This window comes from Scardinius erythrophthalmus (genome assembly GCF_964197995.2).
Source record: "Scardinius erythrophthalmus genome assembly, chromosome: 14".
NCBI lineage: Eukaryota > Metazoa > Chordata > Actinopteri > Cypriniformes > Leuciscidae > Scardinius > Scardinius erythrophthalmus.
The window spans coordinates 15,118,358-15,171,401 of NC_138234.1; the positions used below are offsets into that span (position 1 = coordinate 15,118,358).

The window sequence follows — 53,044 nt, forward strand, 5'->3', positions numbered from 1 at the left end:
TTGGTGATTTAATCATAGCTCGAATGAATAAAGCAGCTGGAATCTTCTCTACATCTGAGGGTGATAATGTGGGATTCAATGGCAGACTGAAGCTGGATCATCAGACTGGATCTCTGACCTTCACAAACACCAGAACCAACCATACTGGACTCAATAAACTAAAGATCAAGAGCAGAACTGAGACATCCGAAATATTCAGTGTTACTGTCCGCGGTGAGTAACTCAAGTCTTACAATCTGATAACTGGATTAAAATCTAGATACATTTTCTGAGAACAGTTTAGATGATGTGGAATAATATTCTTCAAAACCTGTTGTTGTTTTTGTAAATTAAAAAAGCAGCAATGAGTGTAAGTTAAGAGAATAATGTATGAAATATATGTAAAGGAAATATTATCTATTGACAGAACTATAACACTGATGCTTCAGAGAGTAACTGTTCAGAACCACCCGTTTTAATGTTGCGTGAATAAGTGCAAACGGTATAAATAAAACATAAAGCATATAGCCTAACATTAAATAAAACATTTGCAATGGGTTTGTAAAATGTGTTTTTTTTTGCATGTTTGGCCTGAGTGTTTGTTGCATTTCCACTGTTTTGATCAGTAGGGGTCACCAGCCTGTAGCGTTTTGAACGATTCAAAACAGTTAATCATTTTGTGAAGCAATTGGTTTAATTTATTCAAAGATTTGAGTTTCTCCCATCACCAGTGACAATAAAACCATAAGGCAGGAAATGGCATTACAGATAAAAAAGCTGTAGACAATTATAAATGTCAAGGTTATTTTTTATTAAAGCTCCAATATGTAATATTTTTTCACCACAAGAGGGCACAGTTTCCAACAATAACAAAGGCGAAGCTTGATGACGCTATGAAGGAGGTGACGATGGGAGATGTCGTTTTTAATGCGTTTTCACCATCTAGCGATGTATCTAAATGGAATTAATGAATCATGATCACGGATGAGGTAATTTATTCGTTTTTGTATTCCCTGTATGTCTGATTGTATTATTTCATGTCATCATAATTAATGAACTGCAAGGAACGTGAAATGTTATGCTACATTATTATAGACATGTGGTGTAATTCATATCTATTAAAATCATCTTTACTGTAACTATTACGTTACTTGTACAATAAAAAAAATTTTATTTGCTTACCTGTCTATCAATACACTCGCGAGAGCAGAGTCTCTGTCAAGTCCAAGATTGTCGCGCAGCTCTCTCCATCTCGAAAACGCCTGGCCGATATTTATCCAGGTTTTATTCCTCCGTTTGTCACACAGTCTGCGTGTATCCGAATATGGACGCTTTCGTTTTATTGGCACTTCAATACTCGCCAAAGAGTAATCGTGATCCATAACAGCTATAACCATACCGACTATGGCTATAATAACCAGAGAATGTCTAATATGGCGAGAAGTTTCACTCTCAGTAAACTTCCGGCTTCTGAACTGGTTGCAGTTCCTCTCTGATTCCATATGAGGGCGCTCACAGGACGAGTGCAGAATGAATGGAGGTCTATGGCGCTATACCAATAAAAATCCACTTTTCTCAGGATATAATTTTTTGTCTAGTAATTTGAATGTTGTATTCGAAAGGAGATGCTAATAAATGACTCATTGCTGGGTGTTAGATTTTTTTGAGTCACTTATTTGCTTTAAAAAGTCTTTTAAAGTGTCAATGACATCATACACATGTACGACCAGAGATACTGCTTAACGACAATCCTTCACTCACTCTGGTGCGTTCGCGCTCTGCACTTTCTTTTCTCTCGAGGCATCGACAACACAGCTGACACAGGTAAACACACGTGCTAGAAGAGTTTTTGTTTTGTTTGTTTCTAGTCCCGCTGCGGATGACACGATGCCATCAAGCGGTATCTCTGGTCGTAATCAGTCCTTCACTGACCAATCAGCGTTCATTAGCAGAATGCTAGCGTGTTATGGGCAACAACAACTGAACCTGTAAGAAATCAAAAGGACATAAGTACTCGTTCATTCAACTTTCGACCTAAAACCCATGTTGAACTTGCAAAATCTACAATCAGATTTGAGATGGTAACACTTTAAAATAATGGTTCATTAGTTAACATTAGTTAACTACCTTAGTTAACATGAACTAAGAATTAACAATACTTATTCAGCATTTATTAATCTTAGTTAATATTAATTTCAACATTTACTAATACGTTATTAAAATCAAAGGTTGTATGTGTTAGCATTAGTTAATGCACTGTGAAATAACATGAACAAACAATGAACAGCTGTATTTCTATTAACTAACATTAACAAAGATTAATAAATACTGCTACAAATGTATTGCTCATTGTTAGTTCATGTTAGTTAATATGTTATCTAATGTTAACTAATGTACCATTATTTTAAAGTGTTACCTTTGAGATTCCTCAACGGCAATCGGGTGAAAGAGACAAATTTAGCCGTCTAGCCCCATTGACTACCATTCATTTTGCACGATCGCCCCCAGTGGAACTCTGGTGGTACTACAACCAAAATTCGGTACAATAGAGCTTAATAGGGAGTGGGCAGGCTCTCCGTAGACGGGCTCTGCTATAACACTATAACCACCACTTCCGCATTTGACCATGTGATATTCCGGTGTGGTGGAATATCACATGGTCCACACCGGGAAAAAAAGGATAGAGCGGACATTGCGTCACTGAGAGTCAACATTTCCTTTCCGGGACGGACAGTTATTTAAAATCGGAATTTCTCTGAAATAAAAAATCTTTGGAGACTTTTGAGATAATAATTGTAAGTACACAACTGGAGGAAATATATCACACTGTGCAAGTTATTTTCGGAAATTTTATTACAAAATTATTACATATTGGAGCTTTAAAACAATATACAAACCTTTATCTGGTCAAACAAGTGAAAGTGACATGACATGTAGCCAAGTATGTATCCCATACTCTGAATGGCCCTCATTTATCATTCTTGCGTAGAAACGGACGTATATGTTGGCGTAAGATTATGCTTACACTCCTCTCACCGCCTGATTTATGAAGCTGTGCGTACCTTTGAAATCCAAGTGTACGCAATACCGGCCTTTGATAAATGCCGCGGCTGAAAACGACTGTCATTAGAATAACACGTCCCTATATATTCAAGTCTCTGTTTCCCCCACGCCCTCATTTTACGCCATGGACACACGGAAGACGGCAAAGAAGAGAAACTTGGATGAGCAAATGACCTATCACAATGCATTAGTTTACAGCACGTGTTTTGAAACAATTAGCATTTATTTTCGTATCACGTCACATGTATTGGGGTGTACAATAGTGATGATGAGTGGTGATGTGGAGTAAAAAATGTTGCACAAAAATAAACACTGAAGTTTATAATTACTATGTTGTTGTTTTTTTTACAGTGGGTCATAATATATCATAACTTTTAGTTTGTCAGTGCGTTAATGTTAAAATGTTAATCACATTTTCTTTATTTTCTTTAGAAATGAAGATTATGTCAGTGATGGAAGAAGATTCTGTCACTCTGTCACTCACACAAACACAGAGAGATGATCAGATACTGTGGATGTATGGAGCTGAAAGCACCCGTATAGCTGAAATCAACAGAGCGGTCAGTGAGTTCTCATCACATGAAGATGTTCTTGATGAGAGATTCAGTGACAGACTGCAGCTGGATGATCAGACTGGATCTCTGAACATCACAAATATCACAAACGCTGACTCTGACGTCTATAAACTACAGAACAGCCGCCGCAGAGGCACCAAAGGTTTAATTAATGTTGGTGTCAGTGGTGAGTAGAGTTTGTTTGTTTTATTTTTTGCCATGCTATACAATGTGATTGCATTAAATCAGTCATTAATATTTGCTAACAATTCTCAAGTCTGTGCAGAAAAAAGTGATTCAGCGTAAAGGATATTAACATTATTTTACAGGAAAATCGTTAGACTCTTTGTTTATTTAAAAGAATATCTACAGATTTCATCTTAAAGATAAAGCTGCTTAACTAAATGGAAACATTAGCATTCTAACCATGTTTGTGGTGACACTTGTGAGCTTAAACTTCAGGTACTTACTTTTTTCTAATAATCATCATATGAATTAATACGAAATCACCACCTCATAAAATACATTTCCCCATGAGATCAGGTTGAGCATATTCTGCTTCCCCCTTAACAACGTCAACGCCTCTGCTTTAATGGTGTTATTAAAAGGATAATCAACCTAGAGTAATCATACTATCCAAGATGTACACACTACTGGTCAAAAGTTGGGAATAATTTAGATTGTATTTTATGTTTATGAAACAAGTCTGTTATGCTCACGAAGACAACTGTTTTCTATTTGAATACATTTTAAAATGTAATGAATTCCTGTGTTCATCCCTGTGATGGCGAAGCTGAATTTTCAGCATCATTACTTCAGTCTTCACATTATTTATGTTCCATTATTTCGGGGCTGCAGTCCAAAACATTGACTCTAATCACTTCAAGAATGACCACACTGCTCATGTGATCTTATTGCTAGCACACATGGGAGTTATTGTAGACACATAATCAACATTTTATCTCTTTGGAAAGGCATATCGGCATCATTTTTCATACCAGGCCAATGATTTCAGTTCAAGCCTTTTTTGGCTGATTCCGATGTGGTTCCAGTAATTTTGTGTATCCCTACGATGCAGATTAATTGCTTGTCTTGTCTTGTGTGGACTTTTGTTATTTCCTGTCCTGTGCCATGTTTTGTAGTCCATTGTAGTTTTTCTTGTTTATTAGTCAGGTGTTTCTGATTAACCACGCCCCCTTGTTATCTTGTTTAGCTTGTTTGCCTGTGTATTTAAACCTCTGTTCTTCAGTTGTTTTTTGTCGGTCATTGTAGCTGTTTCCATGTTCCTGTCCTGAGTGCTGTGTTCCATTGTTTGCCCTGGATTTCCGTTTTGTTTAATTAAATTAGTGCTTGCGTATGGATTCTCCTACCTCATCGTTACAGAATGACCGACCAAAAATGAATCCAGCTGCATTAAAGGGGAACCTCCAGCCAAGTAATCTCCGGCTACACCTGATTATGGTTCCCAGGATGTCCGTCATCATGTCGCCTGAGTGTCTCCAGCCAAGAAGGCGGCCACGCCTGATTCTGGTTCCCAGGATGGCTGCCGCCATGTCGCCTAAGAGATCGTCTGTTGCAGAGATGGCCGCCTCCACGCTTCATGAGTCTCTTTCTGTTCCTGAGACCGCGTCTGTTCCTGAGTCTGAGCCTGTTCCTGAACCTGAGCTTCACGTCATGCCTGCCGAGCCAGAGACTGTTCACGTCACGTCTGCCGAGCCAGAGACTGTTCACGTCACGTCTGCAGAGCCAGACACTGTTCACGTCACGTCTGCAGAGCCAGACACTGTTCACGTCACGTCCGCCGAGCCTCCGGACAAGAGGCCGCCGCCGAGCCAGTGGCTCCGGACAAGATGGCCGCCGCCACGCCTGAACCTGAGCCCTCAGCAGAGATGGCTGCCGACCCACCTGAACCTGAGTCCTCAGCAGAGATGGCAGCTGCCACGCTGTCTGTTCCTGTTCCTGAGCCGGTGTCTTTTCCTGTGCCTTGGCCGCCTGAAGGGTCGTGCCTGCTCCGCCCTGGTCTCCCGTCTTGCCGCGGTCTCCAGGTCCTCTTCCGCTCTACCACCCTCCTGGACTCTTTTCCTGAGGAGCGTCTGGAATCCGCTCCTTAAGTGGGGGGCTATGTCATGATTCCTGTCTTGTGTTCCTCTTGTCTTGTGTGGACTTTTGTTATTTCCTGTCCTGTGCCATGTTTTGTAGTCCTTTGTAGTTTTTCTTATTTATTAGTCAGTCTCCCCGGGTGTTTCTGATTAACCACGCCCCCTTGTTTAGCTTGTTTAGCTTGTTTGCCTGTGTATTTAAACCTCTGTGCTTCAGTTGTTTTTTGTCGGTCATTGTAGCTGTTTCCATGTTCCTGTCCTGAGTGCTGTGTTCCATTGTTTGCCCTGGATTTTCTGTTTGTTTGTTTGTTTGTTTGTTTGTTTGTTTGTTTAATTAAATTAGTGCTTGCGTATGGATTCTCTCTCTGCCTTGTTCCTACCTCATCGTTACAATTGCATGTTTATGGGCCTGATAACCAAAATGTAGAACTGATATTTACTTACAAAGAGATTCATCATAAGAAGGCAATAAATAGGGAATAAAAAATAATGAGAGCATGGAGGAAGGAAAAGTGAAAGCACTACTGTCATTAAAGTATGTTAATAATTATATATATATATATATATATATATATATATATATATATATATATATATAATACAGAAACACAAGTTATTTTAAAAATAAAGATTCTGAAAGCTTTGAATGAGATCCCATAATAAATGAATATAGATTACACCCTCAAATAGGGCGCTATTTGAGGGGACAGCATTTGTAGTGGTGTCCAAAGCCATAGTGGACATTATTGTGTGCACTCATTCAATCCCACAATGCACCGCAATAACTAATTTATGTACTACCGATGTACTGTACGATCAATGGGTGTCTGAATTCACTCACTTGTTTTCATTCACCTCTTCAATTGAACAGTATTAGTGGACTAACGTTGGGAATAGTAAATGAGGGTTTAGGGGGTGATTTCGGATTCAGCCTAGGCCACAGAGAGCAGAACAGATTAGAACTTTGACAGTAGTCGAGGAGCCAAAGTCTCAAAAGCTCAGTAAAATGGGTTGAACCTGACATGTCTGCCATACTTTTTATTTGTGTTGTTTCTGTTTACTTTGACCCTAAGAACCAATAATTGGAGGGTCTGCTCTGCCGGAAACATTGCAGAAAAAAATTGTGGCCATTTTAGTGTATGTACCCTTCGTTTTTTGATAGAAAATTTTGGGTAAATGCATTCCAGATGCACAGAACATATGTGGTAACAACATCCAATGACAAAATAACTCTAAAAACACATGTTTACCTGATTTTTGGCTTAATTTGATGAAAAAATAAGGTGTTTTCTCACTTTTTTCAATATTTTCATCTTTACTTCATTGGCAATCAACTATTCAATTATTCCCCCAAGTTATGACATCAGTCAATATGCCATTCTTTTAACCAAACAGTATTCTCATTCCACAGAAAAAAAATATACAAATCTAACTAAAATCATTGGTTCTGTGATGATTTAACTACTAGTTGATCAATAGGCTCAGAACTTCAATAGAATTTTAGACTACTCTCAAAATCTTGAAAAACATGCTGGATATTTAGCGTCATGGCGCACACACACACATGATCTTAGTATTTTGAATGAGTTTGGAACAACCAACCAACGGTTACCAATGGACTTCGAAGCTGCTTATCATTGTCTGTGGTAAGTGACAGTGACTTTTGTGAATACCGAATACACTGAATACCCAGTGTTTTGGGAAAAGAATGGTAATATGGATATTGTAATGGTAATTAACTGGACCATACCAGTTTTCAAACAAGTATATTTCTGATGATTCCTCATCCCCAACATATCCCTGTAGCAGCAGCATTCATTCTCTACTAGTTTACTTAGCTAGCTTTAGCCATTTTAGCTCATTTCGGGGGTTTCTTTAAACGCCATAACTCCTCACAGGAATGGGGTAGAGACTTTTTTTTATGCTCTGAGAGGTATGTGTCCTATATGTCCATTTTGCTTCAACCGGAAGTTGAAAACTTATGAAAATTTCAACTGGACTTGCTAGGTAAAGAAATAGATATGAGAATAAATGCTACTATGGGATCCGATTGGAGCAAGGAATCATTGGAAATACACTTGTATGAAGGCTGGTGTGGTCCTTTAAGTGTTTTTCATGTCAGACGAATAGTAGGCTAGTAAGAATAACTAAAGGCTGCAATAAATGTTAGCTGCCGTTAGCAATTAGCCAATTGTCCAGTTGTTACGTTCAGGTTTAGTATAGCTAGTTAGCTTGTGGCATGAATGGCCACACAAAAACGATATGTAGCTATATTGGATATCAGACTGTACACAATACTGAACAATACAAATGGTCTGTGGGATAACAATACCTAAGTGGAAAAGATGTTACCATACCTTGTAACTGCTGCCCACTACAAGTAGGTATCCTGCCTGCCCCACTACCTAGAAGCTATGAGAAGCTTGCCTACACTGGCTCCAAACATCTATAGGGAATTCAAGGATGGGAAGTTCGCTGTATGTCAAACAGAAGGAGGGTTAAATGGTGTCTGGACAGACATGGCACTTGAAATGTTATATAGTGCTTATGTTTAAAGTGTTTGTAATAGATCAGACACATTCACACTAATGTCTGTTTTTATCATTACAGTATCAGATCTACACTCAGGTTATATAATGCTGATGTTTATAGTGTGTGTTATAGATCAGACACATTCACACTAATGTCTGTCTTTATCATTACAGCATCAGATCTTCACTCAGGTTATATAGTGCTGATGTTTATAGTGTGTGTTATAGTTCAGACACATTCACACTAATGTCTGTCTTTATCATTACAGTATCAGATCTACACTCAGGTTATATAGTGCTGATGTTTATAGTGTGTGTTATAGATCAGACACATTCACACTAATATCTGTCTTTATCATTACAGTATCAGATCTACACTCAGGTTATATAGTGCTGATGTTTATAGTGTGTGTTATAGATCAGACACATTCACACTAATGTCTGTCTTTATCATTACAGTATCAGATCTACACTCAGGTTATATAGTGTTGATGTTTATAGTGTGTGTGTTATAGTTCAGACACATTCACACTAATGTCTGTCTTTATCATTACAGTATCAGATCTACACTCAGGTTATATAGTGCTGATGTTTATAGTGTGTGTTATAGTTCAGACACATTCACACTAATATCTGTCTTTATCATTACAGATTCAGGTCTGTCTCCAGGTGCTATAGCAGGGATTGTTGCTGGTGTTCTGCTGGTGTTTGTAGTTGCTGGTGTGATTTGCCATTGCTGCAAAAGTCCTACGGGTAAGTATCACCACCGGTTCACATAATTTGGAAATAAACCTGAGTAAAGTCTGAATACTGTTAAACAATAACAGATGAAGGGCAGACACTGATCTACTGTGATCTGCATCTGTGTGTCTGTGAAAAACTCAAACTGAACATAGTAACTGCAGATACGATAGTGTTTGATCTCAGCAACATTTGCACTATTTGCTGTGTCTGTGTATGATGTGCCCTCATTAATCTATTATGAAGATATTACATATTTTAAATGTATATTAAACACATTACAAAGAAGCTGTTTAACTAGACTGTAGAGGCATCATATCCTGGACAGATCAGGTCACGTATTTCTTACAACTAAACATAAAATAAGCTTATAATAACAATTAATAATAAAATAATAATATTACTGTATAATTAATTAAAAGCAACATGGTACTTCTTTAAGTTCATAATGCGAACACAAATCTGCACACTGAACAATTTAAGAACGGTACAAGGCAAATGTTCAAAATTAGATAATGAAGATGTTTGGTCTAATAAGATTATTTAGCAACTTCAGCACAAACTAAAATTACTGGCAGAACACTTTCTCCATCCAGTATGATCTGATCTGATTGGCTGGCTTAAAGTTATAGTTTTCACAACAAATCTGAGATGTGTGAATCTGAATATATAGTAGCAACTATAGAGAAGAAGAACTGTGATCGGCTGCTTTAGATGTCGGTCAGATTGATCTTCATATTATTGTATGCCAGTGAAAATTAAAGTTTTATAAAAGATTAAAATATGTGTTTGTTTCCTGCAAGGGAATCAAAATACTGCTCAGGATGGACAAACACTGTAAGATGTGTGATGTGGATTCATTCTTGTTCAATCAGACATTATTACAACATTGACACCATTAATAGGAATATAAAGATAAGGATGACCTTGATCTCTTTTTAATTTAACTTTACAATTTTATCAGATTTTCTTGGCTTCACTACAGAGAATTCTTACAAATACTTTTCTCTGTGTGACACACTGACCTTCATTTAGATATTAACCTTGTAATAATATATATTCAATATATATTCTGTATATAACATGCTGTATATTCTATAATAACTTGCAATTTAAAAGAAAGATTTGTTTAGTTTTCACAGATTTAATTATTGTATTTAAATATTATGTATAATATATCAATTCTATATTATGTATAATATATTAATTTTCCCTTTTGAGTAGATTCTTCACTATTTGAAACACAATAAACTCGGAGTGACACTTTCAAATAAAATGAAGGAATCTATTATTATTGGATGTACTCATTAAATGTACATAAAAAAAAATATATATATATATATATATATATATATATATATATATATATATATATATATATATATATATATATATATATATATTAATCAATGCATTGATCATTTTTCAATGGTCTGTTAAGCAAGTAAATTTAACAATGAATGAAAAGCTTCACTGTTTAAACAAACGGTTGAATTAATACAGCAGGAGCCCTGACTCTGTTGATAACACTCAGCTTTAAACATTTTTGTAAATATATGGCTTCATTTAATAAACACTGTTAATACAGTAAATTGAAATGCAATGCTGCGTCAGTGCTATAGGCAGACGTAAGACTGTTTCTTTCTCTTTTTATCTTCTGTGATTCTTTCATTGTTTTCTCACAGATGATGCGGAAAAGAACGAAACAAGTGATCCTTAGAAAGATGAGACTGCCAACAGTGATGATTTACTGTAACAATAGACACATTAACAGTGTTTGAAGTCAACCATGTGTGCTTTTGAGATGTGAAATGAATACATGAAGAGTTTAGTTAAATTTGGCATAAACAGAACCATTTTTTGTTCATTCTGAAGTTAATGTAAAACTGTCTTCGACACTTATGCTGATCATATTGTTCTTGTATTAAAAGTCAGTTTGACTGCTTTATGGTGATTTAGTTTGTTACACTTTGTAAGAAGGCTTGATTATTGTAAAATTTTTTACAGATTATATCAGAAATACTCAAACTGAACTTGATGTGTGTGTATATATGCTTTTTTCTTGATGGCTTATTTTTTATTTGATGTTCTTGCACTGTTACATTTGTTTTTTTTTTTTTATTCAATGTATTCTTAAATACTTTAAATGATTGCCTTCTTATAAACCTTGTAAAAATATAGACACCGTGCTATTTGTTTTTTGTTTTTCTAAAGTAAATCTGTCTCTGTCTCCTAATAAGATGGGAATGTGAAATCTTAAATGTAAAGTGACTGATTTCATGAGGACTGAAGTGATAAAAGCTCAGATATTCTGTGTTCACACTAAAGTTACAAATCTTACTGTCTGAACAGTTTTTTCAGGCCTCATTGTGAATGAGTATTATGAAAATTAATGCTTGTTTTTCTATAAATGTGTTGCATGTTTGTGTTCAAAATACTATAATAATGGATTTTAAAAATTCAGTATATTCAGTATGAGAAACATACTGGTTTATAGTGTTATGGAATATGCAATTATTTATTATAATTATGCCTTTTGGTATATGAAGTATTTATGTGTCGTAAACCACAATTGTAACTGTATTAAGAAAGTGGTTTTATAAAGAAAGACACCAGAAGTTGTTGTTAAACTATTTATTAAGAAAGTGTTATATAATGTAAGACACTTGTAATAATCATTGTAACCATATATTGGGAAAATGGTTTATGAAGAAAAACATACCACACTGAATGTTGTAAGCATTTATTAAGCATATGGCAGATTAGAGAGAAATTGAAACTGTATTAGAAAGAGCTTTGCTAAAGAAAGAAGAAAAATGCAAGCATTACCGTCTATGTGTTGCGGACGAGATACAGAAGATACAGCGATGAAGAAAAGGTCCAGAAGAAGGAGGACGAAGAGGGAAAGGCTTTAATGACCAAGTCCTAGGGGGTTTCCAGGAGGAGATTTCTGAAGATGTCAAAAAGTTGATGGACTTTAAAAAGAGCTGGAATGACATGTCCAGTCAGACGCTGATTCACCAAGGACGACCTCTCCGGTGTTAGATGCCTTGCCATTGTGCCTCATGAAGTTAAAAACTTGTAAATTATTTGGTTTGGATTTACTTTTATTTTTTTATATATTAGTACCTTTTATGTAAACTAGTTAATCTGTATTTAATAAAAATATATATATAATTGAAATTAAGAACTGGCCTGCCATAAGTCTCTGTTTTACAAAAGATTGAGCTGAACTAACCACGGAGAAGTCTTCTGTGATCTAAAAATTGTAAGTATGGAAATTCAAATGCTTATTATTTAGGACAGCTTTGACTTACTTTACCTAACCTGAGAATAATTAAAATAAGGTAAAAGGTGTTTAGTTTCAGTAGTCATGTCAAAGCAATAACTAAATCAGCATACTATCATCTGAAAAATATTGCAAGAATTAGATGCTTTGTTTCCAGACAAGACTTAGAGAAACTTGTTCATGCTTTCATCACCAGCAGGGTGGATTATTGTAATGGACTCCTCACTGGCCTTCCCAAAAACACCATAAGACAGTTGCAGCTCATACAGAACGCTGCCGCCAGTATTCTGAGCAGAACCAGAAAATATGAACATATCACACCAGCCCCCCAGTTATTTTAAGTCAGTTATTTATATCTTTTGCTGTAGTGTGTCAGTAGGAAATATCAGTTTACATTTCCAAACATTCTTTTTGCCATTAATTGTAATAATCCAGTGAGATTTGTGTATGCACAAGGAGTCTGACAACAGCTGGTATGATCTGAATCACAAATTGAATGTATTTATGATTTAACTTATATTAACTAATTCAAATCAATATATGGTATAACGACCCTTTGCGTTTAAAACGGCTTTTGTCGAGGTACACTTGTGCATAGTTTTTCTTCAGTTTCTTCAAGCATCTTGGAGTTCCCGCAGTTCTAAGCCACAACTTCCTAGAGGAATGTTTAAATCATTTCCAGTAGAAACAACTTCATCATCATAATTATTTGATGTCATTTTATAATGACAGTACAGCTATTGAATCATAGCATGATGTATTGATATATTGTATACTAATGCATTTACATGGCAATACCAGTGCAGTATTTTCTGCAATAGCCTATTGAATGTTAGGCATTCTCTTTTTTTCTTTTCTCACTTCTCTCTTTTTTTTCTTTTTTTTTTTTCTTTTAATGTTATCATAGTCGTGCCCCTATAGCTCTCCCATTCAAAAGGCAATTTGACCAAAAACGAAAATACGGTCAAACTTAAAAGTGACGTTTCCATTCTAATTATGCTTTTAAACGGAAGTTTGAGAGAGTTAAGCTTTAATGAGCGCTGAGCACCCGGTGATCGCCTGGATCTCACAACTCCGAAAACGTTAGAACAAATGATCAAATAGGTGCTATTTTTATAAATAAACCACAGATTAAAGTTTTAAACAACTACATTCTCGCCTGAAAATCTCAGAAAAAAAATCCTTCGTTATTGATGCTTGCTGGTTAGTGTGAGATGCATTCTGGGATACCTGGCTGTCTCAAGGGGGTAATCAAGGGGTGCTTCTCAATTCTTATTTGTGTATCCTCGTTTCCTCTCCTCGCTTCCTTTACTCGCGTCTCAGCTCCACCCCCTGTAGGATGCGAGGGAAGGCTGCAAGGAAAAGATGCGAGGACGGAGGGATCGAATGAAAGCTTTTTTTATACATTGGAATCCTTGATCACTCGAGCGTCACTTCATCGCGTCATCAGCAGCGCTCAGAGGATCTGCCCTTATGTTGTTGAAATTTGTTTATTTAAGAAATGCATAATAAATAATAATAAAGAAAGATACCCTGTTGAAATATGTGAGATGTGTGGTTTATATAAACTGCAAAAGTAAAGTATAAATCAAAATTATTGTGACCGATGTGAAGGGGGAGGAAAATTTATACGTGCGTCACGTTTTAGTCGATAAAACTCTTCCGTATAGGATACACCTGTGTATCCTCGCTCATGACTCCTCTGGAAGCCTCCTGACTCCTCGATCCTCGACTCCTCGCGGTGCAATTAGAGAATTTAGATGTCCTTCAAGATGGCTGTGCTCGATCGGTTTCCGGGTCATAGGATGGAGGACGGAGGAGAGAGGAGACGAGGAGGGATATTGAGAAGCACCCAAGCTCTCGAATTCCGTACCACCCCCGAGGGCCGCCATTGGCTATAAGCCATCACCTGCTGTTAGTATTCCATTGACTCCCACTCATTTTGGCATCACTTTGTTCAAGTTTCATCAATATCAAGATATTTACAGATAGATTAATTAAACCTGTCCCTCATATCTTTTAAGTCTTTGTGCTTGTAAAAACGTCAACGAGGCAGATGTCCGGATCGCATTCATACTTAACGTGATCAGGCTATAAAATACCTATACTCTTTCAGCGCTTGTTAAGTACTTACTGAAATTTAGTACATATCAGTGAGTATGCGTTTTCGGACGCAACCATAGATTTGTTCTATTCTATATTGTTTAATTTTTAAACTTTTCTTAATTCAAAAAAAGTATATTTAAAACTTCCACACAGCTTTATTTACCCACTAGCTATATTAAAATACATGTCTAAATATATGTAAATGTGTAAATACCACTTCAGATGGCGCTTCTGTACTACAGTGCAAAGATGGATTTTTTTTATGCCTATTTCATTTGATTGGTAACAGTCTGAATTTGTATACATTAACATTTAAAAACAAATCTTCTATTTTAATTTAAGAAATTGACGAAATATGATGCATACATTTAATAAGATTAGAAAAAATAGCACTTATAATGATAGAAATCCCCCTGGAAATGAATTTAAAGGGACAAATGTCGCTCTGTAATTATAAAGTTAATGTATGTTATTGATCAGAAAGTAAAAAAAAAAAAAAAAAAAGACTGTTCTCCTAAATTTCTTTTATTAACTCCTAAAAAAAAAGTTAGCGTAGGGCACTTAGGGCATGGGAATTTTATCATCATGAAATTATAGGCTGGGACATGATTTTGTCATCTTGACATGATATGTTGTCAATGATTTTCATTATTAACGGTATTTAAAAACATTTTTTATATCATTGGAGGTTTCAGTTCACTGAATTAGTACACTGACTTAAGTTAGGAAATATTAAATTTACGTTAGGTCATGTTCAATGTGTTTACCATTAAACATTAATTTCAGAGTAAGCTATTGGCTATAGGACTATTCATGAATTAAAATGTAAAAAAAATGCTGTTCTCTTACGAGAGGTTCTCTCGTATTGCGTAAGTAGCTTACGCATCGGGAAAGTCTTCTTTCTTCGAGATCTGAAGCCAAAAAATTATCCTTAATTTTGTATTCATTGTCAACGCAGTGCAGCAGCCGACAGACCTAGGCAGGCTGTATAAGCGTGCTCATTGGCTGCTCGGCTGCAACTGCTTAAGCCTATCGGTGAGCGCTCTGAACGCGGCAACCAATGAGGGCGCTTCGCGCCCTCCACACCCTTCTAACCGTCAGAATGGGTGTGGCCAGCGTGTATATATTCAGCGCTCACAGGCTAAAATTCTGATTTTCTTGTCTTCAGCGACGCTCTTCGCATCGCTGGATCTTGAGAGCCGCCGCCCTTGAAACCAGCGACCAGCAAGCTTAGGACAGCGCCTGAGGAAGCCGGCCGTCTTCGCCGCCTTCAGCCATCCGTGCCTGCTACGCTATCCGGCGACATATCCTTTACATTATTACTGTTTCTGTGTGTACTCTAAAAGAGCACGAGGCGTTTTTGTAAAAACGCCTCGTTTTTGCGGCTCGTGCCGCGCCCCGCTCAGCAACGGAGACCGCCACCTCTCTGCGCTCTCCGCCTGGGCCGCGGGCACGCCGCCACCGCACTCTCCGAGTGCGAAGAGCTTTCAATGTCGACCCTGCGGGCTCGACTTGAAGCTTTCGACCAAGCTGTCGCTCCGCCTGTCCCTGCCGGGCCGCGCAATAAGAAGCGCCGCTCGCAGCGACCACCGGAGACTGTTGTGACTGAGGAGCTCGCCGGAACCTCTCCCTCGAGCTCTCTCTCGCCCTCTCCCTCCCGGCCGCTCAACCGCCGGCTCTCGCCCGCGCCGCCGCCGCGTCAGGAGATGAGGCGAATGTGATAGATACCCGTACTCTCCCTCTGTTCGAGCCGTGCAACTTCGCCGCTCACAAGGGATGGCAGAAGCGGACGGTCTCGGAGCGAGTTTCCTCTCCCTCTGTTCGAGCCGCGCAAACTGAGCCGCTCACGAGGGATGGCAGGAGCGGACGGTCTCGGAGCGAGTTTCCTCTCCCTCTGTTCGAGCCGCGCAAACTGCGCCGCTCACAAGGGATGGCAGGAGCGGACGGTCTTGGAGCTCTCTTTACGTTACAAGAAAGCTACTCCGTCCTCGCGCGTCACTCACCGGTGAAAGGGGAACAGAGTGTTTTCGTCCCGCCGTGGCCTGGACTATAACCTCCATTTCTCACACATTTCTCAGTCCCCTCTTAAGTCAGGCGACTGGAATTGTTACCATTGCAGTATACGAGCCTGTTATAAATACACGCTCGCCTGCAAGCAAACGCCGTCACAAGACATGATGACGCTAACCGAGTACTAATGTATTCTCCCCTGTGGCTCAGTGGCGGAATCCTAGACTGTCAAGCTAGAGACCGGGGTTCGATCCCCGCTCTCGCGGCAGTTAAAGTTTATGCTGTTCGCTTCTCCGAGCTCGCGGCCAGTTTTTCTTACATACAGAAAACAAGCCCGCTCTCTCCCTCGTTGGGCCGCGCAGATTGCGCCGTTCAAGGGATGACAAAGCGGACGGTCACGAGCAGCGTTCAGCGTGCGCGCCGGCGAAAAGAGAAGAGAGTGTGTTAGTCTCGCTACGGCTGGACAACCGCCAATCCTCACACATTTCTCAGTCCCCTCTTAAGTTCAGGCGACTGGAAATATTACTATTGCAGTAAACGAGCCTGTTTTAAACACACGCACGCCTGCAAACAAACGCCGACGCGACACATGAGGTCGCGCTAACTGAAAGCTTATGTGTTTTCCCCTGTGGCTCAGTGGCAGAATCATACGCTTTCATGCGAGAGATCCGCGTTCGATCCCAGCTCTCGGGGAAGTTAAAAATTTATGCTGCTTGCTTCTCCGAGCTCGCGGCCTGTCTTTCTTACTTACAGAAAGCGAACCCGCCTCTCGCACCACACCTTCTCAGGGTGCTCGAGTATTTTTGAGCGTCTAAACACGAGAGAAGAAAAGACGGTTAAATCCCGCAGCCCTGCGGCTGGACCACCGTCGAAGCTTAACGCTCTGTCAGTCCCCGTTGCCACGGCTACTGCAGCTGTTTACCCCGCAGTCAACGAGCCGGTATCTACCCGCTCGCCTGCGCGCATCCGCCGCTCTCACGGCAACCCAGAAAAATTTCAAAAGAGCATATATGTCTGGTTGCACGGCTGACGCCGTATGTGTTTCTAGTACAGTGAATGTGCCCACGTTCTGTGCTCACCCCTGTACACAAGCACTATACATCCCGTGTCTCTCACAGAGCCCACTCTCATGAAGCAGGCAAAAGCCGCTTTAGTGTTAAAAGTAGGTCACGTGTCCACTTCTCCGTGCCCACACCTACTCACTGCCCGCTCTGTCACACGGCCTCGCACGACCGGTCATGTTTTAAATGTAAGTCCTGTGCCCGCCCTCGAGCGCTCACACATACTAACTACATTTTGGCCCCGACGCCGACATCGCGCGTCGCGCCTCACCCTATATGTTCCCCGTCCAAAGCCACCGGGACACTGTGTGTAAAACGGCCAGCTATCGCTACGTGCGATCCGCCGTATCTAACCACCAAGAGCGCGCGCGCCGCGCCCGCCCCTGAATGTATGTCCTGTGCCCGCCCTCGAGCGCTCACACATACTAACGAACATTTTCGCCCCCGACGCCGCCATCGCGCGTCGCGCCTCACACTTTATGTTCCCCGTCTAAAGCCACCGGGACACTGTGTGTAAAACGGTCAGCTATCGCTGCGTGCGATCCGCCGTATCTAAGCACCAAGAGCGCGCGCGCCGCGCCCGCCCCTCCGTTTCGAGCTCTCGAGCCCGCGATGCGCGGCGATCGGAGCCCGGAGGCCATTCTGCACCTGGCTGCACACGCAAAAGCGTGGGAAACTATTCCAGGCGCATCAGAACGGGTGCTAAGCACAGTAAAACAGGGCTATACTCTGCAGTTCGCTCGCCGCCCTCCGCGCTTTCAAGCGCGTATCGAGACCAGAGTGAATGGGGAAGTAGCACATCTACTTCGAGCAGAAATAGCTACACTTCTGTGCAAAAGGGCTATAGAACCGGTTTCCCCTTCCATGAGCGAGTCGGGCTTTTACAGCCGTTATTTCCTCGTTCCCAAGAAGGACGGAGCTCTCAGACCAATTTTGGATCTGAGACGTTTGAACAAGGCTCTTATGAGAAGACCGTTCAAAATGCTCACAACCAGACAAATTCTCGCGCAAATTCGCCCGAGGGACTGGTTTATATCTCTCGATCTAAAAGACGCGTGCTTTTCAGATCCTGATAATACCCCGTCACAGGCCATTCTTGAGATTCGCCTTCGACGGTCAGGTATATCAGTACACGGCCCGCCTGTCGACACAGCGCGCGCGCTGCATTCGATGCCTGGCCGCGTCCCTCCGGCCGGGCAGCACCGTACCTCTCAAAATATTTCAGAGGTTACTAGGTTGTATGGCCTCAGCCGCAGCAGTGCTTCGGCTGGGTCTTTTACGAATGCGCCTGCTACAACGCTGGCTGAATGCCCGAGTGCCTCACAGAGCATGGGCTTCCGGCGGTATCCGCATCAGAGTGACTCAGAGCTGCGTTTCAGCTCTGAAGCCCTGGTTAGCGGCCGACTGGTACCAGCGGGGAGTGACAATGGGAGCTATTTCACACCGCAAAGTTATCTCGACGGACGCTTCCACCTCAGGCTGGGGCGCTCTGTTCGAGGGCAAACCGGCTTTTGGCCTGTGGTCAGACCGGGAAAAATGCCTCCACATAAACTGTTTGGAGATGATAGCGGTCGAGAACGCGCTCAGGCGCTTCCTCCCATTCATACAGGATCACCATGTGCTAGTCCGCTCGGACGACATGTCCGTGGTATCCTATGTGAACCGACAGGGCGGTGCCAGATCCAGGAACCTGTGCAGGCTGACAGAACGCCTCCTCGTGTGGGCTTACCGCTCGCTGCGCTCGCTGAGAGCCGCGCACGTGCCGGGCCACCTGAATGTCGGTCCAGACAGACTGTCCAGGGACAACATTCCCCCGGGAGAATGGTCTCTGCACCCCCAGACAGTCCAGTTTCTCTGGCGCCTATTCGGCAGAGCGGAAATCGACCTCTTCGCGTCGAAAGACAATGCTCAATGCCCGAAGTTTTATTCGAAGAGCGAGGACGCGCTGTCCCAGACATGGCCCAGCCTCCCGCTGTATGCTTTTCCTCCGATCTCCCTGTTGCCACAGGTCATTTCGAGGATCAGAGAAACGCACCACTCAGTGCTGCTTATAGCCCCGCGATGGGAAAACCAAACTTGGTACCCAGAGCTAGTGAGGCTGTCGCACTCACCCCCATGGCCGATCCCGGTGAGAAAGGATCTCCTCTCCCAAGCCGCTGGATCGATCTGGCATCCCCATCCAGAGCGCTGGTCGCTGCATGCATGGGTGATCAACGGATACCCGTTGACCTGTCAGAAGGGGTCGTGAACACGATCACGCAGTCTAGAGCCCCCTCCACGAGACGGCTCTACGCGTCTAAATGGTCGGTGTTTTCTAAATGGTGCGCTACTCAAAACCTGGATCCGCGCGCATGCGGGGTCCCGCGGGTGCTCTCCTTCCTGCAAGAGCTGTTGGAAAAGGGCAGATCCCCTTCCACGCTCAAAGTATATGTGGCCGCTATTACAGCGTTCGCTGAGACGACGCTCGGCCGGGCAATGGGAAGGAATGAGCTCATTATCCGCTTCCTCAGAGGAGCTAGACGGATGAACCCCCCGCGGCCCCCCTCGGTTCCCTCGTGGGATCTGTCCTTGGTCCTGGCGGCCCTAAAGGCTTTTCCCTTTGAACCACTTGAATCCGCGGATCTAAAGTATCTGTCGCTTAAAACCGTTTTTCTGATAGCTCTGTCTTCAGTCAAACGAGTGGGTGATTTGCACGCGCTATCTGTTAGCCCTGCATGTCTCGAGTTCGGGCCGAATGACTCGAAAGTCATTCTCAGACCGAGGCACGGTTACATCCCCAAAGCGATTGGAACCCCGTTTAGGGCACAAGTTATTCCCCTCTCGGCTCTGCCAGCATCCGATAGTGGGGACAGTGATAACCTCCTATGCCCTGTCCGGGCGCTGAGAGTTTACATCACGCGCTCCGCCGCTTTCAGGCGTTCAGAGCAGCTCTTTGTTTCCTTCGGCGGACGCACCAAAGGTCTTGCCACCTCGAAGCAGAGCTTGTCCAGGTGGATAGTGGACGCGATAGCAGCAGCTTATGCCTCCAAACACCTGCAGTGCCCTCTGGGCATCAGAGCCCATTCCACTAGAGGCATGGCCTCGTCGTGGGCCTGGTCCAGCGGAATTTCTATCCACGACATTTGTATGGCGGCGGGCTGGGCCTCCCCGTCTACATTCGTGAGGTTTTATAACCCGGAAGTTCCTGCCCTACAGGCAAAAATATTGTCGGTATAAGTGACATGTATGCTCTGCCCAGCTCCCGTGTGCAGACTACGTTCATATGCTGGCGCTATTCTGGTAACTACTCAGGGTGAAGTGTTTGACTCAGACCGGCTGTTCCGTTCTGTTTCCTATTTCCCGTTATGCGCTGTTATCGGTGCTGGCCCGCGCTGCTGGCCGCCCGCATTTATTTCTGCCGCACGGGAATTTTTCTCTTCATGTGAGACCGACTATGTCGTTTTCTCCTACCCTTATGAGTGCTTATGTACTGTATGGGCTCGCTCCGCCGGCCCTACTGTTTGTACTGCTATGTTTATAGACCGGCCGCGCCGCTCTATTTCATATGCTGCATGAAGTGCATGTACTACGCTAGCCCGTCTCTCCGACCGGCCACATTTCCCAGCAGAGTGTTTTCCCCGGTTCCCCTGGGATTCATGGGCTGGATGCTCGGCGCACACGGCGTTGACAAAGGGTTCCCGATGCGTAAGCTACTTACGCAATACGAGAGAACCTCTCGTAAGAGAACGTACTCGGTTACTAACGTAACCTCGGTTCTCTCTAGAAGAGGGAACGAGTATTGCGTAACCTGCCGTGTCGCGCCACGAGCTTTTGCGCTTCAGACTGCGAAAACCAGAATTTTAGCCTGTGAGCGCTGAATATATACACGCTGGCCACACCCATTCTGACGGTTAGAAGGGTGTGGAGGGCGCGAAGCGCCCTCATTGGTTGCCGCGTTCAGAGCGCTCACCGATAGGCTTAAGCAGTTGCAGCCGAGCAGCCAATGAGCACGCTTATACAGCCTGCCTAGGTCTGTCGGCTGCTGCACTGCGTTGACAATGAATACAAAATTAAGGATAATTTTTTGGCTTCAGATCTCGAAGAAAGAAGACTTTCCCGATGCGTAAGCTACTTACGCAATACTCGTTCCCTCTTCTAGAGAGAACCGAGGTTACGTTAGTAACCGAGTACGTTCTCTTTCATCATTGGATGAAGATCTACCTATGGGAAGAGCATCCAAACCTGACCATTGCAGAAGCATCAAATTGCACCAAGTCTGGCATGACAGACAGAAGCACTGAAGCGCCTTTAAGGCTCCTTACCAGAGTGCATAAAGCACCTGCAGAGTTGTACGCTCATGTGACACCCTTCTGAGCGATCATGCTGCTGAAATGAGTAACAAATGAGATGCTTAAAGGGATAGTTCACCCAAAAATGAAAAACAGTCCATGATTTACTCACCCTCAAGTCATCCTCAGTGTATATGACATTCTTCTTTCAGATGAATACAATTAGAGTTATATTAAAGGCAATGTATTATGCCCCTTTTCACAAGATGTAATATATATAGTGTCCCCAGAATGTGTCAGTGAAATGTCAGCTCAAAATATCCTATATTACAATAAAAAAAATGTTTTGTCCCTTTAAATGAAAATGAGCTGCTGCTCCCTGCCCCCATTCAGAAGACAGCTGATCCTTTACTCAAGCTTCAGATACTTTAGCAATTACAAAACCAAAATCTCAGAAATAACCAAGTGGAGTGCAGCCTTATGGAGAGACTCAGGAAGAAGCTGCAACTTTAAGACGCACCTGGACGTTTCTGAATGGTTAGTGGATACATTCATGTAGCTGTTGTGGAGTTACATTGATTCATCTCATCGACTTGCATGTACCTTCATGTTTAACTTTTACGCAGTTGACACAGTTCCCTGGGGTCTTTATAAATCAGCGGTGACATTTTTTTGGTCAAATAGTGTTCTGTGCTCGTCTGTGCAGCAACGACTAAAATTTTAGCCATTGCGTTAGAACTGGTTACGCTCACTGTTGTCGCTGGCAGAAACCAAATGTTGGCGCTTTATACAGAAAGGCTTACCAAAATAAAGTTACTGGGTTGTCACTTTCCACGGTTTCTAGATTGGTAGATGCACTGGATACCCGATTAAAGCACTTAACCCTTAGGGGCCGACAAACGTGCTGGCGCGTTTTGCTGGATTTTCTTCACTAGTAGGGCCTAGCACAAGACTTAAATTACTCCGTTGTAAGGGTGGATTCCTGCAGTGGTTCAAGCTGCAAGAACTGCCGAATGACTAAAGAAACGTTATTAGCAAGATGGTAGAAAACTGCACATTTCTCGTCTATACCACCCACTGCCACTTATACCAACGACAGAAATAAGTGCAGCTACAATAGCTTAATATTTGTGGGAGAGCGTTGCTATAGAGAGTGACGATATTGTATTGCAATATGTAGCACTTCAAAGTCAATACCAAATCAAAACTAGTTAGCACATTAGTTGTAATTGAAAAGGTTTAATGACAAAATATGGTTATGGTTACACTTAAAATAGTTACAAAATAGATGTATGAGATGATGATAACTTATATTATTAATTGTACCCAGCATATATGAAAAATGTTATGATGTTATATAACAGTTTCTTAGAGAGAGAGAGAGAGAGAGAGAGAGAGAGAGAGAGAGAGAGAGAAAGAAAAGAGGAAGCAAAAGGAGAGAGCCCCCAAGAAAGGGACCCAGAGAAGAGCCAGAGCATCAAAAAAGACAGAGCAACAGTTTCAATCTTCTTTTATCTTTTCCTTGACCATGTGACTCTACACCGTCATTTATGGTCATACAGAAAAAATAAATATGAAAAAAATAATCTGTAAGATGTCTTCTTTTATATGTACCCAATCAAAACAAAACATTGTGCTTTTGTAAAATAAAGAAAATAAACAGGGTGTGCTGCCTCTCTGCCTCTGTGAACTTTTTTTCTTGAGCACGTCTATAAACTGAAACAAAACTCAGCTAATAGGCCTACTGATCACACATATATGAGCAATATATCTTTATAAAATGTGTGTACTTTTAAATGCCCTGATTCAAAACGAAAACAAATATTTTCTGTTTAAGTAATTTGTATGAAACCAACAATGAACAATTTATTACGCGCGTGCTCCGTGACCACACCCACGCGCACAAAAGAGATTGACATGCAAATTGTCCACATAAACGCCCTCGTTACCTCAAAAAAAAAAAAAGCACCACACTTCATCATTCCTCTGCTTTTCTTTGAGTTTGGAAGACACGCTCTGTTGGATTTACCTCGGAAGAAGAAGAACGCTTGAAGATAAGAAAGATCTTAGGGTAAGAAATGTATTCTGAATAGTTAAGAGTGTTATTGTTGCATAAACTTCACATTGTAGTAGAACTTAGACTAAAATGTATGAAGTCGACGGAACCATGTTGAAATATGATCTATAGACAGGTAGGCAACATTTAAATGCTAAATAAATATACATGACACGAGAATGTTTTTATAGGCTGCTTACTCTTTAATATTAAAAAGTAGGTTGGCTATGAGTTTACACTAAAATCATAAATATTATAATGTAGGCCGGTGTTTACTGTGAAATACTGTGTTCGTGGATATCTGCTCAAACATATATGTTTATTATAATGTGGTGACAAAAGTTTCCAGGAGCGACTCCATTGCTTCAGTAAATGGTCTCTGCCAGCTCTGTGAGTTTGAGTGTATGGAAGCTTACGCCACAGAGTAAAAAAAAAAAAAAAAGGTAGGCCTAATTGCGACTTTTTAATCTCACAATTCTGACTTTTTATATCAGAATTACGTGTTATAAAGTCAGAATTGCGTGATATAAAGTCGCAATTGCGTGTTATAAAGTCAGAATTATGAAATATAAACTCGCAATTGCGAGAAATACACTTAAAATTCGGATTTTTTTTCTCAGAATTGCATTGTTATATCTCGCAATTCTGACTTTATAATACGCAATTTGGAGATATAAAGTCAGAACAATTATCTTTTATAAATGTTTTATTCTGTGGCGGAACTTCAATAGTGACTCGTGATGTGCGTTTGAAAAGCAAAACGCGCCAAACATTAGGATATTTTACTCCAATCTCATTTCGTCTGAAAACATTTTAAGTAACATCTGATAATCCATATTTTCTCTAGTGTATAGTGTTGAAGTGTTCCTTTTTAATGATTTAGTTAATAACAACAATCATATTTTCTTTTCTTTACAAATAAATAAAAATATTATTATTGTTATTAACTATAAATCATTAAAAATAAATACTTTCAGTACGCTATACTAAAGAAAAAAAAATTGTTTTTCGTAATGTAAAAATGATTATTATTGTAACTATTATTTGATGCAGCCCTACAAGTATGCCTACAAGGCTCAACAAACCTGGTGTCCTTATATATATATATATATATATATATATATATATATATATATATATATATATATATATATATACATTCTGTGTGTGTGAATATTAACCAGAAAAATCACAATTAGATTTTCTTCCCCAAATCGTGCAGCCTTGCTCCTTATATCAGCATGTTCACATTTGTTTTTTTACAGGGACCAGATGCCACCGATGAGTCCTGCTGACTTAAACATTCACACAAGACTCCATACAGTAACATGGCAAAATGAAAAAGCAAACTCCAAATGAAAGGTATGTTAAATGATAACTGTTTTAGGAATGTCATAAAGGTGTGTGACAGTTCAAGTCTGTCTGTTTAGATCATTGTGCCCAATAATGTGCCTTTTTAACCTTCTTTGTGTATCTTTGGAGTTTGTTTTGTTGTAAATAGATCCAATCAATCAAAAAGCCATTCTAAACTCTCCTCATTCTTTGAATGACCTGATAGGGCCATTATTGGATCTTTCACCTGAGAGGCCATTATGATCTTCCCAGGTGTGAAACACATCAATATTCATGATGATTCACACCCTCCTTCCTTACACAAAACATGTCTTACAAATTTTAAATCAGTATATTGTTTGTGAGCAGGGTTAGGGCAGGATGATTTTCACATAGTTTTGGATCAAAAATTCTAGAATATGTGATACAAATCTCAAAAGTTAAAGTAGGGGTTATATGGCCTTATTTCAATGGCTTTTTTTTTTTTTCACAAACCATGCATAAATGTAATTTTTCTCAAAACTATAAACTTTTACGTACATGCTCCTTACATATTTCTGTAGCAGAGTTTGTGCTGAATACAGAAATAAGCACAAATGTCAGAGCATGTCAGAACACCTCCTTTTAATAAAGGCCTTCTGAAGCGAAGCAACGCATTTGTGTAAGAAAAATATTCATATTTAAAACTTTATAAAGTAAAATAACTAGCTCCCGGCCAAATGAACATACGGATTTCACTTAAGTGTAAAGCGCAACAGCAAATGCAAGAAACAGCAATTCACTGCCATTATAAAGCTTGGAAGAGCCAGGACATTTTTTAATGACTCTGATTGTATTTGTCTGAAAGAAGAATGTCATATACACCTAGGATGACTTTAGGGTGAGTAAATCATGAGCTCATTTTCATTTTTGGGTGATATATCCCCTTAACAGGATAGGGAGCCACACAAAAGGGCAGAACCGTGAATGGTGTGTGGCTAAGCATACGTCGTTCAGCCCATATAAATTATTTAGAGCTCCTCACTGTGTTTGAAGTCTCTGAATCATTTTCTGCCCCGCTTGCAGGGGCATCATGTGCTGGTATGCTGCGACAATACTACAGCGGTATTGCATATAAACCGCACATATAATCATTTCTGTGTGTATTTGATCATTTAAACGTGCACACCAAGCCCATAGTATTATTTGCTTGTCTTGTTGCAGTCTTTTTCCCCAGCACCGCATTGTTTGCATGGATTTTTAATAGCTCTTTTTATTATCAAACATGTCCCATAATTTTGCAACAGTCGAGACTGCATGTTACAACAATCACTAGGCGCATTTCCATTACAGGTTTGCGCAAAACATTTGCGATTTTTATTTTTTCTAAATGTTGACAAAAAACTATTGGGAAATTACGGCATTTCCATTAACCGATGTTATGCGACTAAAACTTCATTTTTTCCTCTTGGATAAGTCATTCCGAAAATCATGGCAACGGACGTTGGTAGGTTTATGTATATTCCAGCCATTGCACTGGCCATTATTATTAATCGAAGGAGACGTATGTGCGTTATCCAATCATTAATGGCAAGAAAAGACCCTTAGCCTATACTTGAGAGCGGCACATATGAGGTGTTTCTGGGTGTTTCTCCCTCATATCTGCTTCAAGGTCTTGATTGTGGCATTTCTTTGAGATTTAGAATCCAGTATTCCTGTAATTCTTTTGTCTTTTATGAATTTAATAAATAACTCTGCCTTGTATTCTGTCCAAACATACCGCGTCATCTATGTCAGGTGACCTGTAAATGTGCAAAAAATTTTCTTTCTTTTTCGAATTGCCTGAAAAACCACCTCATGCAAGCGTAAAAATATTTTTACGATAAATGGGAGTTTTTGCAAAATTGACGTGTTTCCATTGGGTGTATTTTCAATTTTCAATTTCAATTTGCGCAATTTGAAGGGTAATGGAAATGCGGCTATGATTGTGCTGATTCTGATGTTAAGTTTGGCAAAAATCGAAAATGTAATTTTCTGTGGTCGAAATTTCGGTGCATCCTTAATGAATATTGAATTTGTACATTTTAATTGTTTAGTAATCTACTAATTCAATACTTTTACATCATAGACATACTTAATCTCTGATATCTCTATTCCTCTCTTTTTTTTGTTTTCTATATTTCTTTGTATGGAAACACTCTGCTTGATCATTTTTTGCACTCACATATTCACACTTGTGCATTCCTAGCTTTAAAAACAATATTTGGAAGAGTATTATTATAATGAATTAGCATATTCAAGTTCTATGAGCATTATACTTAATTTATAAACATTCATCAAAACTATCATATTTTTGTATAGAAATTGTCTACTATCTGCTATTATCATTTTTGTCTTTTCCCTTCACATTTCTGTCTTTGAATTTAAAAAAAATTAAATTTAAACTTAAAAAAAATTTTTACTTAAAATTAAACCTTTTTATCTTTAATTTTAGACTTGATGGAGGAGAAAGCGGAGAGTGAACAACTGAATTAAGTGGAAAAGAAACATCATCATGTCAAAACTCGACAAATCTTTGAGTTGCTCACCGAAAAGAAGAGCCTGTCCTCAGTGTGGAAAGAGTTTCCCACACAAAAAAAGTCTTAAACGTCACATGGGTGCTCATACTGGAGAGAAGCTGCACACATGTGACCAGTGTGGGAAGAGTTTTGCACAAAAACAAACCCTTATTAATCACATGAAAATCCACACTGGAGAGAAGCCGTACACATGTGATCAGTGTGGGAAGAGTTTCACACACAAACATCACCTTAATGATCACATGAAAATCCACTCAGGAGAGAAGCCACACACATGTGATCAGTGTGGGAAGAGTTTCACACACAAATCAACCCTTATTAATCACATGAAAATCCACTCAGGAGAGAAACCACACACATGTGATCAGTGCAGGAAGAGTTTCACACGCAACAGAAACTTTAAGGAACACATGAATATCCACTCAGGAGAGAAGCCACACACATGTGATCTGTGTGGGAAGAGTTTCACACACAAATCAACCCTTATTAATCACATGAAAATCCACACTGGAGAGAAGCCGCACACATGTGATCAATGTGGGAAGAGTTTTGCACAGAAAAGTCACTTTAACGAACACATGACGATCCACATTGGAGTGAAGCCACACACATGTGATCAGTGTGGGAACAGTTTCACACAAAAAGTAAACCTTAAGAGACACATGAAAATCCACACTGGAGAGAAGCCGTACACATGTGATCAGTGCAGTAAGAGTTTCAAACATGCAAAATCACTTAAATTACATCTGCGTTCTCATTCCGGAGAAACACCATTTAACTGTGATCAGTGCGGTAAAAACTTTTTTCGGGCAGATTCCTTAAAGAGGCACCTGAACGTTCATTCAAAGGAGAAGCCTCACGTGTGTTCTTTGTGTGGAAAGAGTTTTTCAGAGCTTAGTCTTTTAAATTTACACCAGAAAAGACACAGTGGTGTGAAGAATTACATGTGCTTTGATTGTGGAAAGACCTTTGTTACAGCTAATGCATTGACAGTGCACCAAAGAATTCACACTGGAGAAAAACCTTACAAGTGTTCACAATGTGACAAGAAATTCAGTGAGTCAGGATCTCTGAAAAAACATAAGAGCATCCACACTGGAGAGAAGCCGTACAAATGTGATCAATGTGGGAAGAGTTTTAGACAGAAAGGATCCCTAAACAGACACATGAAAATCCACACTGGAGAGAAGCCGTACACATGTGATCAGTGCGGGAAGAGTTACACACGAAAAAGAAACCTTAAAAGACACATGAAAATCCACTCTTAAAAACTCCAGACTGAAAACGCAGATGTAATTTAAAGGGATGGTTCGGAGTAAAATCAACCTAGGGTTCTTTGTGTAACGGCCACCAGCTGGAGTGCCTTCGAGAGCCACCAGAGGCCACTCCACACTAGACTTTGATCACTCCTTCAAACACTACATTTCCCATAAAGCACTGTCCGGACTCATCAGCACTCATCTCTTTCACCTGTTTCTCATCACCTTGTTTCACTCACACCATAAATACCTGGTTTTTACATTCACTTATCGTGAAGTTTTGTTGTGTTAGTCTGCATTTCTGAGCGGTTTTCCCGTGTTTGTTTTCTGTTTTTGTCCCTGGACTGTTTATGGTTTCTGACTCTGTTCTGCCTGCCCCTATCTGGATTGTTTATTGGACTCTGTTTATTGCTGCCTGCCTTGACCACTGCCTGTTTACTGGATTACGAGTTTGGATTACCCTTATTTAAAAAAGATGTGTTTGGATCTATCTTCGTGTCTCGGAGCATTCATAACACTTTGCACCATGACCTCGAACCAAACACCCCCCAAGAAGCTTTTTTTCCTTGGTCGAGGTCCCACTTGTTGGTTAAATTAATTCATTTTAATTGTTAACAACAATTAACAATTAAAATTTCCTTATTAATGGGTACACACATTTGCCATAAATGCAATGGATACGTAAATTCTCTGGTGTACTTTTTGGGTTTTGGTCAGCTACATTGCATGCATTTGAAAATTAAATAGGTAAGCTGTGTGTACCAAAGTAAAAACAAATGAGGCCCTATCATTGGTTACCTTCGTGGCAGTCCTGTAGTAAATCCGAGTCTCCCACAGCAGCAGATACTACTCCAGAGAGTACAGTGTCACCCATATTTGAGGCAACTCTCTGCTCAAAGTGTGTAAGTTCATCAACCCCTTTACCACTGCCTGTTCTGCCCACACTTTGTCGGTGCGCAACAGTTCTCCGTTTAACGTCCACCTTTATATCAGACCATTTCTTTTTAAGGTCATTTACAGTGCAGTTACTTTCATATCCCACCGCATTGACGGCATCAGCCAAACACTCCCATTCATATTTTTTCCTTTTGTTATTAATTCCGGAGGACATATTTTTTTCTCATTTCTATCTCCGATAGTAGCACCTCCAATTCACTCTCTGTAAAGTTTCGTTTCTTGCCGCTTGCTTTAGCCATTTTCTTACTGCTTTCTTTTGCCAAAGTGGAGTCATTACCATATTTAAATTGATTTAAATAAGGGAGGAGACTGGGTGGGGCGTTGTGCTCGTGTATGTGCGCTCAATTTTACGTATATTGGGATGTACAAAGAGAATATGCGTGGGGTCCTTCGTACGCAGAGATTCATACATCTGTTTTTTTTTTTGTGCGTACGCACATTTAAAGCTTTGTCCGTACACAATGTTTTAGTATGAATTCAACACAAGTCTTTGTACATGAGGCCCCTGATGTGCTCCTCCCAGTAGTCACATTCAAATCCAGAATCAATACACATCTGTTTAGCTGTGCATTTACTGAATGAGCACCGTGCCACTGTTCACCCGACCGATTACACTATATTTTATTTCTGCATTCTCCGTTTGATTCTAAACTGAACTCAAATGGCACTGATTGATATGTTGAACCGATGTTTTGCACTAAATCCTGTGGTGGAGTTTGAGAGGGATTGACTCATGACGGTCAAGGGAACACTTTGGTGACTAGTATAGATTACTAGTCTGGTATGGATTATCAAGAGAACACTGTGATGACTAGTACAGATTACTAGTCTGGATTGGTACAGATTACTAATCTGGTGGGCTCAGATAATCCACAGTACTATACTGAAAATCCACAGAAGAATACATACGCCATGTGGAAATCTCAGTGTCAAAATAAGATACACCGGTGTTTTGCCAGATGAGTTTATTCTATGTATCATATTTTTAGTATTTTAATTCATTTTACTCAAATTAATTTTATAACTGTATCATTTATCTCTGTTGTTTCCTTTTATAAACTGCTTTAATTCCCCCTGCTTTTATTTTGTGTTTTCTATGCAAAGCTCTATGCTAAAGTGTGATTATTATAATACCTTTTTCTATGTAGCTTGTGTATGTAACTGTTTGAGTTTCCCTGTTTTATTTAGTGATTATTTCCTCTCTATGTACATAAAGCACTTTGAATTGCCATATGAAATGTGCTATAAAGTCATGGTCAGAATTAATTTTTATTTAAATTAGCACTGGTTAAAATTCATAAAGCAGGAACAAGATATGAAACAATATTTATTAATAATGCACAGTTTAAATATCACAAATATCAAATTTTATTTTCATTTGCGTCCTATGCTGGCTAATTACACGTTTAACTGAACAACTAAACAGTGTGTGATCTAATAGAACTTTATCGGGGGTACAGTTTTTTACAGTCTGTGGTTGATACACGTGTGTCCCAACTGTCCCCCGCTGGCCAACTCACACATTTCTATAGATTTTGCAATTACCTTGCATGACACAATACCATGAAATATGTTACATATGAGTATTATGAACTTAAATATATTGATGACTCAATATATAAAAGTTCACAATACTCATATGTATTTATTTTTAAACTTAAATGGTTTGCCGCAATCAGTTTCCTCAATCGGTTTGAGTTGAGTTAACTTGTTGGGTTTTTCAGTGAATAGTTCCTGTTTTCACCTCATTCATTGTGCCGATGTTCATATTTGATCACATTCAAAGCTCATTTCATTGGTGTCAACAGCTGAGACAAACTTCACCAACACCGTAAATTGACTAAATTCACTTTGTTATAGTCTGATAAACAATGTAAAAAGTGTTATTTCTTGTTAACAAATGTGTACATTTATTTCTGAATTTGTATATTCCTATTTTTTATGCTTTTTTTTTTCATTGGGTATATTTCATTATATCCATACGGAAGATAAAAATAAAAAATTGATCTACAGTTCTAGTGTAGCCTACATGCAGAGAAAACTCAGTCCAAACATGCATAAAACACCTTTTAGAAACCAATTACAAATGCTTATTTGAATGTCTCATCTACTAAATGCAATCTAAAAACCATCAAATACCAACCCTTCAGAATGAAGCATATGATGGTTTTGTATGATTCATGTTTTATTAATTTGTACCGTGTTTTGTGATTATTATTTTTTCTTAATCAGGCTAATTAGAGACAAATCTACTACTCTCCATTTGTATTAGGCTATACAAATTAGTTAATAAAATGTCCAAACTTATAAAACTGATCCGAGATCAGGTAAAAACATATAGAGTAGTTAATGTGTTCAAGCATATAAATTGCAATATAAATGGTCAGTTCTGGCAGGCCAAGTTTGCAATTATATAAATGAATGCATTACAAATATTATCCTAGTGATAATATGCCATTTGAATATTATATGGAAAATTTACTTAACCATTTCACACATAGTGCACTGTAAAAAAAAAAAAAGTTGAGAAACCTTAAAAGTTTAAGGCAACCAGCTGCAGGACATTTTTGAGATTTCTCAACTTACGTGTTTGAGTTATCTCAACTTTTCTCAAATATTTTCATGTTAAATAGTTGAATAAACTTTAAAAACTGAATTTGTCATACAAAACGTAAGTTGGATTTTTTACAGTGTGGTCACTACAGAAGACAGCTATTAAAAAAGCATTTTCTTGAATTTGCATGGGTTTTTATGGCAAAGTTGCACATCAATCTCTTCATTGGACCCTGGTGCATCATCCTATAAATTGCAACCAAGTGGCAAGCGTTTGTGTTTTGATTTTTTCCCCTTCCAAACCAAGATGGCCAAGGGTCAGTCAGACATGCCAAGTTGCTCCGGAATATCCACCCATTCCTTCTATCCTAGGAGACTCTTGTTGGTAAAAAAAATATTGCAGCATCAAGCAATATCTATGAGTCATATCGCAGTAAAATTTTCCAAGTTTTGATTTTAGATTGAGAGAAAACTCTGATTAATCACATATCCACTGTAGTGGACGTCATGCATCAATTGCTATATTTCAGCTACAATTCATAATTATAATGTGAATATTGGTTTTGAAATTTAAAACTTAAAAACTTAATCTGCAGTTTTACTGTAAATAAATGTACTTGTATTATTAGAATGTAGTTTTCTTTGACGTCATGTGATTACATAATGTATGACACTTGCAATGCATTACTTACTTGTTAGATCAAAAAGTAATCTGATTACGTAATGCATGTTATTGTAATGCGTTTCTTTACTCATAACATCACAAAGTAATCTGATTAGGTAATGCATGTTACTTGTAACATCAAAAAAGTAATCTGAATGCGTTATGCATGTTACTTATAATGCGTTACCCCCAACACTGAACATTTCAGATGAGATTGAAAAAAAACGTCTGCTAGGTTTTTTCAGAGGAGGACTATGATAGAAATGTGCATGTCCATCTTGAACATAATCAGAATTATCAGCTAATAAGGGTAAATCTCCATACTCTGGTACACTGGAGGGAGCATCTGAGTGGTTTCCACAGTTGTACCTTGACATACTGTAGAAAATTCTGATGGAATCACGTCCTCATGTTCTGATATGATATCAAAGATACGCGAAGTGTAATTTGTATGAAGTTGTATGAAGCCTTTGCAATATTTTGCTTTTTTTTATTGTTTTATCATGATTTGATATAATTGTATTGATTAGTTTGTTAAATTCACTTACTTTATCTGTTTGATTATTGTCTTATATTTAATATCTTAAGTTTAAACCATAACCACATGTTGTCCACTCAAGTGGACATCTGAAGATCTCTTTGAAAAATTTGTAAAAATAAATAAATAAAATAAATATCAATTCTTGTTTTTCATGCCCTAAGAGCAATAAAAACACATATGAAAAAAAAATCCTGACTGAGGTGATCACAATTCATGCATGAAAGGGTTAATTCATCAAAGATTTTATTAAGTTATCCGGTGGTGACCAGTGGACCACGTCTCTACAACGTTCTCCATGGATAAAGTGACGTTTTGAGGACGCGCCCACAACCACAACGTCTCTGGAACGTTTAGCCAAGATTCTAAAAAATGGAACTTTACCACGACGTCGTCATAAAGTAATGACACGCGCACCGCGTCGCGAGCATATTCGCCTTGTTTTGTAGTTTATCTAAACACTTTTTACTCGTGTTTGTAGTCCCTCCTCCAAAGCACTACAGCCTTTATAGAATGGTATGTGCACGGATCCACACTTCGGAAATAGTAGACCAGTTGTAGACGGGGACTTCTGGCACACTCTACGCCTATAGGTCCTATGCTTTGGGACACACTTATTATTTAATTTCGCATACAGTTTAAGATGGATATGTACATTGGTTTAGACGCATGGTCACTCACTCAGCGTTCAGACTGAGGTAAGTTGAGCTGTTCACTCACTGTACCTCGTAGTCTATTTAGCCTTTACAATCAAAGTTTAAGTAACATTTTTCGAGGTAATTTCTGTAGTTTTCTTTTAACATTGTGCCATGTGTCTTTTCTGGCGTCTGCTGACTAAACAGTTAGCGCAGCAGGCATGAGCAGCATTGTGAGAAACTACTCTGCAAGAAGAACTGAGTTATTTTTGTGATTTTATTATTTCGATATTTGGATTGATAATATTAGTCCAAACAGGAATTGGGAATCGATCTCAAGCACTGCTGCAGTGGTTTTATTTCATTATTTCTCTTTTGACGTTTAATTTACGTCGTTAAAAATTTGTATTTTGAATACTTTATTGAGCCAGTAAAGAGGACTTTTAAATTCACCACGGGTTGACACTGGAAACTTAAAACTGCGCCCTGACTTTTTTTTTTAAGCAAAAGGGTTTTATGATCATTGCTTGACCAGCTAAGTCAGCCTGACATAAAAAAAGTGTTCAAACCCCCTAACCAGCCAGAAGTCCAACCAATTTAGGATGGTTTTAGCTGTGTGTTTTCTTACAGCAGGGCTATTGTACTGTAAAGATTGGTGCCATTTGTATTTTTTTGATGCATAATTGATGTTTTAGTCATCTCTGTTATTGAGTAATACTAATAAGTTGGCAGTTTTATACTTGTTTACTATCCTGACTCATTATCTGTTTCTACCAAACACTTAGAATAGCCTAAATTCAGATCTCTGCTGATGTTGCTGTACGATTTCTTTCACGAGTTTTCATTTTCGTCGGTTTTAGTACACGATGTAACTACAGAAAAGTCAAGTTTTAAATAGGAAAAATATCGAAACTCTTTGTTAATTTTTTTGAGAGAGATGCTAATGGTCTTGTCCGGTTCAATTCATTATGCTAAGCTATGCTAAAAGTGGGACCCCCAGACACGGAGATCGGCTGAATGGATTCCAAAATGATAAAACTCAACTGTTTAACTCTGGGGGAGTTGTAAAATGAGCCTATTGCCAAAAAAAAGTGGAGTATCCCTTTAAGATTGTCGGAAGGGGTGAATCGGGGCTAAAATCGGCCTAATTATCCTGCCGTGTGAACCAGGCTTAAGTGTCAGTTTGCAAGTGATCTGGTGTCAGCATACTGACCCATCACCACTTTTGATATACAAGATATAGGCTAAATCTCTTAATTTTATTATAGTCTGAGATTAACCACTTAATATGTTTAAACAGCAAAATCTAAAAACCAGTGATTATGAGCGAAACACTCACTAACCAATTATAATGAAGACTAAAATTGCATTATTTAATATTATTTCAGTATTATTATTATTCTTTATTAATATTCATAATCAGATGTTTATTTGAAGTTTAAGTGCATGAGACAGTTTATGAGCTGCACATTCTAAAAACTACATGGACATTAGTATCATATGTCAGGCACAGGGAGCAGAGATTATTTTGGGTGTGTAATGTAGCATATGTTTTCCACTGATGCATATATGGACTAAGAATGTATACACTAAAGGACAGCATGCTTTATATGGAAAGTGGATTGTGCCATGTATAAGCATGAGGCATACGTCTATTTTTAACATAAACTAACATGTTTTTTTTCTTCTTCTACCTGATAAGGAATTGAAGTAGTACAGCTTCAGAGAAACACACACAGTTGGCATGGACATACATTTCTTGTTTCTCTCCTATGGCTGATGCATATGAATATATATTTATTTTTTTTGCAAGATAATGTACTCGGTTACTAACGTAACCTCGGCTCCCTTTCGAGAACGGTCACTTCCTATTGCATACCTATACGCAGTGGGGAAACTCCTTTCCTCAGATTATTGAAGCTTTTATGTAAAACGCATTGCAGCTGCACAGTGAGCACAGAGAGTGACTGGCTCACTCATTGGCTGTGCTGCAGTTGGATCCAATGGCGAAGTTGGATGTGTTTCGTGAACATCGTTTTAAACAAAGCCACATCAGAACTGTTGCGCATCTCCAAGCAACGGTGACTCTTGAAGGAATCTGTGTTTTGAATGATTGAATTAAATGATCCACACATTAAGACTTACTGCTACCTACTGGTGGTTTTATTTCCATATTTACACTTTACTCCAGCTGCGTTTGAAACCACATACTTTCTTATATACAGTAGTAGGGGAAAAAGCAATAGGCGAGCAAATAAGTATGTACAAATTCTTAGTATTCAAAAGACTAGGTGAGAATTACCTGGGTGACATACTAATTCTTGCGATATTCAGACTAATAGTGTTTAAAGGGATAGTTCACCCAAAAATGAAAACGCTGTCATCATTTACTCTTCCTCGAGTTGTTCCAAACCTGTATGACTTTCTTTCTTCTGCTGAACACAAAAGAAGATATTTTGAAGAAAGTCGGTAACCAAACGACTGATGGACCCCATTGACTTTCATAGCAGGAAAAAAAAAATACTATGGAAGTCAATGGGGACCAGCAACTGTTGAATTACCAACCTTCTTTAAAATATCTTCTTTTGTGTTCAGCAGAAGAAAGAAAGTCATACAGGTTTGGAACAACTTGAGGAAGAGTAAATGATGACAGCGTTTTCATTTTTGGGTGAACTATCCCTTTAAATATGCCTACTTATCTACTATATAGTAGGAGAAAACAGAAAGGAGTATCATGTCTGAAACATTAGTATTCATGGTCGAGTCTCGCCGCGGCCGGACCACCATCAAAGACGTTGATAAGCACGTCTTACTCTCTCAGTTCCCTCAACAGAGACGACTGGAGAAGTGTATTTCACAGCCAACAAGCCCATTACACAACCCGCTCGCCCTGTACCCAAAGGCCGTTTTCACGGCCAGCTAGATAAATCTCAAAAAGAGCATTATATCTGTCTGTCCGGCGCATGCCGAAGGTGTTATAAATGTATGAAATGTGCCCACTTCCCAGTGCTCACCCCTACACATAAGCACGGCCTGTTCAGTGTTACACACTCTTTCACGGCCCACAATAATAAAACCGGCTCACGGCGCGTGTGTTTTAAATTTAGGAAATGTGCCCACTGTACAGTGCTCACCCCTACTCACAAACACGGGTCACTCTGTTACACACACTCACTCAGAGCCCCCATCAACAATTGCGAAATGCTTTCTGTGTGCAGAGAGCCCATCAATAGACAAAATGTGTTCTGTGTAGAAAGCGTGCGCCCACTAGCTAGCAAACACCGTATGCTTTACCGCACACACAGCGACCAGAACCCGGATGCCATTCTCCGTCTAGCTTTAAGCATAAAAGCATGGGAAAGCTAGAGACGTCGCTACAATTCTGACCGCTGCTAGACGCAAGGGCCAGCTTCAATACGAGGATCAACCTCTCCGCATCGCTCCTGACATTTTGCCAACAGTTCGTGCCGCGAGGAGAGCCTTCAATCCGATTTGCACTGAGCTTATTAAGAAAGGCATCCGCTTCCAAATGAACTTCCCAGCCGTGTTGGTCTTCAAAGCAAACGGCACGCAGAAAACTTTCAGAGACCCGTAAGACGCCAAAGCCTTTATGGACGGTAATTTGTGAACTATTTTGGCTTTTCGTTTTACCGGTAACATAATCCATGCAACGATTAGGCTATGTTTATTCAATGACGGGTGTATGCCAAAAGGAATGGGAGAGTTTTCACATGTGTAAACCGTTATTATTGTGAAGTTTTTGATTTAAGCTGGGATATTGAACAGGTGCATATTTTTTTCTGTACTTTCAATGATCAATATATATCCTAGTTTTCCATTTGTTTCACAGGAGTTATAGACATGGTTGTGGCCAATCTTCTCCTTGTTCTGTTTTTGTTTTGTTCTAATGTTAGGTTTTCAAAGCCTGAACCAGAGAAGTTCCTATTTCCTCCCCATCTTTTTCCCCTATGGAAAGTTTTTTTTTCTTGTTTACTGCATAGTTTACCTTGCTATTACTTTTTAAATGGTTGATGGTGCCAAGTTGAAAATTCTAACCCTCAATGTAAGGGGCCTGAATAACCCAGTGAAACGAGTTGCTGTTTTGGACTTTTTGCGGAAACAAAAAATTAATATAGCCTTCCTATAAGAGACTCATCTGTTAAAAAGGGATACAAATCGCATGTCTAATCGCTGTAATTTTCCGGGTTGTTGCTTGCTCGTCAGCTTTAAACAAATCGAAAGGTGTGGCAATCATATGTCAGCGTAATTTGCGCTTTAAGTTGTTGGATACTTCGGCAGATCGCAAAGGCAGAATAACAGTTGCGAAAGTTCATATAGAAAATAGAAATGTTGCCTTCATCTCAATTTATGCCCCTAATACTTTTGAAAAATAATTTTATGAACAGCTCACTAAGGTACTGCTGGAGCTCTCTGACTTCAAACTCGTAATAGGTGCTGATTTTATTTTTAATGCTGTTGTTGACTATTCATTTGATAGATCGGGAGACTCTGAAACCTTAGATCAAAAATATGCTTCTGAGGCTTTATGTTCCTGGATTAATGATACTGGGGTGATGGATCTCTGGTGTGTATTAAATCCTGGTGTTAAAGGCTTCACCCATTTTTCATCAAGACATAATCTTCCTCTTGAATTGACTTTATTTTCTCTTCTAGAGATTTGTTTTATAATATTGTTTCTGTTAACTTATTACCAGTGTCTTTTTCTGACCATAATGCAGTGATTGCTTCTGTGTTGGTAAATTCAAATCCAGCTCGGGCCCCTAGATGGCATTTAACACCTCGCTACCCCGAGATGAAGCATTTAAAACCAAGTTTTCAAGCCAACTATCAGATTTTGTAAATATAAATAAAGGCTCTGTGGCTGACCCAAGGACAGTCTGGGATGCTGTTAAAGGATTTATTAGAAATTTTACTGTACGTTATGCCTCCAACATAAGGAAAGCTCGTTCATCCCCATTTTCCAAAATTTAGAGTCTAAATTATCAGCATTAGATAGCCTATTACAACAAAGTTATGATGAGGAGGTTAGGCTTCAATTTAACCTTGTGAAGAAAGAGATAAATGCTGTTATGAAACAACGGGCCGAATTTTTAATTCATAGGACGCGACAGTTGTACTATTTAAATGGGGCTAGACCCAGACGTTTATTAGCCCTTAGATTGCGGTCCAATGAGCATTTTGCAAATATCGGCACAATTAAGACCAAAAATGGTGATATTCTTAGTGAACCCTCACAAGTTAATGCTACTTTCCGTAGCTTTTACGCAGATTTATATAGCTCTGAGATATCACATAATCAGGATACTTGTGACAATTTTCTAAACAAAACACTGCTTCCTAAGCTGTCTGAGGAAGATTCTCTAGAATTAAATACCCCCATTACTTTAGTTGAGCTTAAGGAGGCTGCTTTTGATATGTGCAGCGGTAAATCCCTAGCCTGGCTCCGCCCTCCTGCGTACTTCCGCTCAATTTAATTTCCCTTCAGTACTACGTCTGGGATTGTGGTGTATTCTTTGGTTTTCTCCGGCCAAAATTTTGGCGGCCCAATCAGCGAACAGAGGGAGTGGCTGAGAACGATGACGTTGATGTCGTGCGTTAGTTTGAGTTGATGGGCGTAGGGTTACGTCACTACCAAAGGTTAGCAATTGGTTATGGCAGATCCAGAGTGACTCTGGGCAGATCCAATAGTTTTAAACTTCAACAGAGTACCCGCCTACAAGGAAGTTAACGCTTGTCAATGGAGAGAGGCCAGGCTCTGTGTACAAATGAAATGTGTACGAGAGTCTGGTAGAACCAGGCTAGTAAATCCCCTGGGTTGGATGGAATTCCACCAGAATTTTATACCACGTTCTGGGACAGTCTGGGCCCTCTACTCTTTCATATGATTCAAGCCGCTATTGAGAGAGGGTCCTTTTCCAGAGATGTGAATACCGGTATTGCAGTTATTACGCTTTTGCTCAAAAAAGACAAGGACCCCAATGATTGTTCAAATTATAGGCCTCTGTCACTTCTAAATGCTGACTTTAAAATTTATGCTAAATTGCTCGCGCGGAGGCTCCAGCCGGTCATGACTAAGCTTGTTAACTGTGACATGACAGGCTTTGTTAGGACTAGATTAGCATCTTATAGTGTTAGGAGGTTACTCCATATAATATATGGGTCATCTTTGCTGACTCCTCCTACCGCGGTCCTTTCCTTAGATGCCATGAAAGCCTTTGATCGCTTGGAATGGCCATATTTGTGGTCTGTGTTGAAGCTCATGGCTCTGGGGTCCTCCTACATTCATATGATCAAGGTGCTGTATGCAAACCCCACAGCCATGGTTTTGACAGGTAAGACTTGTTCTTCACTGTTCAACATAGCCAGAGGTTCTCGACAGGGATGCCCTCTAAGCCCGCTTTTTGCACTTTCGCTAGAGCCACTGGCCCAGACAATACGCATAGATAAAGGTATCACCCCAATCACAATGTGTGGGACCAACCATTATATTTCTTTGTATGCAGATGACATCCTTCTTTTTTAGAAGAATTTGGGCATTATGATTGGTACTTCTTTGCCATATATAATTAAATGAACTGTATGTAAGATTGTGGCCAAACCTGGTACTGCAATCACTTTTAAATTACTGTAGAGCAGTGTATCCCTTCCCCCTCCCCCCGACTCGAGGTTGCCAGATAGGTTCCAGGATTCAGCAGGAATGTAGGCTGACATGTTTGTAGCTGCAGCTGTGGTAACTAGAGCAGAGCTGGCAACCCGAATGCTGAAACACAACTGACTTTGTGATTGGTAGATAGGTGGAGGGTGGGGCATCAGGCCAAAACACAACATGACAACATCAACATCAGTTGAGGGCTGCAACAATCACTTTTAAATGGCAATATCCTGTCCGGACTACTGTTGTCAGTGATATAAGTATTTGAAATTAACATGATTTCTTAATGTCTAGTGACATATCAGGGCCATTTTATGATTAATTAAAATACATTTCTTACATACAGCTCCTTTAAGACCAACTATGAGGGCATCCTGTCTAAAATTTCTTGTAACTTGGATAATTGGTCATCACTTCCAAATTCCCTTAGATCGCGCATCTCGATTATCAAAATGAATGTCCTCCCTCGAATTAACTTTGTGAGTTCTATGCTGCCCTTGCCTCCTCCTTCTCGTTTTTGGGATAGGCTACAGAGCATAATTACCAAATTTGTATGGAATGGCAAACGTCCACGTCTGAAACTTTCCACGATGCAACGAGATAGATTCGCGGGTGGACTTGCACTTCCGAATTTTAAGCTATATCACTGGGCTTTTACACTACATCCCCTGCTTAGCTGGTATAATGACAAAATGGATGTTTCGTGGCGTTCCTTGGAGGGAAATCTAGTTCTTCCTCTGAAGTTAGATGAAGTTTTATTTGCCAATATTCCTCTAAAAAAATTGTATGCTCCGTTTCGGTCCTTTAGTGTCACACGCTCTGTCGGTCTGGAGATCAGCAGAAAAAGCTTGTAATATCCGTTCTAATTGGAATCCCTACTCTCCTATCTTTAATAATGATGGTTTGTTAATTGGTAAGCGCCCAATAAAGATTGGCCAGTGTCAACAGTGGTTCGACAAAGGAATTCACTCCTTGGGTGACTTAATAGGTGATAAAGGCCTTCACTCCTTTGAAGAACTTTCCATTCAATTTAACCTTCAGAGCTCTACCTTTTTTTTTACTTACAGTTGAGGGCAGCCATGAAGACTTATGGGGTTCCTTGGCTGGCTCCTCTTAAAGATCACCCTTTACTTAAAGTGTTACGTGAGACTCCGGGAACAAGAGGGTTGTTTTCTAAATTATATAATTATTTTCTGGAAAAAATGCAGCCTCCTCTGACAATAGACTCTTCATGGCGGGCAGATATTCCTGACCTTTCCCCCAGTTTTAATTGGGACAGTGTTTGGGTGATGTTAATGCATGCCTCAAGGAATCCGGATCATCAACAAATCCATTTTAATTTTATTCATAGGACTTATATGACTCCACGAAAACTCTATAGTATGAAGCTTAAACCTGATCCTAATTGCACGCTGTGCCATACAGGGGAAATTGGTACTTTTTTTCCACATGATTTGGGAATGCCCTGGGGTTGCTTACTTTTGGAATATGGTTAAAGAAAGTTTGTCCACTTTATTGAATGTTTCGGCCCTTTGTCCCCATCTGTTTTTATTTTAGATGATCTTTCTGATATCCAACTTAACAAAACTCAGAAACGAGTGTTTTTAGCTGGTTTGACAGCCGCTAAGAAAATAGTAGCAACGAGATTGAAACCTCCACATTATCTTAATAAGCAGTACTGGGTTCTCACATTTATAGATGTAGTGTATCTCGAATTGTCCACTGCACGCATTCATGGCGCAAGAGAGGACACCATTGGGCCCAAACATTGGAAAAACTCAAGGGTTTACTGAGTTGAATTAATACCCCCCCCCCCTCTGGTTTTATGGTCATTTTATTTTATTTTTATTGTTCTTGTTCATCTGGTTAATTTACTTTTTCCTTATTATTAATCATATAATTCAACTGTCGTAGATGTCTTTCAGCTCTATTCTACTGTTTTTTTTTTTTTTTTTTTTTTTTTTATGGATATTTTCTAACAATTCTAATATTCTGTAGTACACTTAGACACACGTTAGACGCGCATCTTTTCACGTGACCACACAGGTTTTTGAATTAGCCCCCTCTCCTTCCTTATGAAACTGAATGTGGCGAGCAGGACGAGGCCGAGGGCCGTGAGAGAGCGGCACAAGGCCGGTGGTGTGATTACTCTGATGAGCGACACCTGCGAGACGCACCGGTCTCGAATCTCTCACGGAGGAGCGGAAGCATAAAGGAGGAGCGTCGACAGTGAAGAGGGAGAGAGGAACAGGCCTGTGTTTTAGTTGATGTTTTGTTTCTGTTTTGTGTCTTTTACTTTCATTTTGTATTTGGTTCATTTTTATCATTAAAATGTTAAATGTTCGCCGATTCCCGCCTCCTTCTTCCCGTAACAACATACGTCGTTACATTGGTGCCGAAACCCGTGAAGGAGGAGGAACGCGCTGTCAAAGAGCCCTCGCCGTTGTTGGGAATCCGCGGTGCCATCGAGCACATGGCGGGCAGTTTCCGTCGCCATGGACGCTCGAGGCGGTGCGCTGGAGTGAGTTGCCGGGGGGATGGACGAGCTCGGTGCTGGCTGCCGTCCGTGAGGGAGCGGAGGAGTCGCCGCCGTTTGCCGTGGGCTGGAGCCTGCTGTCGTCCGCCATTATGGGGAGGAGCAGGGAACGGGGGATTACTGCCGTCTGCCCGTATCCGGAGGAGCCGTCGCCGTCCAACAGGCAGCGGAGGAGCCTCGTGCCGTCCACCGAGGGCTATCCAGCGTCACCGCCAGGCACCGCGGAGAAGATCACCCAGCTGGTGCAGGGCCAGATGGCAGTGTGTTGTGGGAACCGGACCAAGAATTATTTTTATTTTTTTTCTCTCTCCCCTGAAGACTAAATTTCATCCTTGAATATAATTGCATTATTTTATATTATGTATCTGTATTATCATTCTTTATTACTATTCTTTATTAGTTTACTATTCTTGATTAGTTGGATTATCTTATGAAGTTTAAAATGCACAAGTTAGACTATAGATTGCATGGACACGTGTTTAAGGAACATATTTTGGACACAAGGAGGGTAGCTCTGAGGATTTTGTTTTCTGCTTAAAGGTATGTGTGCAATGCAATGTTCACTTAGCAGAGTTCCAATGATGATGATACTTCAAATGTGTACAGTTGGTATGCTCTTTGTGAGAAGAGGAATGTTTCAACTAATGCAAATGTACCATTTGTATACCATTAATGTATATACAGAAGGATAGTGGATTGCACCATGTGTAAGAATTAGGTTTACATTCCATTTTTAAACATAAGCTATATGTTTTTGATACCTTAAAAGGAAAACAAAAGTTGCTCAGTTGTGTATTTAAGCTCAATCTTACTGTTCTGCAGCAGAGAAACATGGAAACGCATAGACCTGGTATGAATATAACATCTTCTCAGAGTTTCTCTCCTGACATATAAGAATAAAATTCTTCTTGGCAAGATAACTGGTGTCCGGCCCTGTGAATCTAATAATAAGGGGAATAGACTAAATTCCAAGTCTACACCCCTCTCTCGTCTCTGTCGCTCCTCATGCTTCCGTCTCCTTTTCTCTCGCCTCGTCTGTCCATACCCCCAGGTACTGCAGCCGCCGTGTTCGGTCTCCCCGGAGGAGGGGGAGGGGGGAGTAGAGCGCAGACTCGTGGGTATCCCCCTGCCTGCGAGGGGCGATGGGGGTATGTGGCGAGCAGGACAAGGCCAAGGGTTGGTGAGAGAGCTGCACAAGGCCGGTGGTGTGATTACTCTGATGAGTGACACCTGCGAGACGCACCGGTCTCGAATCTCTCACGGAGGAGCGGAAGCATAAAGGAGGAGCGTCGACAGTGAAGAGGGAGAGAGGAACAGGCCTGTGTTTTAGTTGATGTTTTGTTTCTGTTTTGTGTGGCCAGCAGTTGTCCGTGAGGGACTGCTGGCTTTTACTTTTATTTTGTATTTGGTTCATTTTTATCATTAAAATGTTAAATGTTCGCCGGTTCCCGCCTCCTTCTTCCCGTAACAACATACGTCGTTACACTGAACATACCAAGTTATCTCTGCTAAACCTGATTAGTGCAATGAATCTTTCAGCTAAATAGTACATATAACTAATGTTGTTTAGTAATGATAGCAGGTTTTTACTAAACATAAAAGAATAAGTAATGATCACTCGTAAGTTTAATTAGAAAGAAAATCTTTGTTTACACAGTGTTTTAATTGTTTAGTTATCTTCTAATTCAATACTTTTACATCATAGACATACTTAATCTCTGATATCTTCATTCATCTCTTTGTTCTGTTTTCTGTATTTCTTTGTATGGAAACACTCTGCATGGGACCGTTTTTGTGCACTCACATATTCAAACTTGTGCATTTATAGCTTTAAAAACAATATTTGAAAGAGTATTATTATAATGAATTAGCCTATTCAAGTTCCATGGGCATATAATTAATTTATAAACTATTATAATTTTGTATAGAAATTGTCTACTTTTTGCTATTACTTCAAAGTCATTTTTGTCTTTTCCCTTCACATTTCTGTCTTTGATTTATCTATTTATCTTTCATTTTAGACTTGATGGAAGAGAAAGCGGAGAGTAATCGACTGAATTAAGTGGAGAAGAAACATCATCATGTCAAAACTGGACAAATCTTTAAGTTGCTCACCGAAAAGAAGAGCCTGTCCTCATTGTGGAAAGAGTTTCCCAGACAAAAAAAGTCTCAAACATCACATGAGTGCTCATACTGGAGAGAAGCTGCACACATGCGATCAGTGTGGGAAGAGTTTCACACTAAAATTAAACCTTAAGAGACACATGAAAATCCACTCAGGAGAGAGGCCACACACATGTGATCAGTGTGGGAAGAGTTTCATACTAAAAGAAAACCTTAAGAGACACATGAAAATTCACTCAGGAGAGAGGCCACACACATGTGATCAGTGTGGGAAGAGTTTCACACACAAACTAACCCTTATTAATCACACGAAAATCCACACTGGAGAGAAGCCACACACATGTGATCTGTGTGGGAACAGTTTCAGACAAAAAGCAACCCTTATTGGACACATGCAAATCCACACTGGAGAGAAGCCACACACATGTGATCTGTGTGGGAACAGTTTCACCCGAAAATCAACCCTTACTAAACACATGAGAATCCACACTGGAGAGAAGCCGTACAAATGTGATCTGTGTGGGAAGAGTTTCACACTAAAAGCAACCCTTACTAAACACATGAGAATCCACACTGGAGAGAAGCCGTACACATGTGATCAGTGCAGTAAGAGTTTCGAACATGCAAACACATTTAAATTACATCTGCATTCTCATTCCAGAGAAAAAACATTTAACTGTGATCAGTGCGATAAAAACTTTTTGGGGGCAGATTCCTTAAAGAGGCACCTGATCTTTCATTCAAAGGAGAAGCTTCACGTGTGTTCTTTGTGTGGAAAGAGTTTTTCAGAGCTTAGTCTTTTCAATTTACACCAGAAAAGACACAGTGGTGTGAAGAATTACATGTGCTTTGATTGTGGGAAGACCTTTGTTACAGCTAATCAATTGACAGCGCACCAAAGAATTCACACTGGAGAAAAACCTTACAAGTGTTCACAATGTGACAAGAAATTCAGTGAGTCAGGATCTCTGAGAAAACATGAGAGGATCCACACTGGAGAGAAGCCGCACACATGTGATCAGTGCGGTAGGAGTTTTAGACAGAAAGGATTCCTTAACAGACACATGAAAATCCACACTGGAGAGAAGCCGTACACATGTGACCAGTGTGGGAAGAGTTTCACACTAAAAGTATACCTTAAGGGACACATGAAAATCCACACTGGAGAGAAGCCGCACACATGTCATCAGTGTTGGAAGAGTTACACACTAAAAGTAAACCTTAACAGACACATGGAAATCCACCCTGGAGAGAAGCCGTACACATGTGATCAGTGTGGGAAGAGTTTCACACTAAAAGTAAACCTTAACAGACACATGAAAATCCACTCAGAAGAGAGGCCACACACATGTGATCAGTGTGGGAAGAGTTTCAGATTAAAAGAAAACCTTAAGAGACACATGAAAATCCACTCAGAAGAGAGGCCACACACATGTGATCAGTGTGGGAAGAGTTTCACACACAAACTAACCCTTATTAATCACACAAAAATCCACACTGGAGAGAAGCCACACACATGTGATCTGTGTGGGAGGAGTTTCAGACAAAAAGCAACCCTTGTTGGACACATGCAAATCCACACTGGAGAGAAGCCACACACATGTGATCTGTGTGGGAACAGTTTCACCCAAAAAGCAAACCTTACTATACACATGAAAATCCACACTGGAGAGAAGCCATACACATGTGATCAGTGCAGTAAGAGTTTCATACATGCAAACTCACTTAAATTACATCTGCATTCTCATTCCAGAGAAAAAACATTTAACTGTGATCAGTGCGGTAAAAACTTTTTTTCAACAGTTTCCTTAAAGAAGCACCTAAAGGTTCATTCAAAGGAGAAGCCTCACGTGTGTTCTTTGTGTGGAAAGAGTTTTTCAGAGCTTAGTGTTTTAAATTTACACCAGAAAAGACACAGTGGTGTGAAGAATTACATGTGCTTTGATTGTGGAAAGACTTTTATAACAAAAGGTGAAGTGAAAATGCACCAAAGAATTCACACTGGAGAAAAACCTTACAAGTGTTCACACTGTGACAAGAGATTCAGTGAGTCAGGAAATCTGAAAAAACATAAGAGGATCCACATTGGAGAGAAGCCGCATCAAGAGAAGCCTGATCAATGAACAAATCGCTGAAGATCCACCTGAATGTTATACACAGGAAAAGCCTCACATGTGTTTGTGTCCAAAGAGTTTTTCATTCCTGGGTACTTTAAAAATATGGCATTGAGCAATAAATATCATTCAAAGTTGTCACAGTGAACAGTTAAATCATTTTAACAAGTTAAATCATTATGTCATGGTTACAAAAGACAGAAGCAAATATGCAAGTAAAACTGTGTTTTGACAATGAAATATATGCATTGGTGAAGCTGGGCAGACTGGTGACACAGGGACTAGATGGTCAGCGATGGTGTCTGTGAAGTGAAGTGCTGGAGACGTGACGATCCAGGTGAAGGCGAAATCCAAGTGAAGGCGAAATCCAAGTGAAGGCGAAATCCAAGTGAAGACGAAATCCAAGTGAAGACGAAATCCAAGTGAAGACGAAATCCAAGTGAAGACGAAATCCAAGTGAAGACGAAATCCAAGTGAAGACGAAATCCAAGTGAAGACGAAATCCAAGTGAAGACGAAATCCAAGTGAAGACAAAATCCAAGTGAAGACAAAATCTAAGTGAAGACAAAATCCAAGTGAAGACAAAATCCAAGTGAAGACAAAATCCAAGTGAAGACAAAATCCAAGTGAAGACAAAATCCAAGTGAAGACAAAATCCAAGTGAAGACAAAATCCAAGTGAATACAAAATCCAAGTGAATACAAAATCCAAGGGGAACGCAGACAGGAACAGGATCACACACGGGAGACATCAAACAACGATCTGACAATGAGAGGAGAGTGCAGTGAGGTTTTAAGGGTGCGTGAATGAGCTACAGCTGGAGTGATGAATGAGATCAGCTGGAGCGCTAATCAGTCGGGATGAGCGGTAATTCCCACTCACACACACCCATACACGCATACCAATAGAAACAGGAGACAAGAAGGAAACAATGAATTTATGAACCGTGACACATTATGCTTTTATATGTTTTATTCGTAAATCATTTTGCTTAATTAAATCATTATGCTTTATTATTTTTGTATTGTTGAATTAAAGGTCCCATATTGTACACCTTTCTGAAGTTTTATTTTAGAATTTGATGTCCTTAAGAATATATATTTGGTATAACTACCAAAAACCAGATCAATATATATTTTACAGATCCTTTCTCAGGAGCTCTGCCAAGAACAGGACGATTTTGGCCTGTCTACTTAATATTCATGACACACGAGCCTCTCTTCTGATTGGCCTGTTGTTTTCTGAGTTACCCACCATTGGTGGAGGTGGTGACTGAAGGCAGTAGTTCTGACATCACATTTATACGGAAGTCACAACAGCTAGTGAAAAGACAGCTACTTTATGCAGGATGTGTCCATTTGTCTGTGGATTGATGATTGATTGATTGATTGATTGACTGATGTTGGACGAGAAGGCCTGGCTCACAGTCTCCGAAATCATCCCAAAGATGTTATATCAGGTTGAGGTCAAGACTCTGTGCAGGCCAGTCAAGTTCCTCCACACCAAATTTGCTCATCCATGTCTTTATGAACATTGCTTTGTGCACTGGTGCGCGGTCATGTTGGAAAAGAAAAGGGGCCATCCCCAAACTGTTCCCACAAAGTTGGGAGCATGAAATTGTCCAAAATGTCTCGTCATGTTGAAACATTAGGAGTTCCTTTCACTGGAACTAAGGGACCAAGTCCAACCCCTGAAAAACAACCCAACACCATAATCCCCCTCATTACGTAGCACTCATTGCATTGCACTTGGTGATGTAAGGATTGGGCGCAGCTGCTCGGGCATGAAAACCCACTCCATGATGCTCTCTATCAACTGTTCTTGAGCTAATCTGAAGGCCCCACAAAGCTATTGACTCTGCAGAAAGTGTTTGAGATTTTCCTTTGCCTCATGTAAAGTCTGTATTGCAGTGTCTCAGTCAGAAACCGGGTTAAATCAGGATAAATCAGGTTAAATCAAGTCAAAGGGTTTCTGTGAAAAGTACCTAACAAGCTCAGAGAGAAGATGTGTATAGGTAGTTGATAAGATGGAACTAAATACATGTTCATTAAATGATGGATGGCACTAGGACACTGCAGGTGCAGAAAATCATGTGACAGATATTTTTGTTAAAAATGGGTGTGGCCAAAGATTTTTCCACCACTAAAGAGATGTCTCCGTGAATGATGATTCTAACAGTAGCGAGATCTGGAGGCGGAGCAAAGAAGAAAAAGATAGCTGATTGGCTACCTAGTGATAAGCAAAGGTATAAGATCTGAAGTTCGACCATTGCAAGTCAGGTGGCCAGCTGGCATCTCACTTTGTTGCTTGTCAATAAAGTTACTTCTTCTGAGACCTGGAACTTCGACTCTTGAGAGATTTTCTGAAGACTTTGAATGTGCCACAACATACAGTAATTTGGTGACTTCTGCGCACTGTGCACCTCAACATGCCCTGACACCGCTCTGTGATTTTACTTGGCTTACCACTTCGTGGCTGAGTTTCTGTTGTTCCCAATTGTGTGAGGAGAGGAAAACATGGCTACACCCCAAACTAAAATAAATGATTTGAAACTGGTGGAGTGATGTGATTTGAGTACAGATCTGTTTTTGTTTGAAGACCTGTCAAAAGTTATATAAGGATGCTAATTTATAACACTGTTAACTGTTAAAATGTATTTTATTAATATGCACGTCATTGTTCGGTGTCAGAGAAGCGGATGCATTTCATTCTATAATGTGTTACTTTGTTAAATACAAAATGAAATTATTTTTAAGTGATTATTTTATTACAATGCATGTAAGAGACGTGTTCAGATATTTGGCTTACATCAATTAATAAACTCACATTGATAAGAACTATTCTTTTTATGTCTTCTTTTTAAAACAGTAACATAAGCCACAATGAATCATGAGAAACCTCAAGAAACTCGATTATTGTTTTGGATATTGAGTTTATCGAGGCTGGATGCATTGGGGTTGAGGGCCACATCTTTGTCACCTTTTTAACTCCTGATGAGTTTGCATCAAGATTCATTTCAGTAGTTCCGGTTTTCACCTCATTCATTGTGCCGATGTTCATATTTGATCACATTTAAAGCTCATTTTATTGGTGTCAACAGCTGAGACAAACTAATGTGGTTCAGATAACATATATTTTGAAGTTCTATTTATTAAACCATAATCTTTTGTCAAATCTTTTATCTGAACAACATTATCTAAGTTGATTTGACAAAAGATTATGGTTTAATAAATAGAACTTCAAAATATATGTTATCTGAACCACATTAATTATCTAAGTTGTTTTGACAAAAGATTAAAAGTTAAGATAACAAATCATGAAAATATTTTTTTACAGTGTTGTAAACTGACACCTCACACATGTAAACTGCCACTTAAAGCTCCTTTCATTGGTGTCAACAGACTTAAATACTATAATTTGTGATTTATTAAAAAAAAACAGCAACAACAACAAAACAAAAAACAGTAAACAAAAACTCTGCTAAATAGGCTAACTAGGTTAAACTAAAATGTACAATATCGATTTTTTTTCCCGCCGCTAACTGAAATTTAAATACATATCCAGAAACTGGTTGACAAATGCAAAAAAAAGCATTAAATATCATGAGGTGTTTAGCAGGAGTTGATTTGGGAGCATGTCGCCAGTCCCTTAAAATAATATATTGTGCTCTAATAAGATCGGCAATAGACTATGGCAGTATGGTATATTGCACTGCATCCAAAACACAACTCGTAAAACTACAGACAATTCAGTCACAAGCTATGCAAATTTGTTGTTGAGCATTTAGATCCTCCCCAATATCAGCAGTGCAAGTAGAGATGGGTGTAATGCCTCAAGTAATTTGTAGGCTCAAGTTAAAGATGAGGTATTTCATAAGCATAAAGGGACACTCGGACTGTGGCTAGGTCAGTGGCTAGGTCAGCAGTTCCTCCTTGGCTTTTCCCAATGCCTTTGATTGATATCCAATTGCTTAAAGAAAAGCATAACAATACAAATGGATTAGAAAATTTAGGTATACAGCAATACATAGATCAAACTTATTATAGTGCAGTCAAAATATACACTGATGGTTCAAAAGACCCAGAATTTGGGAAAACAGCAGTAGCTGTATATATTCCACTTTTGAAAATTAGAATATCAAAAAGAACCTCAGATAATATTTCGGTATTCACTGCAGAAATAATAGCAATATGTCTAGCACTTCAGTGGATAGAAGAAATACAACCAATAAGGGCAGTGATTTGTACAGATTCTCTATCAGCTCTAAATGGCTTGGAAAGTGGAGCATCATCAGCAAGGCCAGACATGATAAACAAAGTAATGCAGAGTCTTTACAGAACAAGACAGTATGGACTTCTGGTAAATCTTGTATGGGTTCCATCACATATGGGTGTGAAAGGAAATGAGGAGGCTGACAATCTGGCTAAACAGGCATTAAATCATTCACAAATTGACATTGAAGTGGCATTAAGTAAAACAGAAATTAGAGTGATAATAGCGAAACAAATACAGGAAATTTGGCAGAAGGAATGGAATGAAGGAACAAAAGGTAGACATTTTTACTGCATTCAAGAAAAAGTTGGTTCAAAGAGAAGAAGATTCTCCAGTCCAGTTGGTGGCGGTAATGCACCGAAAGTTGGTTTGCCAACCGTCATAAAACACCAAACGAAGAAGAAGAAGAAGAAGAAGAAGAAAACTTTGGTCGAATTGGAAATAATGTAGCTAAAGAGTTAGAAGTATTTAATCTTAGAATAAGTCCAAGGTAGTTTTTCCAGAGATTGCCCCTTGGAAGATGACATGGCCTGAGGTAGACTGGTATGTGCATGAGGAGAAAAGGAAAGAAATGGAAGAAGTTAATCTGAAAAGAATATTTAACAATAGAGTAGGTGGGAACTATAGTGAATTTATGCAGATTTATACAGATGGTGCTAAAAAACCAGAGACAGAAGAAACAGGGTTTGGGGTGGCAATTCCAGGGAAAGAAGTAGAAATTAGTAAAAAAACATCTAATAATTTAGGGGTATATACAGTAGAGATGATGGCAATTTTAATTGCTTTACAATGGGTGGAAAAGGTAAGACAGGAAAAGGTTTTAATATGTTCTGATTCTTTATCAGTCTTGGCAAGTTTAAGGTCATTCCATTCAAAAGCTCGGCAAGATATCCTGTATAAAGTACTTCAATTAAACACAAGGTTAAGTCATATGGGATGTCAGGTTAAATTTATGTGGGTGCCAGCACATGTTGGCATTACAGGTAATGAGATGGCAGATAGGCTGGCTAAAAGGGCGCTAACAAAAGAGAATGTAGAAGTACAGGTTAATGTTAGTAAAGCAGAGGTTAAA

At 39.7% G+C, this 53,044-nt stretch overlaps 1 protein-coding gene across 1 annotated transcript; it reads left to right on the plus strand.

The window, feature by feature from the left end:
• Positions 1 to 34,061: 34,061 nt before the first annotated feature.
• On the plus strand, positions 34,062 to 50,526 carry LOC308702508 (uncharacterized protein). The gene is made up of 2 exons (XM_081385419.1): positions 34,062 to 34,316; positions 45,484 to 50,526. The coding sequence occupies exon 2, from the start codon at positions 45,544 to 45,546 to the stop codon at positions 47,707 to 47,709; it is 2,166 nt and encodes a 721-aa protein (XP_081241545.1). The 5' UTR covers positions 34,062 to 34,316; positions 45,484 to 45,543; the 3' UTR covers positions 47,710 to 50,526.
• Positions 50,527 to 53,044: the final 2,518 nt, after the last annotated feature.

Bases quoted from the DNA above. Each gene is read 5' to 3' on its own strand.
- LOC308702508 (XM_081385419.1), top strand. From the start codon at position 45,544: ATGTCAAAACTGGACAAATCTTTAAGTTGCTCACCGAAAAGAAGAGCC.